We start from the raw sequence: 72,089 nt of genomic DNA on the forward strand, positions 1-72,089 counted from the left end.
GGTGCTTCGACTGATACAAGATCGGGCAGGCCTGCACAAGCTTTCGCCCCCTTGGGAGGGACCTTTTGTTGTCAGCAAGAACCTCCGCAATGGTTCTTACTACTTGATGGATCTTCGGTCTGATCTACCAACTACGGGGGCTGAGTCAACTCGCCCTTGGAATATTGCCCATTTGCGGCCTTATTACACTTGAGTTCTTAAAACTCCATGCTTTGTAAGTTTTTCAGTTTTTCATTATGGAATAATATAATGTTTCCCTGACTCGTGGGGCTTCTTCTTTAAGAAAAAGAAAGAGCAATTTCATGACATCCTGTTGCGACCTTATGAGCCGACAGAACATGCATTAAGGGTGGGTGTACGAGCTTTCTGACTCGCCTCCCCGTGTCGCGACCGTATGAGCCGACGAAACCTGCATTAAGGGTGGGTGCACGAGCTTTCTGACTCGCCTCCCCCTGTCGCGACCGTATGAGCCGACGAAACCTGCATTAAGGGTGGGTGCACGAGCTTTCTGACTCGCCCCCCCCTATCGCGACCGTATGAGCCGACGAAACCTCCATTAAGGGTGGGTGCACGAGCTTTCTGACTCGCCTCCCCCTGTCGCGACCGTATGAGCCGACGAAACCTGCATTACGGGTGGGTGCACGAGCTTTCTGACTCGCCTCCCCCTGTCGCGACCGTATGAGCCGACGAAACCTGCATTAAGGGTGGGTGCGCGAGCTTTTTGACTCGCCTCCCCCTGTCGCGACCTTATGAGCTGACGAAACCTGCATTAAGGGTGGGTGCACGAGCTTTCTGACTCGCCTCCCCCTGTCGCGACCGTATGAGCCGACGAAACCTGCATTAAGGGTGGGTGCACGAGCTTTCTGACTCGCCCCCCCTGTCGCGACCGTATGAGCCGACGAAACCTGCATTAAGGGTGGGTGCACGAGCTTTCTGACCCGCCTCCCCCTGTCGCGACCGTACGAGCCAACAAAATTGCTCGTGTTATGATTTGACTTTGGAAATTTTTATCCTCACGGCTTACTCATTGAAACTGTTTGTGGTTCTTTTATTTTCACAGATAATGTGCTCAAGGTTTTCATCCTTGGCGGGTTGAGCATTTCAGGCGATTCTGATAAAGGTTAACAAAATATTTTAAACCGCCTCAAAAACGGTATAAGGGTTTTTTTTGCAGAAGATGTCACCAAAAGATAGTACTGACTATTACATGGCTCTTGGGCCAAATTCAAGGAAAACCTATTCCGCTAAGTTCTGGCGTGAGCTCTGACCAGCTTCGATTTGTAAATCGCCCAAGACCCAATTGCATCTGGACAAAGAGGCAAAATCGTCTTCATCGGTCAAGATTGATGCCAGGTTTGTTTCCCAGTCAAAGGGATTCTTTGGTCTCCGAGGGATAAGGTTGGTCACCACGAAGGTTGGCGGGCTGATCTTCTTATTCTTGTCATCGTAAGCCGCCTGATATTTTGTCAAGTCAAGGCTGGCGGCGAGTTGAGTCCCGGCCAGTCGAGAATCCTTGACAACCTTCTGGTAGTCTTCTTCCACGAACTCCGAGCCGTCATCTTTAAGCTGAGGGAAGCCGGCGGCTACTTCTTCCAAATTAATTTCTGGAGCATACGCCAGGCAGCGACTCAGAGCCATCAGGACACCCTTCCGGGCGGCTGATCGGGTTAACTCGCCGATCTGGGGAGGCAGTGTGGATAGATATCCAAGCACCTTCTTGATAGAAGTTATGGGCTCCTTTGCACCGATCACAGCTTTGACGGTCAGCACACTGCCTGTGTACAGTTGTTCCGTCAGTGTATAGATCGCCTTCAGCATCAACACGCTGTCGTCTTGCAGATTGGCGACTCTCGAGCCTGTGATTAAAAAAAACGGTAAGTTAAACATTAAGTGATTCGCCCAAGGATAAGATTGGCGAGTTAGGTAAAGCTTACCAAAGATGGCTTGCGTCATGTTGGAAATATGGCGCTTTAAGCCGGATAGTTCCTGCTGCACAGTTGCCAGCTTTGCTTCTGCTTTTTCGGCTCTCGTCAAAACCGCGCTGCGGTCAGCCTGAGTTCTTTCTAACTCGACTTTGAGCTTTTCCAGTTCAACCAGAGCCAGCTTATATTTGTCTTCCGACTGAGCTCGGGCATCTTGTTGGTCAGCCAAGTTTTTCCTTAAGTCACCCAGGACCAGTTCGGTCTGGGTAAGGCTTTCCTGTTCAAAATTTAAAAACAGAGACAAGTCTCAGAATTATTGCAAGGCAATACCCCTGACACTTGGGGGCTAATGTATAATTTCTCAAGGGAAATTATACAGAAATCAAGACCCGGCTCATCATTTTACTGATGACCCGGCCCTTGGGGGTTACAGGTCGCGAAGCTTTTAAAAGACCCGACTCATCATTTTATTGATGACCCGGCCCTTGGGGGTTGCTGAGAATAATATAGAGTATAAAATTTTACCTCATGTTTGTTATTTAACATCTTCAGCAGATTCTTTTCCATCTCGTAACTCTCTTCCAGGCGACTTGCGAAGCCAGAACAGAGTTCTTTAAACTCCAGACCTACATAGTCAGAAAGTTTCGCCTTGGAAGGCCCAGACTCGAGAATTGATGGAGAAGGGGATGCTGTATGTTTGGAGAGGATTGTATCTGCCGGCTTGGAGAAACCAAAACCAGTAATGACCACAGCATCTGGGTCATCAGTTGTCGCCATTACGACCGGTGATCTAGGGACATCCATTGATCCTTTGGGCGACTCAGGAGGGTTTGCTTGAATTGTCGGCTCGTTTTGATTCGGATCCTCTTGAGTCGGAGTAGCTTTCCTTGGAGGTTCAGGAGTGGCATTAGGGTTTGATCCACTGGTCTTCCTCTTTTTGGCTTGCGCCCTAGTAAACCAGAGATAGGCGTGTCAAAAAATATATATTAAAAAGAGTATTATTCTCAAGGATCAGGACAAGGAACTTACCCCGGGACTCGGATCATTGGTGGAAGGGTCGACATCACTGAGTTGCCAGAAGTGGGGGGAGAATCCTGCAGAATTGATACATCGATAATACTGGCGGGTTAGGACTGTGATCCAAAGCAGCACGAACAATGGTTCCTCAAATAAGAAAAGGAGGTACCTCGCTTGGTTTTCTTTTGTTCCTTGTTGGCAAGCCAGGTGTCAGGTCGCCAGAATGACTTCGCGTTTTCCGTTTTGAGGCGTGCTGCGTTTTCTTCAGTAAGAAATTTGGGTCTAAATGGGCATTTGGATGTGAGAGAGGTACTTTCCCACATATTCGCCGGGCCGGCTTAGGTGGAGAAGGAGATGAATCGGAAGAGACGGAAATTACCTCGACAGAGTCTTCCTGGCTCTCGTTATCTTCATTCTGTTATAAAAGGAGCGAGAGATAAGTAAAAGTTAAAAAGGTGATGAGTGGCGAGTGAAAATGAGGACGAATTGGTACCTCTGAGAGTGCGTCGCCAGCTTGAGATTCGTCGACTTCAGATGGCTCGGCCGCAGCCGATTTGCCTTTGCCTTTGTTTTTCTTGGAAGGCGGCTTAGCACTTTTCATGGCTTGTTTCTTAGGTCTTCTAGACCAGAACTTGTCACCTTTCTGGAAGGGGATATGGCATGAAGTCATGATGACAGTAAACCAGATGAAATAAAAGTTGAGGGCGAGTTAGCTTTGGTTACCTTGGGTGTCGGGTTAATCTTGCAGAAGGGCTTAAGGCCGATTTGGCCGCATTTCGCTGCAGGTTCGCCGGTCAGCTTCCTGATGATGGTGATTATGTCTTTTTCCGTTAATGCTGTGTGGAAGTAGCATTGGGGATGATCCAGAGTACCGTCGAAATCGCACATCAGGCCGTCTCGGCGGCTCAGAGGAAGGATCCGCCATTCGACCCAGCAGCGAATCAAGTCAACCCCGGTGAGACCGTTGTTCGTCAAGGATCTCAGTTCGGACAGAATTGGGACGAATTCCGACTCTTCTTCCTCGGTGAGCTTGTCAGGGAGCTTGAAGTTGACTAGGAGGCGGTTTGGCCTGTAACCCTGAAGTTTGTTTTCGCCGGCAGGGGATGTTTCCTTGCAGTAGAACCAAGATTCACCCCAGCCTTTGGGATGGCTAGGCATAGTGAGTGCAGGGAACGGACTGTCCCTGCGACGCTGGACTTTGACCCCGCCGAGTTCCAAACTGGGGCCATTGTGAAATTCCGTCTGGCGATTGAAGTGGAAGAAGTACCAAAACAGAGGGACGGAAGGTTCGATCCGCAAATAAGCTTCGCAAAGGACTTGGAATTGACTCAGGTTGCTTATGGAATTGGGTCCCAAATCCTGGAGTCGGACGTTCATAAAATTTAGGGCGTCTCTAAGGAATTTAGATCCGGGCGGTTTAAAACCCCGTTCTAAGTGTTCCACAAAAACTACTATCTCTCCTTCCTTAGGGTTGGGTAGGTCTTCTCCTAACCCGGTGCGCCATCTAATGACGCCTTGAGGATCCAAGCAGCCCGCTTTCACGTAATTCGCCAAAACAGCATCGTCAACTTTGGTGGGGAGCCAATCGCTCTTGAAAACGGCACCCATGCTACAAATAGGCAAGAAAATGGTATTACGTGTCTCGAGCATTTATTATGTGAGTCGGGACTAGTTTCTGCTTAACCCGCCGGATTGGGAGGCCGGGTTGGACTGATGTGGCGACCTATCGGAGCAGGGCTATTCTCAGAAGCGATGCTACTGTGGCTGGTAAAATTTATTCTTTTCGAAACACTAAGGGAAGGACGAGGTTTCCAAACAGTTTTTTGAAAACAGTGAAAGAGGAATGGATCTATCCAACAAATATAAAAGCGTATGGGCGTGGCTAAAACATAAACGGTGTGTGATCAGGATGGTGCCTCGTTTTTAAAAAGACTAGTCTGTTGCGAAAATTCGCAAGGGCACAGATGGATAGCATTGTCCGAAACACTAGGTGCCTTAATGGCGCTCGGACTAATCAGTTCAACAGTTAAGATGGTGGCGAACATAGAGCTTCGGAGCTATGGCAATGGCGGCGGCAAGAACAAGAACTAAATCTACCCTTAAAGAAGGAAGTAGTGGCCTAACCTGAGGATCTTGGTCGAAGAAGATTGGTGACGATGGAGCCTGGCGACGGCGACGACGTGCGGGCGGCGCTGGAGTTCCTCGAATGGCGCCGGAGCTCTTCGAACGGCAGCGGCTTGTAGGCGGCGCCGGAGCTCTTCGAACGACTGCGGCTTGCGGGTGGCGCCGGAGCTCCTCGAACGGCGACGGTTTGCGGGCGGCGCCGGAGCTTCTCGGACGGGAACGGCCTGCGGGCAGCTCTGGAGTTCTTCGGACGGAGGTGGAGTTCGCGACCGGCGGCGAAGACCTCGGGATGCGGAGCGTTTTCTTCTCGCTGAGATGATGGTGAAGGGATTGATGGGACTGGTAGGTGGCCGGTGTCAGCCCTGTCCCTTCCGCCTATTTATCAGGACGGGCGCGGAGATCGAGGCGCTATGAGCGGGAACCGTCGAGGAAGAAAAGATTCGCTATGGTGGCGCCCGAAAATTTCGGGACAATGACGCACCAAAAGATCCGTTGAGATTGTCTTGGGGTTCCCAAAAATTGAGGGCTAAGGAGAGTACTGATGGGAAATGCGTTGGCGGCTCAGAGACTTTTTCCGGCACCAATTGGCGAGTTAAAATTTCTGGTGCAAGGAGGAACACAGAAGAGTGAATCGCCTTCGACTAAAATGGAGGCATTGGCATGAAGATTCAAGTCAATTTGGGGCCTAATGTTGGGGATATTGCCTGCTGTTGTGACCCGCCAAATATGGGCCGGGTTACTGTTAAGGCGATTCATCCTTTAAGGCTAGTTGGGCCTCTGCCCGGGCGGTTCGAAGTTGCAGGATGGTTATGATTTATGGAAGGACTCTGGGTTCGACAAGACGGCGACTTAGAGACCGCGGTGGTCACGATTTGTAAAAAGGAAGGGACTCTTGTAAACCCTAAGGCTTCGACCTATATATAAAGGCGAGTCTGGAGGGGGAGAGGTAGGTTAGAAATCATCGAGTGCTAGGTTAGGGCGAGTGACGCCTTCCTTGTAATCGAATCCACATCAATACACACAAAGCAGGACGTAGGCTATTACCTCTTCTCGAGGGGCCGAACCTGGGTAAATCGTCGTGTCTCTCCCGCTTAACCCCTTTGAGTCGCCACCAAGGTGCGATGGCTCCAGTACTAAGTCCTTTCACGAGGACATCTGCCGTGACAAAACCACGACACTAAGTGTGTTGTAAAGTGAAGGTGCATGAATAAGATCAAAAGAGGTAATGGACGATGAACTATTGCTATATAAGCTCGACTTGCATACACTATGGGAGATGATCAAAAATATTGGGAGAACAACATGAATGTTGTTTGACAAATAGTATAAGACATAAGAATTTATTTGTAGAAAGAATTTCCTGAAATGGAGCACTACAACGCAAGTTATAGTGAATTGAAGTATGAATTGAATTTGCATTCAAAAGGTCAAGAGAAGTTGAACTGAAGTACGATGGTTACGTACAAAAATATATGACATGAGTGTTTAGGGGTAAAAGGAATCAATTGAAAAGGTGGTACGATTTGCAAGATAAGATCAAATGAATGTTCAAATACAAATTTGAATCACTCAAATTTGTAAGGTTCAAAGGTCTAAACTAATGATGGTACTGGATATAGGAGGTCAATATGAGCGTGTGGAAAAAAGAATTACTAGATTTGAACTAGCAGATCAAAAGATACAATTACTTCAATATAACATTGAATCGGCTTAGAACGATGTGAACACTTTTGGGCACTAATAGATAAATCTGATTTGATCAAAATTATAAGTTGAAAAGTTAAAACTAATGATACAAACGGAAAGATTACTTTGATACGAATCCGACGCAATTGAATTCATCTAAAACGGAGCTACGGATAAAAAGATATGATCAAAAGAAGTTTGAATATGAATATGCACAAATTTCGAAATTTGAAAATTTCAAAAAAGTTGATATGATAGGTTCATCGGATAGGTGGGATGAAGACGAAACTCTAGACGTTGGTTTCATCTAATCCCGATAAACGAGCAAAAAGTTATGGCTATTTGAAAAATCAGGGCCAACCTGTTTTACGGAAGAAAAGTGCTATGTCTAAAAGAATTATAGTAGTAATGTGTAAATACGAAGACTAATTAATATATCTAATTACTCTACCGTATACTAGTGTAGGAATACTAGTTTAGAAATAATAAACTACGGAAGTAATAAAAATACAAAGAAAAATACCTTTAGAATGCAGAGTAAGAATTAATTCCAATGAGGAGACGACTTCGAGAAATCCCGCCGAAGAGAAAAGAATATTTTTATTTAATAAATCTAGTTAAACCAAAAGATTGATTTAACCCGAAATAGATGATTTTTGGATGCTCCTATCGGTCTATATTTATAGGTGAAAGGGAGGTGTAATGGTCCATAGGTAGGCGATGTGGGACTAAATATATACGTAGTGTAGGGAAAATAGAAAAAAAGAGGGACAAAGGTGTCTCATGGGCCAAAGGAATCGGCCGGCCACATGAGTAGTACGGCCAGGCGCGGCCTTTGTTTTTTTTTGCGAACGAACACTTTTTTTTTAAACAGAGAACAAAAACATATAAACGAAAAAGAGAGAACATTTTATATAGGCATATTATATATCAAAATTTTCAGAATAAAATTTTCTAAAACATGAACATATTTTCAAAACAAAAAAAATACTTAAAAAAATATTTTTTTGCAATAACTTTAAAATGAAAAGGAATTTGAATTTCAAATAAATTGCAAATACTTAATATTTGAATCAAGACATTCTCTGTGATTTTGGGGTGTCATTTTCCTCCTCTCGTTTGATTTTTTTAATCAAAGGGTTTTGAAAATATTCAAACTCAAAATTGACAAGGGATTCAAAATAGAAAATTTTGGGATAGTCATTTTATTCTCTCTCGTTTTTTTGAGAAGTTTCAAATTCCACTCAAGTTTCAATCACTCAAACAAACAAACAACCAATCTAATAATTATATTAACATTCCAAAATTTATAATTTTGGGATGTTACAAACTACCACACTTGAAATGAATCTCGTCCTCGAGATTCAAAGAGGCTAGAAAGAAAAGGTCAAGGTTTGGGGGGGTCTTCTAACAAATATAGTCTCCTGCAAAGTGGGGTGCTACCACACTTAAAATGAGAGTTACCGGTCCCTCAAATTATTAACAATCCTCTGGGATCTTGGCATCTGACTCCTCACATTCTTCATGGTAACTACTATGGTGAAGCTCTTCCATTGTATTCATAATGTTTCCATCAAAATCGAGGGTTCTTCTATTGATATAAGCTTCTTCCGTCACTGGGTCTTCTTAACTGACAGGTCTCGTGATCATTCTAAATAACTTATCGATGATTCTCATGGTGTTCTATCATTTGTGGTTATCCTGCAGTGAAATGGGTCTTGGCTTCATCCTCACCATAAAAAAAAATTCCTACGCGTGACAACAAGTGCCATGTTCATGGGCTTTCATTATACCATTCTAAGGCTTAAAAAAGTCTTCAAAGAACGTCGTCTCTCACTGTGGGTAACTCTCTCAGATTTACCTTTCCGAATAGCAAGAGAATCATAAGAGTAAGTCATCATGGGGGCCAAGCCATGTCGCACTGAAATCATTACCTTGTATAAGGCTTAGTGAATCTCGTATTATGACACTTGGACATCCTCACAAGCGTTGCAGAGTTTCTCTTGTCCACGAACGAAGTTCGGATAAACCATTGGTTCTGCAAGCTGAACAAAACATCTATCGTTTCTTCACCACTCTCAAGTTGTCGTATGCTCCTAAGAAAACGTTTGCTGATACAAGTTTCCTTCTCCAAAAATATAGTACTTGATCCTTGTTAGTCCCGGGGTCTGTGGGTCTCAGGCATACTTGGGGTAAATGTGACACGCCGCTGGGTAGTGGGTGGTTCCTTCACACAAGAAACAAGTCACCTGACTAGTTGGGCATTCCTCAGCTGGGTGATTTTCTTCACAATGAGTGCATCCATCCTTGTGTTCCTCCTGGGTGTGTCCTATTTCTCCACAGATCTTGCATGCACAAGTCTTCTTCTTCAGATTATCATAGCACTTCTGAATAAGACGGGATCTTAACAAAGTGTTCTTGAATTCGTCCCAAGTTTCTGCTCCACTAAATCCTTGTATGGCATGGTGCATTTTCCACCAGATAGCAGCACTTTGGGTAAAGTACTGGAGAGCGTGTTCCACTTCATACTTTCTTGAGATCAAGTTGCTCCCGAAGTGGTTCTCCATGTTTTGAGTCCATATATCAGCCTCCAGCTAGGTCATTGGTCCAGAGACTACAAGTCCAGCTTCATACTCCATCTGGTAGGGTTGAGGTTTTGGGGATGAGACGGGTAAGACAGAGGGAGATACACACAATACAAGCAATATTTTTGAGAATAGGTTTTAGTTGTGGCCGTCGGAAAAAAAACACACACCAATGACGACTCACAAATCATCGTAACTAACGTGGGTATATAATTGGGGTTTGGACTTCTAATGGTCATATAAATATTCGAACGCTTCAGGGTCTTCGAGTTCTTCGGGTCTTGAGAGTCTTCAATTTGTGTAGCTACAATTGCATGATGAAATCCTCTTTACTTTGAAGTAGAACTCCGTTGATTCTTCATGAGGTCAAAGGGGTAAGGGGATTGTATAACTATTTGTGGTGAGAGAGAACATTTGATGAAATCAGAAGAGATGAGAAGTAAAAGGTGTTCTTGAAAATAAAGTTTTTTGAGAGATCCTTTCCTAAGAGATTTCCAATTTCTAGGGTCACGTCCTATAGTCAACATGTGCTCTGATACCATTTCTGTAGCGACCCGACTCAAGACGAGTCAAGCCTCTGTGTTTCTGTGCCATCCCTGGATGAGTATGCTGGCACCCACAGTACATCAATGTATATATCAAAGTGCAATCACATGTAAAATAGCGTAAAAACTGATATATACCTTAAATGTCTCAGCGGAAGCGGTCAAGGGAGTGGAGTCCCAATAAACACCAACGGCAAGTTGAGTGTAGACCGTAACCCTGAATCGTACTCTTACTCGTCGAAGAAAAATATCTGCAACATAAGACGTTGCAGCCGTGTAGGTCAACATATTGAATATGCCGGCAAGTCACATAAGAGAGGGTAAAGTAATAATCAACTATCTCTACATGCATATCTGGTCGGTGGAGCTAAGTTTTGCCTAAAGCCAGTTTTATCCTACAACAAGAATGGTTTGAAAGCAAAATGTTACTACAAGGTTTGTTGTTAACGAGATGGTTCCGCCAACCAATTCTCGTACCCGAGTTGTCAATAATTACCCTCACCAAATATATATAATGGTGTTTAGAAATCCAGATAACTTCATTTCCTTTGGCTCAAGTTGTCCATGACCGTGGACACGGCTAATCGATTAGGTTTGAGTACTCTGCAGAGTTTTGCACACGTTCCCCACAAGATTTGATCGCCTCCGAGTCTTTCCTCGCACTTCAGGGTGTTTGAAGACCGGATGATCAAAACATGGTCTTTCAACGGGTCCCTCTGAATCCCTGTCGGTGCCCATCCATTCCTACCGTTCGTCTACATCTGCTAGCACCGCCTGTCCAGAGTCGCCGCGTTGTCCAACCAAGCCAGAGCCCATAATGACTTGTGGCTGTGCAGGTAAGCCTTCGGTCTTGAAAATATCCGTCCATCTCTTTGAGCCTGGGTGAAGCTTTCCGCGGGATCACATGGCCTCTCCAGCATCCCGGGCATCCACTGGGTTTTCCAGGGAGCCGATCAACCGTCCTTCACCCAGTGTTGCATTGCGTCCGAGGTCTTGAAAATCTTGTCTTAACTGGTCTTGATTATTATATCAACCTCGCATCACTCGTGGTATACACTCAACCGATGACCCGTCTACTCAAGCATAGCATTAAGAAATTGTCGTCCCGGGGCCAAGTATCGGGGTTGTTGTGTTCCTACCACATGATACTACAACTTATACTAAAGTTTCCAAGTACCTAAGCAGCATGCAATTGGGCATAGGATGGTAGAACTACGATGCATAAAACATAGGTGATAGTATGATCAAAGTGACTTGCCTGGTATTACTTGATGAAGATAGTCGCTCTCAAAATCCTGATAATTCTACTCGCCACACTCCGAGAAATCTATCGTAAACAAATAGAATTCAATAAACATTCATGCCAAAAAGGAAGAACCAAGAGAACATAAGAACAAAGCATGTCTTGGTGCAAAATAACAACATACTAAGGTTTAATAAAAAGGTCCTAAGTGTGTTGTAATGTGAAGGTGCATGAATGAGATCAAAAGAGGTAATGGACGATGAACTATTGCAATATAAGCTCGACTTGCATACACTATGGGAGATGATCAAAAATATTGGGAGAGCAACATGAATGTTGTTTGACAAATAGTATAAGACATAAGAATTTATTTGTAGAAAGAATTTCTTGAAATGGAGCACTACAACGCAAGTTATAGTGAATTGAAGTATGAATTGAATTTGCATTCAAAAGGTCAAGAGAAGTTGAACTGAAGTACGATGGTTACGTACAAAAATATATAACATGAGTGTTTAGGGGTAAAAGGAATCAATTGAAAAGGTGGTACGATTTGCAAGATAAGATCAAATGAATGATCAAATACAAATTTGAATCTCTCAAATTTGTAAGGTTCAAAGATCGAAACTAATGATGCTACTGGATATAGGAGGTCAATATGAGCGTGAACAAAAAAGAATTACTAGATTTGAACTAGCGGATCAAAAGATACAAATACTTCAATATAACATTGAATCGGCTTAGAACGATGTGAACACTTTTGGGCTCAAAATTATAAGTTGAAAAGTTAAAACTAATGATACAAACGGAAAGATTACTTTGATACGAATCCGAAGAAATTGAATTAATCTAAAACGGAGCTACGGATAAAAAGATATGATCAAAAGAAGTTTGAATATGAATATGAACAAATTTCGAAATTTTAAAATTTCAAAAAGTTGATATGATAGGTTCACCGAATAGGTGGGATCAAGACGAAACTCTAGGCGTTGGTTTCATCTAATTCCGATAAACAAGTAAAAAGTTATGGCTATTTGAAAAATCAGGGCCAAGCTGTTTTACGGAAGAAAAGTGTTATGTCTAAAAGAATTCTAGTACTAATGTGTAAATACGAAGACTAATTAATATATCTAATTACTCTACCGTACACTAGTGTAGGAATACTAGTCTAGAAATAATAAACTACGGAAGTAAAACAAAATACGAAGAAAAATACCTTTATATGCAGAGTAAGAATTAATTCCAATGAGGAGACGACTTCGAGAAATCCCGCCGAACAGAAAAGAATATTTTTATTTAATAAATCTAGTTAAACCAAAAGGTTGATTTAACCCGAAATAGATGATTTTTGGATGCTCCTATGGGTCTATATTTATAGGTGAAAGGGAGGTGTAATGGTCCATAGGTAGGCGATGTGGGACTAAATATATACGTAGTGTAGGGGAAATAGAAAAAAAAGAGGGACAAAGGTGTCTCATGGGCCAAAGGAATCGGCCGGCCACATGAGTAGTACGGCCAGGCGCGGCCTTTGTTTTTTTTTTTTGCAAACGAACAAATTTTTTTTAAACAGAGAACAAAAACGTATAAACGAAAAAGAGATAACATTTTATATAGGCATATTATATATCAAAATTTTCAGAATAAAATTTTCTAAAACATGAACATATTTTCAAAACAAAACAAAAAATACTTTAAAAAAATATTTTTTTGCTATATCCTTAAAATGAAAAGGAATTTTAATTTCAAATAAATTGCAAATACTTAATATTTGAATCAAGACATTCTCTCTGATTTTGGAGTGTCATTTTCCTCCTCTCGTTTGATTTTTTTTAATCAAAGGGTTTTGAAAATATTCAAACACAAAATTGAAAGAGGATTCAAAATAGAAAATTTTGGGAAAGTCATTTTATTCCCTCTCATTTTTTTTGAGAAGTTTCAAATTCCACTCAAGTTTCAATCACTCAAACAAACAAACAATCAATCTAATAATTATATTAACATTCCAAAATTTATAATTTTGGGATGTTACATCTCCTCTTTTTTTATTGGGTAATTTTGATCTATTTTTTTATTCCTCACATGGGACAATGCTCTAATAATGATGATCATCACACTTTTATTTACTCACAGCTCAAAGCTTAGAAATGACTCTATAGGAAATGCCTCCGGCAGTGTACCGGGATGTGCAACGATCTAGATTGGCGATGACGTTGAAACATCTCGCTAGCTATCTTACGATCATGCAAAGGAAATATGAGAGTGACGGCACAAGTCATGAGACGGAACGGTGGGAGTTGCATGGCAATATATCTTGGAATGGCTATGAAAATGCCATAGTAGGTAGGTATGGTGGCTGTTTTGAGGAAGGCATAAGGTGGGTTTGTGTACCGCCGAAAGTTGCGCATCACTAGAGAGGCTAGCAATGGTGGAAGGTGATAGTGCATCTATACCATGGACTCACATTAGTCATGAAGAACTCACATACTTGTTTCTAAAGTTTTTATTAGTAATCGAAACAAAGTGCTAAACACATTATACTCCTAGGGGAAGGGTTGGTAGGTGTTAACCATCGCACGGTCCCAACCTGAACACGAAGGATGACAATCAATAGATCAATTATGCTCCGATTTCATAACACAGCGGTTCACCATACGTGCATGCTACGGGAATCACTAACTTCAACACAAGTATTTCTAGATTCACAACACCCTACTAACATAACTCTTAATATTACCGAATCCACGTCTCAAAACTAATTGAGAGGAACCAAGACTTCTCTTTCTACTCAATGCACATGAAGATGGAGGTTTTTGTATCCTCTTTGGGTACCTATCACCTTTGGGACTACTTTCATAGCATAAGCCAACTAGCAAGTCACGCACCGCCGTGCTCTAAAAGATATAAGTGAAGCACATAGAGCAAAATTATCTAGCTCAAAAGATATAAGTGAAGCACTATGAGCATTCTAGCAAAATCATGATGAGTGCATGTCTCTCTCTCTCAAAAAGGTGTGCAGAAAGGATGATTGTGACACAACAAAAAGAAAAGACTCCTATGATACAAGACTCTCCAAGCAAAACATATATCATGTGGTGAATAAAAATATAGCTCCAAGTACTGTTACCGATGGATTGAAGACGAAAGAGGGGATGCCTTCACGGGGCATCCCCACGCTTAGGCTTTTTCGTGTCCTTGAATTTGGCTTGGGGTGCCTTGGGCATCCCCAAGCTTGAGCTATTTCCACTACTTATCTCTTTGACCATGAGAACATCACCCAAAACTTGAAAACTTCACCCAAAACTTGAAAACCTAAACAGAAACTCGTGATAACATTAGGACAAGAAAACAAACTACCACCTCTTTTGGTACTGTAGCAAACTTGAATTCTATCTATATTGGGTTGGAATACTGTATTCTCACTTTTCCATGTCTAGTAACCCCGATAATAACCATAATCTCATCAAAACAAGCAACCAACTCAACAAAAACAGAATCTGTCAAAAACAGACCAGTCTGTAGCAATCTGTATACTTCTGGTACCTCAAAAATTCTGAACAATTACGACTGCCTGGGCAAAAGGCATATCAACCAGCAGCAAAAAGAATCAACTCAAAATCTCTTTCTGAATAAAAATGAAAAATCATCTCGTGAGCGAACAGTTTGTGTCTTTTTCCAGCAGGATGAAACAACAATTACCAAGACTAGTCATAAAGGTTTTGCTTCGCTCAAACACAAAAGGAAACACAAAAAACACATTCACAACAGAATTGTGAAAGTGTGGACGCAAAAAAACAGAAAGAAAAAGATAAATTCATTGGGTTGCCTCCTGATGGGGTTATAGTCCCAGGGTAAGGTCATAGGCCTGTCCTATAGGTCCTACCCAAGGACTACCCTTCACAAAGGGCAAGGCCCTTAGACAGTTCCGACTGAACTAAGGACCCCCCATCGTTTAGTCGGTGACGAGCATTTGGAGCGTATTTATCGTATCGACTGAATTCCACTCTGTACATCGTAACCTCCCGGGAGGGCAACGGTCGTATGTTTTCATACACCATTATTAGCATTTAATACATACGTTACCTGTAACGTATGCATTTATTCGCCACTACTCCACCCCTGTCCATCGTACCGTTGAGAAGGGGAGCGCACTCTATATAAGCCGCCCTTCCCCACTGGTGCAGGGGTTGGCATTTACTGTAATCCTATATTCCACTCGACACTAAAGCTCCCAAGAGCACTGAGACGTAGGGCTTTTACCTCCACCGCAGAGGGGCCTGAACTCATACAACCTTGCCGTAGCTAAGGCTCTGCCCATTCTTTCGTACCCTACACATCTACTGCCAGACTTATACCACGACAGTTGGCGCCCACCGTGGGGCTGGCGTCTAAGCGACTTCTGGCGAGTTTGCAGCTTCATCTTTTCATCATGTCGTCCGCCAGAGATTTGTGCATAGGTCGGGAGATCCTCTTCGGCGCACTCTCCTTCATCGTCGACGATTCGGCATGGTTTCGGGATGCGTCTCTCGACGTCAAGGCGCTCCCCAGTCGCGGGGCTACGCACTTCCGTGCCGGTTCCCGCGGCGTCCTTCTTCTCCAGCAGTCGGCCCCGGTGTCGACCTTCGCCCCCGTCACATGCCGCAACAAGCGGTCCAGCCGTCCGCGGCTCTAGCGTTGGGTGCGACACGCCCAGGCGCGCCAGAACGCGTCCTCTCAAGTGGCGGTCCTCGAGTTAGTTGTGGACGCGCCACCGTCCCGGTGCTTGGACTCAGTTCCGACTGAGTTGCCCTCCGAGTACTTGGGTCGCGGGCCTGCAGCCAAAGTTCTCATGGCAAATTCCCATGAAAGTCCCCAACGGACTGGCCAGAACGAGCACGAGGTCGGCGAATCGTCCGGCGCTCGCCGTCAACACCACCGTTCTGCTAGTCGGCGCACTTGTCAGAGCAACGTCGAGGTGTTCCGTACACCCGTCCTCAACCTGGCTGCCGCTGCCAAGATAGCCGATTCCCTCCAACCGACTGATTCGGAGGCTGGTAGAGGAATCGAGCAGATCCGTGCCCTGTTGCACACGGCGCAGCAGCAGAATTCGGCGGTCTCCCAGTCGCACAACTGGATTCACAACAGTTCTGTTCACGCGAACAAGCATCAGTCGGTTTACAGCCCCCACTCTCATCAGCGACGCGGAGGGGGCAGCCGTTCCACGAATCCCGAAGATCGTCACCGTTCACGCACCCCTCCGCGGGGTGGGCCTTACGGGCCTCGAAATCATGATGATCGACGTTCAGTCGGTGATACGTATGATCCAAGGCCCGACGCAAGAGGGCGCATCGCCCAGAGGAAGGTCGACAGGAGTCGAGCCCACCGTGATGGTCATGATAGAGACCGCCCGAGTGGAAGCAGGACCATCGTCTCTGGCCCCGAGTGCTTCAGTCGGGCCATCCGTTCAGCTGACATCCCTCCCAACTTTCGATTGGCGACGGGCATCAGCAAGTTCACAGGAGAATCCAAGCCAGAAACGTGGTTGGACGACTACCGAGTGACGGTCCAGATCGGTGGCGTAGATGACCAGGTCACCATGAAACATCTCCCCCTGATGCTCGACGGCTCGGCACGAGCGTGGCTGAATCAGTTGGCTCCATCAAGCATCTATAGCTGGGCAGATCTGTCCCGAGTGTTCATCAGGACCTTCGAGGGCACGTGCAAACGCCGTGCTGGTCTCGTGGAGCTCCAGCACTGCGTCCAGAAGCAGAATGAGTCCCTGCGCGATTTCATCCAGCACTGGACGACCCTATACCACACGGTAGAGAACGTCACTGAGCATCAAGCAGTCTGCGCATTCAAGGCAGGCGTGCGGTACAGAGATCTGTACCTGAAGTTCGGTCGGATAGGCGACATCTCCATGAGCAAGATGATGGAGATAGCCACACGCTATGCAAATGGCGAAGAAGAAGACCGCATACGTAGCGGCAAGCACAAGGCAGTCGCCGACGGAGATGGGAACAACAATCGGAAGGAAAAGCACAAAGCTCCGTCCACTCCGCAGGCAGAGGCAACTGCCGTTACAAATGCCAAGTTCAAGGGCAAGGGGAAAGCTCAGTATACCCCCAAGAAGAAGCAGTTCGGGAACTCCATCCTGGATCAGCCATGTCCGATCCACACGAAGATGGATGAAGAAGGCAACGCCATATTCCTGAAGCACACCACTCGGCAATGTCGCCTCCTGATCCAAGGGTTCGACGAAGGGCAGCCGAGTGAAAAGGACAACGAGCAGGATGATGAGGACAAGGAGGATCCGTTCCCCCAAGTCCATGCAACATTAATGATTTTTGCTGACGTGGAAAGCAAGAGTCGACTGAAGCTGGTGAACAGGGAGGTGAACATGGCCACCCCGACCAACCCCATGTTCCTCAAATGGTCTCAGACCGCGATCACCTTTGATCAGTCAGATCATCCAGCACACGTACCCACCCTGGGGAGGTAGGCTCTGGTAGTCGACCCGGTGGTGGAAGGAGTCCGACTGCGCAAAGTCCTCATGGATGGCGGCAGCGGCTTGAACATCATGTACGCTGACACTCTCAAGGGGATGGGCATTCCGATGTCCAAACTTAGCGAGAGCAGCATGTAGTTCCACGGAGTAGTCCCAGGACGAAAGGCCAAGTCACTCGGTCAGATCGCGTTAGACGTCGTTTTCAGCTCCAACAAGAACTTCCGCAAGGAAAAGCTGACATTCGAGGTGGTGGACTTCCAGAGTGCATACCATGCGATTCTGGGCCGTCTGGCGTATGCACGTTTCATGGCCCGTCCATGTTACGTGTATTTGAAGCTGAAGATGCCGGGTCCCAAAGGTGTGATCACCATCACAGGCAATCGGCAACGGGCCAAAGAGTGTCTGTAGCAGGGGTCGCGGATTGCCGATCAGCAGATGGCTATCCTCGAGCTGGATGAGTACAAGAAGACGGCCGACCCCGCTGACTTGATGCATTCGAAGAAGCCAGCTTCGGAGTCCGCATTCCAGTCGGCGGGCGACACGAAGAAAGTCAGCATCCACCCGACGGACGACACCGCCGCCCCGACGAACATCTCCACCACCCTTGATCCAAAATAGGATGCCGAGCTCATCCAATTCCTCCGTGAGAACTGGGACATTTTCGCATGGAAGCCCGCTGACATGCCAGGTGTACCCAGGGAGTTGGCTGAGCAATGACTGCATGTGGATCCTACCGCTCGGCCCGTCCGAGAACGCCTGCGTCGGTCCGCCGCGCACAAAAGGAAGGCAATCAGATAGGAGGTGGCTAAACTTTTGGCAGCCAACTTCATTAGCGAGGTACACCACTCCGAGTGGCTCGCCAATGTTGTCATGGTGCCCAAGAAGGACAAGTATCTCCGTATGTGCATCGACTTCAAGCATCTCAATAAGGTGTGCCCGAAAGATCATTTCCCGCTCCCCCGCATTGATCAAATTGTCGATTCGACTGCGAGTTGCGAGCGTTTATCATTCCTTGATGCCTATTCGGGCTATCATCAGATCCGTCTGTATGGTCCCGATGAAATAAAAACAGCCTTCATCACCCCATTCGGGTGTTTCTTCTACATCACTATGCCATTCGGTTTGAAGAATGCAGGAGCAACTTTTTTGCGCATGATCCAGAAATGCCTCCTTGACCAGTTCGGTCGAAATGTGGAGGCATATATGGACGATATCGTAGTCAAGTCACGCAAAGGTTCCGAACTGCTGACTGACTTGGCAAAAACATTCGCCAAACTTCGTAGGTACGATATCAAGCTCAACCCTGCCAAGTGTTCATTCGGTGTTCCCAGCAGAAAGTTACTCGGTTTCTTCGTTTCCGAACGAGGAATCGATGTCAACCCCGAAAAGATCGGGACCATCGTCCGAATGGAGCGGCCGGTTAGAATACATGATGTTCAAAGGCTCATAGGTTGCCTAGCGGCTTTGAGCAGGTTTATCGCTCGACTCGGCGAGAAGGCATTACCTCTGTACCGACTCATGAAGAAATCAGATACTTTCGAGTGGACAGACGAAGCCCATATTGCATTCGACGACCTCAAAGCCCTACTTTCCACCCAGCCGGTTCTTACTGCCCCGCTCAGTAAAGAACCCCTTCTTTTGTACATCGCGGCTACAAATCAAGTCGTCAGCACTGTTCTTACAGTCGAACGTGAAGAAGAAGGCAAAGCGTACAAGGTTCAGCGGCCAGTATATTATGTCTCCAAAGTCCTGACTCCTTCCAAGCAGAGGTATCCCCATTATCAAAAGCTTATTTATGGGATCTACATGACTGCAAAGAAGGTGGCTCACTATTTCCAAGACCACTCGGTGTCTGTCGTTTCTGATGCTCCGTTGTCGGAAATCCTCCACAATCGAGACGCATCAGGCCGAGTGGCGAAGTGGGCTATGGAGATGTTATACTAAGACATCAAGTTTGAAGCCAAGAAGGCTATAAAGTCTCAAGACCTGGCTGACTTCATAGTAGAATGGGTAGAACAACAACAACCGACTCACATCTACTCGGCTCATTGGACTATGTTCTTCGACGGGTCCAAGATGCTGAATGGCTCCGGCGCTGGCGTAGTGATCATATCGCCGAAAGGTGATAAGCTTAAGTATGTGTTGCAGATACATTTCGATTCCTCCAGCAATGAGGCAGAGTATGAAGCTCTCCTTTACGGATTGCGCATGGCCATCACACTCGGCGTCCGTCGCCTGATGGTCTATGGCGATTCAGATTTGGTGGTTAATCAAGTGATGAAGGAGTGGGATGTCAGGAACCCAACCATGACTGCATACTCCAACGCAGTAAGGAAGCTCGAGAAGAAGTTTGAAGGTCTGGAACTTAACCATGTTCCGCGACTGAAGAACCAAGCAGTTGATGAGTTGGCAAAACTCGGATCCACTCGTAGACCAGTCCCGATTGATGTCTGCCTCGAGCACCTACATCTCCCTTCAGTGAAAGAAGACCCCTTTACAGAGGAACCGGTACAACCGAAGAGCTCAACAGATCCGACTAAAGTTGAGGTCCCCGCTGTGGTTGATTTGATCATGGAGATTCTTGCTATCATCCCCGATTGGTCTGTGTCGTTCATTGCATACATCCTGAGGCAAGAATTACAAGAGGACGAAGTCTAAGCGAGGCAGATCGTCCGCATGTCGAAGTCCTTCACCGTCATTGATGGCCAGTTGTACAAGGAAAGTGTTTCAGGAGTCCTTCAGCGATGCATCTCCCCTGAGGAGGGACAGTTAATCCTGGAAGAAATTCACTCGGGAACTTGCGGCCATTATGCCTCCTCAAGAGCAATCGTCGCCAAAGCATTCAGAGCTGGCTTCTTCTGGTTGCAGGCGAATTAAAAGGCAAAGGATATGGTCGACCGATGCGAAGGCTGTCAGTTCTATTCGAACAAGTCCCACAAGCCAACATCTGCGTTGAAAACAATCCCCCTTGTTTGGCCGTTCGCAGTGTGGGGATTAGATACAGTCGGTCCATTCAGAACAGGCCAAGGGGGATTCACTCATCTGTTGGTGGCACTCGACAAGTTCACCAAGTGGATTGAAGCCAAGCCCATCAAGAAGCTCGACGCCCTTACGGCCATCAAATTTGTCAGAGACATCATCTCCAGATTCGGAGTCCCGCACAACATAATCACTAACAATGGCACAAACTTTGACTCAGACAGATTGAAAGGTTTTTGCACAGGCCAAGGTATTCGAGTGGATTTTGCATCTGTGGCGCACCCTCAAACCAACGGGCAAGCAGAGCGGGCGAACGGACTTATTCTTGAAGGGTTGAAGCCTCGACTCCTGCGAGAAGTTGGACATGCCACCGGCGCGTGGGTCACGGAGCTGCCTTCGGTGTTGTGGGGCCTCCGCACAACTCTGAATAGATCTACAGGGCGATCCCCATTCTTCCTAGTTTATGGAGCAGAGGCAGTCCTTCCGAGCGACTTGCTTCACAACTCTCCACGAGTCGAACTCTTCTCCGAAGCCGAAGCGGAGCAGGCCAGGCAAGACGGAGTGGATCTACTAGAAGAAGAGCGCGAGATGGCACTGACTCGCTCCACAATTTATCAACAAGATCTACGGCGTTTTCACGTGCGGCACGTCAGGAGTCGCACATTCCAAGCAGGTGACCTGGTGCTCCGACTGGACCAGCGGAGGCCTCACAAGTTGGCTCCCGCCTGGGAAGGACACTTCATCATCTCGAAGGTGCTGAACAACGGAGCATATCGACTGTACAACCTCGACAGGGAAACGGACGAGCCGCGGGCATGGAACGGAGATCTCCTGAAGCGCTTCTTCACGTGACCGCCGACGGAGGCAATGTAAAGAACAAGTATCATTGAAGTAATACAAAGCAGACTGATTTTTTGCAGGTCCAAGATTCTTCCGTGTTTGCAGACTCCGATCTAAAGAAAAAAAATTTCTCTCCGAGTGTCGCTAACACCCGCACTCGGGGACTTAGCTGCAATCCAGAATCGCCTAAGTCAAAAATTCTCTCCGAGTGTGCGCTAACAGCCGCACTCGGGGACTTAGCTGTGATCCAGAATCGCCTAAGTCAAAAATTCTTTCCGAGTGTGCGCTAACAGCCGCACTCGGGGACTTAGCTGCGATCCAGAATCGCCTAAGTCAAAAATTCTCTCCGAGTGTGCCCTAACAGCCGTACTCGGGGGCTTAGCTCCGATCCAGAATCGCCTAAGCCAAAAATTCTCTTCGAGTGTTCGCTAACAGCCGCACTCGGGGACTTAGCTGCGATCCAGAATCGCCTAAGTCAAAAAATTCTCTCCGAGTGTGCGCTAACAGCCGCACTCGGGGACTTAGCTGCGATCCACAATCGCCTAAGTCAAAAATTCTCTCTGAGTGTTCGCTAACAGCCGCAGTCGGAGACTTAGCTGCGATCCACAATCGCCTAAGTCAAAAAATTCTCTCCGAGTGTGCGCTAACAGCCGCACTCGGGGACTTAGCTGCGATCCAGAATCGCCTAAGTCCAAAATTCTCTCCGAGTGTTCGCTAACAGCCGCACTCGGGGACTTAGCTGCGATGCAGAATCGCCTAAGTCAAAAAATTCTCTCCGAGTGTGAGCTAACAGCCGCACTCGGGGCTTAGCTGCGATCCAGAATTGCCTAAGTCAAAAATTATCTCCGAGTGTTCGCTAACAGCCGCACTCGGAGACTTAGCTGCGATCCAGAATCGCCTAAGTCAAAAAATTCTCTCCGAGTGTGCGCAAACAGCCGCACTCGGGGACTTAGCTGCGATCCAGAGTCGCCTAAGTAAAAAGCTCTCTCCGAGTGGGCCCTAAAAGCCGCACTCGGGGACTTAGTTGCGATCCAGAATCGCCTAAGTAAAAAAGCTTCCTTCGAGTGTATCCTCGAGATCCACACGGAGGCTTAGCAGACCCTCATTCAGGCTCATGTGGATGTCAAGACAACTGACAACTACATGAGTATCAACTCGCTCCGAGTGCGCACGGGATGCCGCACTCGGGGACTTAGCTGCGATCCAGAATCGCCTAAGTAAAAAAGCTTCCTTCGAGTGTATCCTCGAGATCCACTCGGAGGCTTAGCAGACCCTCATTGAGGCTCATGTGGATGTCAAGACAACCGACAACTACATGAGTATCAACTCGCTCCTAGTGCGCATGAGATGCCGCACTCGAGGACTTAGCTGCGATCAAGAATCGCCTAAGTAAAAAAGCTTGCTTCGAGTGTATCCTAGAGATCCACTCGGAGGCTTAGCAGACCCTCATTGAGGCTCATGTGGATGTCAAGACAACTAACAACTACATGAGTATCAACTCGCTCCGAGTGCGCACGAGATGCCGCACTCGGGGACTTAGATGCGATCCAGAATCGCCTAAGTAAAAAAGCTTCCTTCGAGTGTATCCTCGAGATCCACTCCAAGGCTTAGAAGACCCTCATTGAGGCTCATGTGGATGTGAAGACAACTGACAATAACATGCTCCGCATGTTTGCCATTGGCTTCACCAAGAAATGCCAAACAAAAACCACGAGCTCAAATCGTGTCAGAAATTAAACTTGGTGAAAGAACAGCAACGATTCGAATTCAACGTTGGATATAAGATAGTCGGCTCGGTGTGGATCAAGCTTACCCACACCGAACCATGAATGTGACGGCCAACAACAGTGGCCCAAGTTTGATATAGATACCACTCGGCATACCGAGGTAAAGATTTTCAAGCGTCATCAGGACTGGCACCAGGACTAGCACGCTCCACAAAGGTCTCAAGATCGATCCCGTCCGCGATACGAGTGGCTGTCTCGAGGAAGGTCTCCATGAAATCTTCGAATCGAAGCTTCTTGGTGTTGGCGACCTGCAACGCCTTTAGGTTTTCTTCGCGAGCTTCCTTGCAGTGCACTCCGACCAGCGATAGCGCCACGTCTGCACCACAACGCGCGGCAGACTTCTTCCATGCCTGCACTCTGTTCGGGACGTCCTCCAGCCGAGTCATCAACCCTTCTATTTCCTGCCGAGAATCGTCTTCGGGCCACAACTCCTTGTCGATCCGGCCGATGACTTCTCTCAAACGGCCGATGAAAGGCCCCACTCTGCCAAGGCGAATATGTGCTCGGCGCCCCGATTCGCTTCGTCGCCGAGTGGAATGTTCGGAACAACCGACCGTTCAATGTCAGCTGCTTCAGCCTCAGCGTCCAGAGAAAAATCTGCAAAGAAAAGAAGAGCAGAAAGTAAGAGCAGAATGAATTACAAAGTCAAGAAGCACTCGGCAATGAGCTTACCACCGAGCAGTGCAATCATCTTCCTCTCCCAGTCGTTGACATACTTCTCCTGCGAAATGCATCGACGGTTCATCACCTTCATTTGACCCATCAGTTCACTTCTTTGCTTGCCCATTTCTCAATTTCGGCCACCAATGCCTTGTTGGTCTCCCGAGACTCCTCCAATGACTTCTCTCGGTCAGCAAGTGCCCCCTTCACACCAGCCAAGTCATTCACAGCAGCCTCCAATTCCGCAGCAAGTTGAACCTTTTCCGCCTTCAGAGTATTGTACGCGGATCCCATTTCGCAAGTCTTCTGCCAAATCAGCCCAAAGGAAAGCTCAGACACATTCAACAAGGAAAACAAAGAAAGTTCTTCAGACCCCTGCCGATGCAAGCACTCGACAGCGGTCTCGGGGACTACACCCAGTGGGTTCACTAAGAGTGACCCCACTGGCATGAAGCTCGAACAGGCCGGCCCTATTGAGCTACATGACGAACAGGCAAATCTACAAGAATGCTATAACGCGACCTGAGTAACACTACTCTCGGGGACTACATCCAGTCGATGCATTCCGAGTGCCCCCACTCGTAAAATTCGGGCACACCAGCTCGGACCTGCTCAGATAACGGGAAATACATATAAAGACAACTGCCGGTGCAAGCACTCAATAGCAGTCTCAGGGACTACACCCACTGGGTTCACTATGAGTGAACCCACTGCAAAATAATCCTACTGTATCCGAGTATATCACTTGGACACCCAGTGGGTTACAAGAGGGAAGTAAAAACTTACTAGCGCACTTACTCGGATATCGTCTCGGAGCTCCAAGCTTCTCTTGTACAAAGACGCAATGGAGTCGTACGCTCCCTTGGCATCACCCACCATCAAATCCACCTGCACCATGGCCTCCTTGGCGGCTCCCACTTGGTCTTCCGGGAGGTCTCGGGCGTCGCACTGGACTATCGACAGGCCTGGCACAACAGAAGACTCCATAGGTGGCGAGCTCTGCTCCCCAGCCTCCCCCTCCTCCTCTTCAGACTCCTGCTCCATCTCCCCACTGTCGGAGACGTACTCGGCACTATCCACGCTGCCCTCTTGGCTGTCCTCCTCTTCCTCAGCAGGATTCCCGTTCGAGACGGGAGAATACCAGTTGGTCCACTCCTACACAAAATACAGTCGACAATGTCAGACACCAAGGGGCGACACAAGAAAAGCGATAAATCTAAGAAGATTGAAAGCACTCGACAAGATGCGCTCACCTCATTCGGAGGAGGGTTGTCGGCGCGGAAGGGCCTCACTTGCCGGGCTCTTTGGGGGTTGTCGCATGCGCCTGTGATGCCGCGGACCCACGCTTTCACCGTCTCCGTGGTCACGCACTCTGGGTGAGTCCGAGTGGAATCCTCAGGCCCCACATAGTGCCACATGGCGTGGTGTCGGGCTTGCAACGGCTGGATGCGCCGACCCAGAAAGGTCTCCAGCAAGTCTGTGCCAGTGACTCCCTTACGGACGACGGTTATCAGCGCGTCGACCAGAGGCTGGATCTGAATATTTTCCAACTTGGAGAGCGCTAGTTGTCTGGGAGGAGCTGGACGGTCTAGGCTAAAGGGCGGCAACCCAGTCGCAGCATTCGGACAAGCTATGTCCTGGCAGTAGAACCAGGTCGACTGCCAGTTCCTAACGGACTTGGACAACTGGAGAGGGGGGTAGCTACTCTTCGTTTTCTTTTGGAAGCCTAAGCCCCCGCAGAGCTGGAGGAGATGGGTTTTATCGTCCGACTGGCTAAGCTTTTTGACAGTCTGAGACCTAGCGTAGAAGATATACTTAAAGAGCCCCCAATGGGGGGGACATCCAATAAAGAACTCACACAAAGTGACGAATGCGGCGAGATGACCTATCGCGTTGGGAGGAAAAAGATGGAGCTGCGCCCCGAAGTGATTCATAATACCTCTAAAAAGGGGGTGGGGAGGCAGGGAGAAGCCCCTGTACACGTGGCTGAGCAGCAAGACGTGCTCTCCCTCCTGCGGCGCCGTCTCCGTCTCGCCCTCCGCCGGTAACCTCCACGACTTGTTGGCAATCATGCCTTGCTCCACCAGCTCCAGCAGATCGTTCGTCGTCACCGTTGAGGGGAGGAAATCCCCCTGGATCCAACCCGTTGGTAGTGCATGCTGTCGCCGCTGAGCAGGAGCCGCCGCCTTCTTCTTCTTCTTCTGCGACTCAAGCTTGCTCGTCTGCCCATTCGTCATGGTGAAGGAAGCAGATCCGCAGAGGAGGAGAGGAAGGAGGATGCTTGGAACGCACAGTGAGCTACGGGAGAAGCGGGGCGAGTGCGAGTAACAAGGATAGCGCAACAAGAAACCCCCGCCGGAGAGGCTTACATAAGGTTCCGACTGGGTCAATAACAGGTGGCCCCGAAATCTTATCCCCCGACCGGCTGCTGCGATATTAGTGGAGATGATAAAGGCACGGTAATCGAAGCGGCAGAAACTACTGGATGACGATGTCGACATCCCCGCTGAGCGCGCGGCAACCGAAATTTGAAGATCCCAGAAAATCCGCCGCTGTTAGTTTGACCGGTCACAAAGTCAAGAAGCACTCGGTCCCTGACGGTTCGTTTCACTGGTATATTCACTCGGATCACTGGTCGAAAGCATAAAATGGACCGAGGCTAACAACGTCAAAGTCACATGCATACCAGTCGGATCCGTACTCCAGGTACCACTTCGTCGCTCCAACCCCGATCCATTCGGGGACTAATGATGGGGTTATAGTCCCAGGGTAAGGTCATAGGCCTTCCCTATAGGTCCTACCCAAGGACTACCCTACACAGAGGGCAAGGCCCTTAGACAGTTCCGACTGAACTAAGGACCCCCCATCATTCAGTCGGTGACGAGCATTCGGAGCGTATTTATCGTACCGACTGAATTCCACTCTGTACATCGTAACCTCCCGGGAGGGCAACGGTCGTACGTTTTCATACACCATCATTAGCATTTAAGACATACGTTACCTGTAACGTATGCATTTATTCGCCACTACTCCACCCCTGTCCACCGGACCGTTGTGAAGGGCAGCGCACTCTATATAAGCCGCCCTTCCCCACTGGTGCAGGGGTTGGCATTTACTGTAATCCTATATTCCACTCGACACTAAAGCTCCCAAGAGCACTGAGACGTAGGGCTTTTACCTCCACCGCAGAGGGGCCTGAACTCATACAACCTCGCCATAGCTAAGGCTCTGCCCATCCTTTCGTACTCTACACATCTACTGTCAGACTTATACCACGACACCTCCCAACAAGCGCTATTGTTTAACGCCCTTAGCTAGGCATAAAAGCGGTAGAATCACGTATCCTCGTCTTTGGTGCTCAAACCATAAGTAGCATGATCACTTATCATCTTAAGATTTTCATCTTTCTTGCTGGATGATTCACCACTACTTTTAGGAACAAAAACATACTTGGTGATTTTATTGTGGGCAAAATTTAGAGTATTCTGCAGAGCGGCAAAAGCGGAACCCAAGTTGGTTATAACATCCTCTAGTTTGTCAATCCTAGCGGAATCATGACCTAGTTTTTCGTCAACTGTGGGTTCCTTCTCATTTAAATTTTTCAAAATCATTCCCACCTTGGATCCATACTGAATGATTTGATTGAGGATCTTTTTATCCAAATTCTCAATGAGTTCGATCGTAGCAACTTTATTTTCAATGACGTCCAGCCTACGCATCACATGTTCGAGAGTTAAGGTAGTTCCATTGACCATGAGTGGGAGTGAGCCTACCAAATTTTTCACAGCTCCGTAAGAATCAACGGTATGTCTACCCAAGAAATTTCCACCTACGATGGTGTCAAGAATATACCTATTCCAAGGAGAAACACCCACACAAAAACTATGAAGCAGGACGGTAGTGGATTGCTTATGAGTAGATCTACTCCGAGCATTGCAAATCCTATACCAAGCATCCTTTAAGATTTCTTCCTCAATTTGTTTGAAATTGAGGACTTCGCTTTCGGGAGTATCGTTCGAAGTGGTGGATCTAGCCATGAGGACAGGTACACTATCCCACACAGTCGAACAGAAAGCAAGCGAGAGAAAGGGCGAACCAAAAGGCGAACGAAAAAGGCAAACAAAAAGGCAAATTGGTGAAGTGGGGGAGAGGAAAACGAGAGGAAACTGGCAAACAAAGTAAATGCAAGAGATGAGTTTGTGACACTTACTTGGATGAGTTCTTGACTTGATCCTCCCCGGCAACGGCGCCAGAAATTCTTCTGCTAAGGCAACAATAGTCCTTCCCCGGCAACGCCAGGAATTCTTCTTGCTACTTCTCTTGTTTGCGTCGGTTTTTCCCTTGAAGAGGAAAGGGTGATGCAGCACATGAGCAGTAAGTATTTCCCTCAGTTTTAGAACTAAGGTATCAATCCAGTAGGAGAATCTCGTGAAGTCCAGAGTACTTTCACAAACACAAAAGAACTTGCACCCAACGCTATAAAGAGGTTATCAGTCCCTTCAAGATTGTTTGCAAAGTGAGATCTGAAGGCGAAAAGTGCAACGAAGGAAAAGTGTAAGGCTGAAAATATGGTGTGGAGTAGACCTGGGGGCCATAGTGTTCACTAGAGGTTTCTCTCAAAATAGCAAGTATTACGGTGGGTTAACAAATTACTGTCGAGCAATTGATGGAACCACGCAAAGTCCTGACGATATCTAAGGCAATGATCATACATATAGGCATCACGTCCGAGACAAGTAGACCGATACTTTCTGCATCTACTACTATTACTTCACACATCGACCGCTATCCAGCATGCATCTAGTGTATTGAGTTCATGACGAACAGAGTAACGCCTTAAGCAAGATGACATGATGTAGAGGAATAATCTCAAACCAATGATGAAAACCACATCTTTTTACCCTTGATGGCAACAACACGATGCGTGCCTCGCTACCCCTTCTTTCACTGGGTGAGGTCACCGCACGGTATAAACCCAAAACCAAGCACTTCTCCCATTGCAAGAATCATAGATCTAGTTGGCCAAACAAAACCCACAAATCAAATAAGAGAATTACAAGGATACGAAATCATGCATAAGAGAGATTAGAAGAAACTCAAATAAGATTCATAGATAATCTGATCATAAATCCACAATTCATCGGATCTCGACAAACACACCGCAAAAGAAGATTACATCGGATAGATATCCATCAAGGTCATGGAGAACTTTGTATTGAAGATCCAAGAGAGAGCAGAAGCCATCTAGCTACTAGCTATGGACCCGTAAGTCTATGGTGAACTACTCATGCATCATCGGAGAGGTCATGGTGTTGATGAAGAAGCCCTCCGTATCTGAATCCCCCTCCGGTAGGGCAACAGAACGTGCCCCAGATGGGATCTTGCGGAGACAGAAGCTTGCGGCGGCGGAGAAGTACTTTCGATGATCTCTTGATTTTTCTGGGATTTTAGGGAATATATAGGCGCAAAACCTAGGGCAAAGGAGCCTTAGGAAGCCCATAAGCCAGGGGGGCGCGGGCCCCCCTGGCCCGCCATGAATGCTTGTGGGGTCCCTGGTGGCCCCCTGCCCTGATTCTCCGGCTTCTCGATCTTTTTCTGTTTCAGAAAAAAAATATTTTGGCAGTTTCGTTCCGTTTGGACTCCTTTCAAAATCCTCCTCTGAAAGGGGTCAAAAACATGGAAAAAACAGGAACTGGCACTTGGCACTGAGTTAATAAGTTAGTCCCAAAAAATATATAAAAGGCATACAAAACATCCAAAGTTTGACAAGATAATAGCATGAAACCATCAAAAATTATAGATACGTTGGAGACGTATCAACCCTCTGGAGGAAGAACAAGAGGTGGCGTGGACTGTGTCTCATAAAACTTGATGAAAACTTCTCTATGATTTTTTTCTCCGAAGATGTTATTTCAAAGGACTGCAATTAGGGTCGGAGAATCCACGTGGGACCCACAAGCCATCAGGGTGCGACCTGAGGGGGGGGGGTTGTTGGCTTGTGGCCCCCTGGCAACCCTTCTTCGACAGGTATTTGCTCCACAATTCATCACAAATACAAGAAATAATTCAAAAAAAATTATCTCATTCAAAGAACTTTTATTTCTGCACAAAAATAACACGAAGGTAGTTCTACTAAATACATCGTCAGTCCAGGTTAGTTTCATTCAAATCATGCAAATTAGAGTTGAGAACTAGAGCAAAAGTGTTTGGAAAAGTAGATACATTTGAGACGTATGAACTCCCCTAATATTGACTCATTGCTTTCCTCAAGAAATTCAGTTGATAAACTGAAAGTGATAAAGAAAACTTTTACAAACTTTTTTGTTCTCGTCATTGTACACATGCTTAGCTAGTGTTTAAGTTTTCAGCACAAATCATAAGTAACCACATCCATGATAATAATTACGTATCATATTCAATCATTGCAATACAGAACCAACTAGCACGCAATAATAAGATATCTCACATGCCAACAATTTGCCAAAACAATCACGATATAATATGGTAACATGGTATCTCGCTAGCTCTTTTCGAGACTAGAAAACATAAATGCATAGCACATATGAGATTCAAGGAGTGACTAACTATTATAATTAAGAATAGAAAAGATCCTAGTCATGCTCAATCCAACATTGACTAGAACCAATGCATAAAAATGATAATAGTGTTGTCTAGCCTGGTGCTATTGGTAAGAGGGTGATGACTCAACATAAAAGTAAATAGATAGGCCCTTCGTAGAGGGAAGCATTTATTTGAGATGTGCTACAACTCAAGTTTTAAAGCAAGAGTGAAAGTAAAGTTTTTGAGTGGTGTTCTTTACTGTCAACATTAGGACAAAAGTTTTTAACATCTTCCATGCTAAACCTATTTTTGGTGGTTCCCAGATAGAATTATAAAGTTTTGCTCCTATCCACCATCCATACACAACCATGGCTAACCGAATTCATGGGTGTCCTCCAACATATCAGCTTTCCCAAGGAGTTTTCTTTTAATTTAATTTTGATTTTGCAAGGCTGGGCATCCTTTTTACCAACCTCACTCGTGCAATGACGGTGAATAAACGCTTGTACCAAGAATAAATTACTTAGCATGGGAGATACCTATTTCCGTGTCGCTCCATGAGCGATAGCAGTGCACAAAATAGACGTTTCTTTGAATATTTAGAGGTGGCACATGCAAATTTACTTGGAATGGCCGGGTAATATCGCATATAGGTAGGTATGGTGGACTCATGTGGAATAACTTTGTTTTAAGGATATTGGATGGATAAGCAGCATTCCCGCTTAGTACAGGTAAACACTAGCAAAATATTGAGAAGCGACCAGCTAGAGAGCGAAAACGGTCATAATCATGCATCGAAAATAATCAACTTTGGACACAGAATTTGTAGGATATAAACACTCTCAATTTAAATATCAAGAAGGTTGCATTGGTTTTGAATCAACTTCATCTTTGCACATGGGCCAAATCAAACCACTCGAATTACTCATAGGGAAATACCATACTACCATTGTTCGGGAACGTTGCATGGGAAACACAAATTTTCCAACGCACATGCAAGACCTATCCATGGTAAATATCATCTACGAGAGGGGAGATCGGATCCACATACCCTTGTAGATTGCTAAGCGGAAGCATATATAACGTGGTTGAGGTAGTGTAACATCTTCAGGATCCAAATCGCAGTCCGTCCCGTGATCTCATCATTATCCGTCCCGCGATCCCATCACGACCCATCACGATCTAGTGCCAAACGGACGACACCTCCGCGTTCAGCACACGTATAGCTCAATGACGATCTCCGCCTTCTTGATCCAGCAAGAGAGCCGAAGAGGTCTCTTAATTCTCCTACAGCACAATGGCGTGATGGTTGTGATGGTGGATCTACTCCGGCATGGCTTTGTCGTACCGTACCGAATTAGCTACATGGTGTCACGAGGTGGTGGAGAGAGAGAGAGAGAGGGCTGCGTCGTGGCTTAAGGTGCACAAATCCTCTCTACCCTCCACTATATATAGGAGGGAGGGATGGCGGCAACCTACGGAAACTCTTAGGGACTTGGCCAGTGCAACAAGGAGTAGAGGAGGAGTCCTGCTCCAATACAAATTGGAGGAGGAGTCCCCTTCCTCAATTCGGTTTGGCCTCCACCTCTCTTTTCTTCTTCCCTTGGCCGAATAGGCCCACTTGGGCTGGCCACCAGCCCACCTAGGCATGATGCGCCACCCTTGGGCCTGTTTAGTCCCCTCCCGGGTGGGTGGCCCCTCCCGGTGGAACTCTGAAACCATTCGTCACTCCTCGTAATTTACCGGTAATGCTCGAAATCCTTCCGGAAGCCAAATGGATACTTCCTATATATCAATCTTCGTCTCCGGACCATTCTGGAAGCCCTCGTGATGTCCGAGATCTCATCCAGGACTCCGAATAACATTTAGTTACCAACATCAATAATTCAACTATACCAAAACGTCACTGAACGTTAAGTGTGTAGACCCTACGGGTTCGAGAACTAAGTAGACATGACATGAGACACTTTCTGGTCAACCACAAATAGCGGTACCCGGATGTCCATATTGGCTCCTACATATTCTATGAAGATATTTATCGGTCGAACCTCTATGTCTAGGATTCGGTCAATCCCGTATGCTATTCCCTTTGTCCATTGGTATGTTACCTGCTCGAGATTCGATCGTCGGTATCTCCATACCTAGGTCAAATCTCGTTACTGGCAAGTCTCTTTAATCGTTCAATAATACAAGATCCCGTGACTAAGCCCATAGTCACATTGCTTTCAAGGCTTATTGTGGTGTTATATTGCCGAGTGGGCCCCGAGATACCTCTCCATCACACGGAGTGACAAATCCCAGTATTGATCCATGCCAACCCAACAGACACCTTTGAAGATACCTGTATAGCACTTTTATAGCCAGCTAGTTACGTTGTGACATTTGATACACACAAGGTATTCCTCCGGTGTCTGGGAGTTGCATGATCTCATGGTCATAGGAAGAGATACATTGACATGCAGAAAACAATAACAATAAACTAACATGATCATATGCTACGTTCATAGTTTGGGTCTTGTCCATCACATCATTCTCCTAATGATGTGATCCCGTTGTCAAGTGGCAACACTTGTCTACGGCTATGAAACCTCAACCATGTTTGATCAACGAGCTAGTCAACTAGAGGCTTACTAGGGACAATGTTTTGTCTATGTATCCACAGATGCATATGAGTTTCCAATCAATACAATTATAGCATGGATAATAAATGATTATCTTGAACAAGGAAATATAATAATAAACAATTTATTATTGCCTCTAGGGCATATTTCCAACAGTCTCCCACTTGCACTAGAGTCAATAATCTAGTTCACATCACTATGTGATAGTAATGAATCTGTCACCCATACAGTTCTGGGGTTAGATCATGTCTTGCTTGTGAGAGAGGTTTTTAGTCAATGGGTCTGAACCTTTCAGGTCCGTGTATGATTTACAAATCTCTATGTCATCCAGTAGATGTTGTTACCACGTGTCATTTGGAACTATTCCAAATGACTGCTCCACTATACGAATTCGGTTTACTACTCAATGTCATCCGGATTAGTGTTAAAGCTTGCATCGACATAACCCTTTATGACAAACTCTTTTAGCACCTCCATACTCGAGAAAAATTCCTTAGTCCACTAGTTACTAAGGATAAGTTTTTACCACTGTCCAGTAATCCATTCCTGGATCACTTTTGTACTCCTTGACAGATTCATGGTAAGGCACACATCAGCTGCGGTACACAACATAACATACTATAGAGCCTACGACTAATGCATACGGGACGACCTGCGTCCTTCTCTTTCTTCTGCCATAGTTAGGCTTTGAGTCTTACTTAAATTCACACCTTACAATACAGTCAAGAACTCCTTCTTTGATTGATCCATTTTGAACTCCTTCAAAATCTTGTCAAGTTATGTATTCATTGAAAGTTATATCAAGCATTTTGATCTATCTCTATAGATATTGATGCTCAATCTTCAAGTAGCTCAATCCATGTTTTCCTTTGAAAAACTCCTTTCAAACAACCTTTTATTCTTTCCAAAAATTGTACATCATTTTCGATCAACAATATGTAAACCACATATACTTATCAGAAATTCTATAGTGCTCCCACTCACTTTCTTGGAAATACAAGTTTCTCATAAACTTTGTATAAACCCAAAACTTTGATCATCTTATCAAAGCATATGTGATGACCCAAAAGTATAGGGTATCTATTGTCACTACAGGAATCACCTTCTTTGCTGTCTGCCATCACAGACGGCAAAGACAAATACCCGAACGGCAAAGACAGTACCACAGACGGCAAAGATTGTCACGGCCGGCAAATTTTCTGCGTCAGCCTACGACGGCATAGGACCTTCTTTGCCGTCTGCCCCCCTAAAGCGGACGGCAAAGCTCTTTGCCGTCCGCTTTCCGAGCTTGCCGTCCGCTTTCCTGAGGAGCAGTCGGCAAAGAGTTTGGGACGGCAGCCGAGAGGCGTTGCCTCCGTTAGGGGTTAACGGAGCCTTTGCCGTCTGCCTCCTCGGCAATCTTTGTCGTCTGCCTCCCGGTCAAGCTTTGCCGTCTGCCTTCTCCTCCCCTCCCCTCCCCCCTCCATCTTTGACGTCTGCCCCCTTGACTATCTTTGCCGTCTACCGTGTCCTCCCCTCCCCCCTCTCTCCACTTTTGTCTTCCGCCCCCTCCTTTGTGCCCTCTTCTTTGCCGTCTGCCCACCCAGCAGGCAGACGGCAAAGACACTACATGGCCAGCTGCTACTGCCCAGGTTGCACAGCTGGGCGCCACGTGGCACCTTTGCCGTCTGCTGGCTGATGGCAAAGGCCTTTGCCATCAGCTAGCAGCCGGCAAAGATCCTATATTGTCCCATTTTTATTTATTTTTTCTATTTCACATCACATATACATATAATTCAGAGCACATATATCATAAATAGATCACAACACATATATGATATACATATAAAGCTCATCAATGCCATTTGTTCATCAACGTACATCCCATATATCAAAAGAACCAACACATACGAAGTTTCATCCATATATACATACATATAGTTGCACATATATTGTTCATCAACACATACAAAGAACCAACAGATTGTTCATCAACTCAAATAAAAACGGAAACTAAAGCACTCCAACGCCAGCTTCCATGCATGTAGTACATCCAATCTGCAAAATGGGAATAAAAAAATAAGTAGAAGAAGAACAACAACATATATATGACAAATAAGCTAAATGGAAGAAGAAAGAGAAGAAGCAATAAGAGAACAAGGAGAAAAAAAAACAAGAAGGAGGAGGAGGAGGAGGGGAAGGGGAAGGAGAAGGAGAAGGAGGAGGAGAAGAAGAAAAAAGAAGAGAACAAGAAGGAGAAGAAGGAGGAGAAGAAGGAGAGAAGAAGAAGGAGAAGAAGGAGGGCTCCTTCTCCTTCTCCTTCTTCTTCTTCTCCTTCTTCTTCTCTTCTTCTCCTCCTCCTTCTTCTTCTTCTCCTCCTCCTCCTTATTCTTCTCCTTCTCCTTCTATTCTTCTTCTCTTGTTCTTCTTCTTCTTCCTTCTCCTTCTTTTTGAGCTAAATATTCCAATTATGTCATTTCATAGGAAAATAAGCTAAGTATATAATATTCATGAGCTAACCGAGGTTCTTATGCCATTTTGAGCTTATTATGGTATTTTGGAGCTAAATGGGCTAATTATGTCATTGTTGGGTTAATTAAAGCAAGGATAATATGAAAGAGGAGAAGAAAGAGGAGGAGGAGGAGAAGAAGAAGAAATCAAGAATAAGGAGGAGAAGGATAGAAGGTCCTTGGCCTTCTCCTCCTCCTCCTCCTCCTCCTTCTTCTCTTCTTCTTCATCTCTTCTTCTTCTTTCTTTTCATTTTGCCTATTTATTCTCCTCTTCTCCTCTTGTTGGAGCTAAATTACCTAATTATGTCTTTTTTGAGCTAAATGGGCTAATTATGTCATTTTAGAGAAAAACAAGCTAAGTATATAATATTCATGAGCTAACCAAGGTTCTTATGCCATTTTGAGCTTATTATGGTATTTTGGAGCTAAATGGGCTAATTATGTCATTGTTGGGTTAATTAAAGCAAGGATAATATGAAAGAGGAGAAGAAAGAGGAGGAGGAGGAGAAGAAGAAGAAAACAAGAAGAAGGAGGAGGAGGAGGAGAAGGATAGAAGGTCCTTGGCCTTCTCCTCCTCCTCCTCCTCCTCCTCCTCCTTCTTCTCTTCTTCTTCATCTCTTCTACTTCTTTCTTTTCATTTTGCCTATGTCTTCTCCTCTTCTCCTCTTGTTGGAGCTAAATTACCTAATTATGTCTTTTTTGAGCTAAATGGGCGAATTATGTCATTTTAGTGGAAAACAAGCTAAGTATATAATATTCATGAGCTAACCAAGGTTCTTATGCCATTTTGAGCTTATTATGGTATTTTGGAGCTAAATGGGCTAATTATGTCATTGTTGGGTTAATTAAAGCAAGGATAATATGAAAGAGGAGAAGAAAGAGGAGGAGGAGGAGAAGAAGAAGAAATCAAGAAGAAGGAGGAGGAGGAGAAGGATAGAAGGTCCTTGGCCTTCTCCTCCTCCTCCTCCTCCTCCTCCTCCTCCTCCTTCTTCTCTTCTTCTTCATCTCTTCTTCTTCTTTCTTTTAATTTTGCCTATTTCTTCTCCTCTTCTCCTCTTGTTGGAGCTAAATTACCTAATTATGTCTTTTTTGAGCTAAATGGGCTAATTATGTCATTTTAGAGGAAGACAAGCTAAGTATATAATATTCATGAGCTAACCAAGGTTCTTATGCCATTTTGAGCTTATTATGGTATTTTGGAGCTAAATGGGCTAATTATATCATTGTTGGGTTAATTAAAGCAAGGATAATATGAAAGACGAGAAGAAAGAAGAGGAGGAGGAGAAGAAGAAGAAATCAAGAAGAAGGAGGAGGAGGAGGAGAAGGAGGAGGAGGAGAAGGATAGAAGGTCCTTGGCCTTCTCCTCCTCCTCCTCCTCCTCCTCCTCCTCCTTCTTCTTCTCTTCTTCTTCATCCCTTCTTCTTCTTTCTTTTCATTTTGCCTATTTCTTCTCCTCTTCTCCTCTTGTTGGAGCTAAATTACCTAATTATGTCTTTTTTGAGCTAAATGGGCTAATTATGTCATTTTAGAGGAAAACAAGCTAAGTATATAATATTCATGAGCTAACCAAGGTTCTTATGCCATTTTGAGCTTATTATGGTATTTTGGAGCTAAATGGGCTAATTATGTCATTGTTGGGTTAATTAAAGCAAGGATAATATGAAAGAGGAGAAGAAAGAGGAGGAGGAGGAAAAGAAGAAGAAATCAAGAAAAAGGAGGAGGAGGAGGAGGAGAAGGATAGAAGGTCCTTGGCCTTCTCCTCCTCCTCCTCCTCCTCCTCCTCCTCCTTCTTCTCTTCTTCTTCATCTCTTCTACTTCTTTCTTTTCATTTTGCCTATTTCTTCTCCTCTTCTCCTCTTTTTGGAGCTAAATTACCTAATTATGTCTTTTTTTGAGCTAAATGGGCGAATTATGTCATTTTAGAGGAAAACAAGCTAAGTATATAATATTCATGAGCTAACCAAGGTTCTTATGCCATTTTGAGCTTATTATGGTATTTTGGAGCTAAATGGGCTGATTATGTCATTGTTGGGTTAATTAAAGCAAGGATAATATGAAAGAGGAGAAGAAAAAGGAGGAGGGGGAGAAGAAGAAGAAATCAAGAAGAAGGAGGAGGAGGAGGAGAAGGAGGAGGAGGAGAAGGATAGAAGGTCCTTGGCCTTCTCCTCCTCCTCCTCCTCCTCCTTCTTCTCTTCTTCTTCATCTCTTCTTCTTCTTTCTTTTCATTTTGCCTATTTCTTCTCCTATTCTCCTGTTGTTGGAGCTAAATTACCTAATTATGTCTTTTTGAGCTAAATGGGCTAATTATGTCATTTTAGAGGAAAACAAGCTAAGTATATAATATTCATGAGCTAACCAAGGTTCTTATGCCATTTTGAGCTTATTATGGTATTTTGGAGCTAAATGGGCTACTTATGTCATTGTTGGGTTAATTAAAGCAAGGATAATATGAAAGAGGAGAAGAAAGAGGAGGAGGAGGAGAAGAAGAAGAAATCAAGAAGAAGGAGGAGGAGGAGGAGAAGGAGGAGGAGGAGAAGGATAGAAGGTCCTTGGCCTTCTCCTCCTCCTCCTCCTCCTCCTCTCTTATGACCGGCTTGGCCTATGGCCGGCATAGGCCCATTGGGCGTTAATATTAGCGGCTTGGCCCGCAAGTTATCTTAGGTAAATTACTTTAGGAAAGTTATCTTAGGCTCGAGTTATAAATACTAGTTGTAAGACATCAATTGAGATCAAGCAATAAAGATATTATCTTCTATTGCCCGGCTCTCCAAGGAGCCGGAACCCTAGCCTCCGCCGCACCTAACCCTAGCCGCGACGGCGCCATCTCGCCGGCGCGTCCGCTCCAGCCCTCGCTCCCCTCCTCCCTGCCCTTACAACCTACGCCGGAGGCCCGGTAGGAACCCTAGTCCTACCAATTTGGTATCCAGAGATTCCACGCTGATCATGTCGCTCCCTCCACCACCGCCGCCGCTCAACACCACCACCGCCCCACTGCCGCAAACCACCACCACCGCCCCGCCACCGCTGCCGCTCACGTCTGGGACCGCTCCCTCGCCAGTGCCGATCATCACCGCGGAGGAGCCGCTCCCCATACTCTCGCCCGAGGCGATATCGGGCACCCTGCGGGAGCTTGTCCAAGCGGTGCGAGGCATCAGCCTCTACCTCGCTGGGACCCAACCCCCGCCGCGGAGCGTCGCCCCCACTACCTACGGGCCGCCGTCGCTGCCGTGGGCCACCCCGGCCTTCCAGCCACTCCACGGAGGGGCGCCGCCGCCGCCGCAGCTGCTGCTGCAGCACTACCACGCCGCGGGCACTCCCTGGCCGGTGTGGCCGGCCACCACCGCGCCGCTGGGGGGGCTGCCCCACCAGTCGCTACCGGCCACCATGGCGCAGGCTACGGCGCCGCACCAGCAGCCGCTGCCGCCATCGACAGCAGCACCTCCAGCGCCTCGAACCACCGGTCGGCCCCTGCACCAGGTGTAGTTCCCGTCATCGCCATCGCCAATTCCCGCGTGGGCAGCCGGATCATCTTCGGGTCTGATCTATACCCCGGCACCAGAACACCCGGCGCCCTCTCTGCCGTTCGAGCGGTCCTCCAGCTCGACGCCCTACGGCCCGGAGTTTCCCGACCCGGCATACGCGAGGCCACCGACATCCGCGGCTCCCCGACACGGCGGGCCGACATGTCCTCGGTTCGCTAAGCTGAACTTCACCACTTACGACAGCGCGGAAGACCCCCTCAACTGGCTCAACTAGTGCGAGCAGTTCTTTCGGGGGCAGCGGACGCTCGCGGCGGATCGCACCTGGCTCGCGTCCTATCATCTCCGTGGTACTGCCCAGACTTGGTACTACGCCCTCGAGCAGGACGAGGGCGGCATGCCACCGTGGGACCGCTTTCGCGAGCTCTGCCTTCTCCGGTTTGGCCCCCCCATCCGTGGCAGCCGACTGGCAGCCCTCGTCCGCTTACCGTTTACCTCAACGGTCCAGGACTACGCCGACCGATTCCAAGCCCTGGCATGCCACGCGCCAGGCATATCCGCGTCTCAGCGCGCTGAGCTCTTTGTGGGTGGCCTACCGGACCATATTCGCGTGGATGTCGAGCTCCAGGAACCCCCCGACCTTCAGTCCGCCATGTACTACGCCCGGGCCTTCGAGCAGCGGGCCCAGGCACTGCAGCAACCGCCCGGACGGGGCGGCCGCCAGCTCAGTCGACCCGTGCCGACCCTTCCAGCACCGGGCCGGCCTCCGCCAGCCGCAACGGCCGCACCTCCGGCCGCCACACGGACCTTCCGCAGGTTGTCCCCGGCCGAGCAGCAGGAGCGTCGACGTCAGGGTCTCTACTTTAACTGCGATGAGCCCTACATGCCGACACATGTCTGCCCCCGCCTCTTCTACTTGGAGACGGTCGACTACACCGAGGCGGACGAGACGGACGACGCACCAGACCTGGCCGCAGATTCAACGGCGACGGCCTGCGTCGTCTCTCTCCACGCCCTCGCCGGCAGCCGCCATGAGCGGACCATGTTGCTGCCCGTGACGATCCATGGCGAGCAGCTGGTCACCCTGCTGGATACGGGCTCCACTCATAACTTCCTGCCCGAGGCAACCATGCATCGTCTAGCTATTCCGACCACGGGCGGGGAGCGCCTTCGGATCACGGTGGCCAACGGTGACCGCCCCCAGTGTCATGGACTCGCCCACGACGTTCCCATCCCCATCGGGGGCGAACACTTTTCCATTAGCTGTGCCGGCGTCGACCTCGGCTGTTTCGACTTCATCCTCGGTGTGGACTTTCTCCGGACCCTCGGGCCCATCGTGTGGGACTTCGACGCCCTCACGATGACATTCTGGCGGCTGGGACGCCAAATTGGCCTTGGCCTCCTCCTCCTCCTCCTCCTCCTCCTCCTCTTTATGTCTTTTTTGAGCTAAATTACCTAATTATGTCTTTTTTGAGCTAAATTACCTAATTATGTCTTCTTGGAGCTAAATTGGCTAATTATCTCATTTTAGAGGAAAACAAGCTAAGTTTGGAGGAGAAACTTACCGTAGTGGTCATCAAGGAGGAGAAACACCACGGTTGCTCGCGCCGGCTTCGATTGGAGATGGTTGCCCTGGAGAAGGGTCGTGCGATGCCGCTCGGGAGTTATTCTGTAGAAAAGATATTTTGCAATGTCTCAGTTACCATGATGACACTCAATTATTAATACTAGTTTATAATGAAACTCACCGTGCCAATCGAAGAGAAGACAGGCATCGGCGGAGGGACTTGACCGCTCTTCTCGCACAGACCCTGAAGAGTGGGTCGTATTAGTTAGTATTGAAACAGACATTACACACATGATTTGGCTAATGTGAAAAAAAACATACCACAAAAAGCTCGTACAGGGCCCGTTGACTCGCCTCATTCCGGGCCCTCTCCTCCTCAAGCAATTGTGCTGTGCTCTGGTCCCTCTCATCAAGAGCAGCCTGAAGAGCAGCCTGGCTTGCCAATCTCTCTTTCTCAAGAGCAGCCTGGTTTGCCGCTCTCTCTTTATGAAGAGCAGCCTGAAAAACCATTCCTCGTTACCACAGTAATGATCTATGGTGACACACATAATGAAATGGATAAAAGTGTTCTTAGTCCGTACAACTAACCTCGATGGCAAGTTCGACTGGCCGTGTTCGACTCGTTATCTCAGGACAGTTGCTCGACTGGCGCGCCTTGATCTCCGGAAGAGTGAGTGGACAACGTATTATCCCATCTCCAATGGCTATCGAGCCATGGGGCCTCCCGCCACCAGATATCATCACCAGCTCTGGATCCAAAGGTTCCTGGCTAGGGTTAAAGTCATCCCCTTTCGTAGCCTTCCCCGCGTCCCTGTATGCCACGAGCTTCTGGTGGGATGATATGTTGGTGAAGTTACTAGGATCATCCAGGTCAGACTCAGAGAATGCCTTCGCCTTCTTGTACGAGGCAGTATGGGCCATGCCATAAAGGTCGTACAAGTGTGGCATCTCAGTCTTATTGTGATGCGCCTAAAAGAGAGGAACAAAATATTAGCATAAGAATGAATTGCATGAATCATGAAGAAAATCACATACCCAGTTTCGTCCAAACTGAAGTAAGTTGGCGCTGCCTTGATGGTGTGGCACACCAACCATTTGGCTACGCCGATCCTTCGCATTATCGTCGACGGCTCGCGAGCTGCCTGTGCACCACTCATCAACCAACGCCTCCCAATAATCCATCTTATCCGCACACCATCTCGGGGGCACCTGTAAGTTATTAGAAAGAATTTTCAGCGCTACGCCTATGAATGAAATCAAGAAAACTACGTAGAAGGACTTAAGAATAGGTAATTACCTTCATGTATTGCTCCTTCTTCAGAAACTTTCCGCGGCAATCCTTCTTCTCCTTCTTAATACCACGCGTGGCGTAGTAATCTCGAATAGCCTGCGGCCGAGCCTCGTGGCGCAAGTTCTGTAGTAACCGCCTACACTCGACCTCGAGAACCCTGGCCGCCGCCTCCTCATATCCATCCTCACACCTATAGAAGGTCTGCAATCAAACGTGAAAACACCGATTAGTACCATAATTAGCTATATTGTTAATTTTAGATTATGTAAAAGGATAATTTACCCAAAAGCTCCTGATCACCATCTCGGCCCTCGTGTGGCACAAGACACCATCTATAATCTCCTCCGGCGGGGCCTGCGCAGCCTGGTAGTGCTCCCAGGTAAATCCTAGTGTAGGAACCTGACCCTCACCAGGCAACGTGACAAACCCCGGGAAATTTGTCCGGCAAAGCACACCAAGGACGGAGTTCGGCCTACGGACTCCAAGAGGGTGTACCCATCCCCTGCAGTATGATAAGGTCAGCGCATTACATATTTGAACAAACTTGAAGGCAAAAGCTAAAAAAAGGGTAAATGTACTTACCTATCTCCTTCAGGTTTAATCACCGGCCTCTGCTCGCGGGTAGCCGGGGCGACCGGGAGACGTGTACTACCACGCTTGTACACGGTAGCCGGGGCCCCGTTCACCTGCACATCGCCCTCGCTATCCGTAAGCTCATCCCCGCCATCCCCGCCCCCTGAGCCACCCGGACCCTCGGTCCAATCCGGCAACTCGGTACGATCCGGCCAAGGCTCCCATCCGGACCTCTCCACGTCGGGTGAAGCCTCCGGAACCGTAGTCTCCTCCGGCTGCTCCTGGGCCGAGTGCACCTCGACCCGAGGCTGCTCCTGGACCGGAGTCTCATGGGACGAATGCCCGTGAACACCAGGCTCCTGGACCGGAGTCCCCGTAGCCTCCTCCACAAACGGGTCGACCATACTAGTCCTATGCTCGGGTGAATGAGCTGGTGGTGGTGGCGAGGACGGCTCAATAGTCCTCCTGGATCTTCCGCGGCCACCACCTCTCCCTGTACCCTTCCCCTTCTTCCCTACCCGACCAGCACCTCTCCCAGCGGGCAATGCCGCCGACGAAGAAGAACCCACGGCTGGTGTCGAAAGACTGTCTGCCAAGGCTCTACGGAGAGATAGGGGTGGAATGGAAGTACCACCCCTCGTGCGGGGCGCCTGGGAAGAACCCGTCGAGCGATCTGGACCCGCGCCCACCATCTTTCAACACCTGCCATGATCAAGATTAAAAGAAATTAGTACAACATAAAAAAATTGAATGACTGACATGAATAATAATATGTACATGAATAATAAAGATTAAAAAATATATAATTTAAGTTGTGAATCTTACAAACTAATAATCATCATCAATGAATGCATCATCATCATCACTATCACGCATGTCTTCATGAATGACGTGCTCATCGGGTTCAACGGCGTGAAGTTGTGAAATGCCTTCCTTTAATCGTTGAAGCATTGACAGGTCATCCGCATCAGTAACCTCTACGAGTTCCAGGTCTTCTGGTTCTGGCTCAGGGCTGGAGTCGGATTCATTGTCGCTGTCTACTTCCATGTTCTTGGATGAAGCACGACGGTTCTTGAAACGTTTCTTGGAAAGACGTGTTTCTTGGAAGAATTCTCCATCATATGTGTCTGGGTTAATGTGAGGTTCATAATCGTGTTCATTTGGGAGAGGTGGTCTGACATGTGGCGGCACTTCATAAACAACATACCAACCTTCCAGATTCTTATCCGTTTGGCATGCCCACGGTAGGTAGAAAACTTGGGTCGCCTGTTGAGCCGTAATATAGACATCGGGAACATCTAAATGGGTGTTTGGATTGATTTCGACTAGTCCTATATGTTCATGAGTCCTTCTAGTCTCCTTCGGCTGGAACCTATAACATTTGAAGACTACGACGTTCGGTGGGTTTTCACCATAGAATTGAAGTTCATAAATTGCTTCAACTCTTCCATAATACTCGATAACACCTTCGCCGATAGCAGAGACACCACAATTTGTAGATTTCCGGTCGGGCATAGATAGCTCTTTGCCAAAGGTACGAAAGAGATACCCGTTGATGTTGTATTTCTCAAATGAACGGACCTTATAGTCAAAACCATTAGCGACTTGTCTCAATTCGGCGTCCATAGACTCTGAATTAGCCTACAAGTTTAATACGAAACGGTTGTTGCATTAGCCGCAAGTTAGACCAAGAATGAAATGGTCCATTATTGATAATTACCGTTTGTTCGAACCAAGAGATGAAACCGGGATAGCCGCCTCCTATCTTTGACAGAAGCTCATACTCTTCGACGGAATCATTTTCGATCACCACTCCATCCGAGAATTTGACGACGTAACGGCTGTTTGAAATATCCGGGAATAAGAGCAGTTCAAATGAATTAGAAGTTACGGGAAAATGTGCCGAGAACTCACTCGATGTACGGCCGCACTTATGTTAGGTTGTTGAAGATATACAACGAAATGTTCCGCCATTCTTCGATATCCAACATTATTGGTTTCGAAGCACCGGCTGGTGCGAGCTTCCCTTTGAATAGGCTGAGGTTGGACCCACCTTTTTTAGGGTCTCCATCATTGTGCCGAGGCTTCGGATTATGCAAATGATGATTTTTGGCTTCGTAGTGTGCTGTCACAAAGTTTGCCACCTCCTCAGTAATGGATGCCTCAGCCATCGATGCTTCAATTCTACGCTTATTTTTACATTTAGCTCGAAGGGTCTTCTGCATCCTCTCAGTTGCAAAGCACCAACGATTTTGCACGGGCCCACCCAATCTTGCCTCAGTCGGTAGATGTAAAATCAAATGCTGCATTGGATTAAAGAAGCCCGGTGGAAAGATCTTCTCTAACTTGCACAACAACTCCGGTGCAAACTCCTCCATGTCTTCTACCACGCCAGGCGACAATTCTTTCGCACAAAGAACACGGAAGAAATTGCTCAGCTCCGCCAGTACTAGCCATTCATCCTCAGGAATAAAGCCACGTAACATCACCGGCATTACCCGCTCTAGCCATATGTGCCAATCATGACTCTTGAGACCAAAGATTTTTAATTTTTCAAGACTCGCTCCCCTCTTTAGATTCGCTGCATACCCATATCAAGTGCATTTTGACCCACAAGATAATTTCCCTCATAGCTGGCCTTCCAAGATTGAACCAGGCCTTTGGCTTCGACCACTTCTGCTTTCCTTTGCCTTCTCGCATGTTTTGTAACGGTCTATGACATAGTGTCTCTTGATCGACTCTAGCCTTAATATTATCCTTTGTATTCCCATCTATGTTGAACAATGTACCAAAAATAGCCTCTCCGATATTCTTTTCAGTGTGCATCATGTCGATATTGTGTGGAAGAAGGAGGTCTTTGAAGTAAGGCAGATCCCAGAAGCATGGCTTGTGAGTCCAGGCATGTTTTGAATTATACCCCTAGAAATACCCTAGACGCTCTGGATCAGGCTCGAGGGCGTTTAACTGATCCAGGATCTGTTGGCCTGTGAACGCATGTGGTGCCAAGTTTTTGACAACTTTACCTTTGGTAAAGTTCTTCTTGTCTTTTCTGAACTGATGGTCAGGATCCAGGAACTGTCTATGCAAGTCAAAGCAAGAATACTTCCGACCCTCCTTCAACCAATGAAACTGAAGAGCTGCCTTGCATTGGGGGCACGGGAACCTTCCATGCACACACCATCCAGAGAATAGCGCATACGCTGGCAAGTCATGCATAGAGTACATGTACCACACATGCATTTTGAAGTTTTCTTTTCTAGCGGCATCGTATGTCTTGACCCCATTTTCCCAAGCTTCTTCCAATTTATCCTTAAGCGGTTGCAGGTACACATTCATATTCTTCCCCGATAATTGGGCCCTGGAATTATCAACGTCAGAAATATGTTCTTTCTTTGCATAATCTGCCCGGGGGGGGGGGGAGATTCAGTGGAATGACAAATATAGGCCAACAACTGTATTGGGTTGCCGTCATGCCGAAGGGATTAAAACCATCCGTGGCGGCGCAGACTCGAGGATTCCTTGGATCTGCCGCTTTATCCTGATGTAATCCATCGAAATGTTTCCACGCTTCCCCATCCGATGTGTGTACCATCATCTTATTCCCATCCGCATCTAGTTCGGTTCTTTTGCCCAATTTGTGCCATGTCATCTGTCTGGCTGTCTCTTCGACCATGAAAAGACGTTGAAGTCTTGGTACGATTGGCATATACCGAAGAACACTAACTGCGATTTTGGTCTGCCTCTTCTCACCCATACCGTTGTCTACCACAAGATACCTGCAAGACTCGCAATTGGGACAATAGTCCAAGTGTGCATACTCCTTCCTAAATAAGACACATCCTTTCTCACATGCATCTATCTTCTCATAGGGCATCTTAAGTACACGAAGTATTTTGTCCGACTGGTACAGGTTTGCAGGCATGACATGGCCTTTGGGTAGGAAACGTCCAAATAGTGTCATCATCGCGTCGTAGCATTCTCTTCCCAAGTTGAACTGAGCCTTCAGAGCCATTACTTGTGCAATTGCATCCAGCTGACAGAGCTCGGTGTGCTCATGGAGAGGACGTTTTGAAGACTCCAACATTTCATAAAAGGCCTTTGCAGATTCCTCCATCTCATCTTCCGAATCCCGAGCATCATCAAAGTCTTGCACCATGTCTTCGATCCCAGTACCATGCTCGTCCGTGCGAGACGGACCACCTCAGCTCTTGTGCGTTGTATAGACTCACCATGAAATGTCCACACCGTATAATTAGGCTTAAAACCCCTCCTCTGCAGGTGTTTAATCATTATAGCCTCTGTCGTCTTTTTATAGTTGTCGCATCCAGGACAGGGGCAATAGTTTCTTTCCTGGCCATTTGCGAATGCGGCTTTCACAAATTCCTTTGTTTATAAAAACCATTCTTTCGTCATCTCTTTCTGACTAGGGTGACCGGTATACATCCACGCACGATCACTCATCTTGCGTAGCTACTAAAGACAGAAGAAATATATTTATATATAATTTAGCATTTATATTCATCTTTCGCCATTTTTATTACGTCCAGGCAACCTACACGCTAATAGGTAAAGATAGGTCCTAATCCCACCCGAGTATGTGTAGATTGGGTTTGTTTTCCCATGCTCTGCTCCGGATCCAACGCAAAATTTCGGCAGCACCTCCCCGCTGTTCTCCTGATACACGTCTCCGCAATAAACAGAGAGGATGTGCATCCGGAGAACAACAGGGAGGCACTGACGAAATTCCGCATCGGATCCAGAGCACATCATACGGGAAAACGAACCCAATCTATACATACTCGGGCTGTCCATGGATAATGTTGGACAATTCGAAAGGATGGCGGTTATAAATATGCAAAGACATGCATATTTATAGATGTCGCCCTTTCAAACGGGAGACGCATACTGGTCACGCATACTGATAAATTAATTGAATTACCTAAATCTAGAAAGTTGCATCCGGAAACCGAGCCACAGTAAATGAAGGGGCGGGGAGGATATGAAATTTGTACTGACCCACGAATGCAGGGGCGGAGCTCGTACAACGCACGGGCAGGTCTTCGCACAGCAGACCTCACAGCGACGAGACAACTATCACATGTAAATCCACCCGATCAACACAAATATTCCAATTATGTCATTTTAGAGGAAAACAAGCTAAGTATATAATATTAATGAGCTAACCAAGGTTCTTATGCCATTTTGAGCTTATTATGGTATTTTGGAGCTAAATGGGCTAATTATGTCATTGTTGGGTTAATTAAAGCAAGGATAATATGAAAGAGGAGAAGAAGGAGGAGGAGGAGGAGAAGAAGAAGAAATCAAGAAGAAGGAGGAGAAGGAGAAGAAGGAGGAGGAGGAGAAGGACTAGAAGGTCCTTGGCCTTCTCCTCCTCCTCCTCCTCCTTCTTCTTCTTCTTCTTCTTCTTCTTATTTTCTTTTTTCCTCTTATTCTTCTCTTCCTCTCCTATTTTTCTTCTTCTTCTTCTTCTTCTTCTTCTTCTTCTTCTTCTTTCTTCTCCTCATCTTCTTTTCCTTCTTCTTCTTTTCCTTCTTCTTCTTTTTTTTTCTCCTTTCTCCTTCTTCTTCTTATTCTTTTCTTATTTTCCTTTTGCCTTTTCCTTTTATTCCTTCTTATTTTCCTTCTTCTTCTTCTTCTTTTTATTCTTCTTCTTCTCCTCCTCCTCCTCTAGCTCTTCTTCTTCTTCTTCTCCTTTTTTCTTCTTCTACTTATTCTTATTCTTCTACTTTTTCTTATTTTCTTCTACTAAACAGGAAACTAACCTAAGACTAAACATAAACCTAAGACTAAACATAAACCTAAACTAAAACTAAATCTAAACCTAAACCTAAACTAAAACAAGATTGTGGTGGCATAAACTAATTAAGGGATATTCAACACATAACAAGTTTCTGTCCAGTCCACTACTACTTATCCAAAGTCAAAAAACATTGGTAGAAATTCATTGTTGGAGCTCACCTTGTGATTTGGGCGAGAGGAATCGGTCGAAGGGCTGCTGCTCCTGGCTCCGACGCTGGTCTCGGGAGTCAATGGTGTCCGGGTGACCTCGTCATTGCCATGGGGTTGCTGCTCCAAGCCGGTGGAGGGAGGAGTGCCGCTGAGCAAGGAGGGGGTCTGGCCGGTGATGGGAGGGCGAGGGCGGAGGGAGGACGGCGAGGAGGGCGAGGGCGAGGGTGCAGGCGGAGGGAGGACGGCGAGGAGGGCGGGGGCGAGGGTGCGGGCGGAGGGTGACGACGAGGGAGGCGGCGGCGCTCGCAGAGAGAGGGGGTGAGGTGGGGTGGGGGTGGCGTCGGCGGCGGCGGCGGTGGGGCGGCGGCGGCGCTGGGGGCCGGGGGCTGCTGCGGCGGCGCTGCGGGGCTGCGGCGGCGCTGAGGGGAGAGCAGTGAGAGAGAGTGCGTGGGAGAGAGGAGAGAGGTGGGGCGCGCGGCGACCGTTAACATTTGTGGGGTCCATCCCCTTTGCCGTCTGCCACGGACGGCAAAGCTAGTCAGGCAGACGGCAAAGGGGTGGGTGGGGCCGGGGTGGGATGGGGAGAGAGGAGGGGTGGGGTGGGATAGCTTTGCCGTCTGCCATCCCTACCTTTGCCGTCTGTTGACAGACGGCAAAGAGGTGGCTGATGGCAAATATGTATTTTGCCATCAGCCTCCTCTTTACCGTCTGTTTTTTGCCAACACACGGTAAAGAGGTTCTTCGCCGTCTGCTGGCTGATGGCAAAGATTTGGCAGACGGCAAATATAGGAATTCCATTAGTGTGTAGTCTTTCGATAAGTAAGAGTGTCGAACCCAACGAGGAGCACAAGGAAATGACAAGCGGTTTTCAGTAAGGTATTCTTTGCAAGCATTGAAATTATCGGTAACCGATAGTTTTGTGATAAGGTAATTTGTAACGGGTAGCAAGTAACAAATGTAACAAAGGTGCAGCAAGGTGGCCCAATCCTTTTTTAGCAAAGGACAAGCCTGGACAAACTCTTATATAAAGAAAAGCGCTCTCAAGGACACACGGGAATTTCTGTCAAGCTAGTTTTGATCATGCTCATATGATTCACGTTCGTTACTTTCATAATTTGATATGTGGGTGGACCGGTGCTTGGGTGCTGCCCTTACATGGACAAACATCCCACTTATGATTAACCTCTATCGCAAGCGTATGCAACTACGAAAGAAGAATTAAGATACATCTAACCATAGTATGAAACATATGGATCCAAATCAGCCCCTTACGAAGCAACGCAAAAACTAGGGTTTAAGCTTATGTCACTCTAGCAACCCATCATCTACTTATTACTTCCCAATGCCTCCCCCTAGACCCAAATGATGGTGAAGTATCCTATAGACGACATTCACATGACACCACTCGAGGAGAGACAACATACATCTCATCAAAATATCGAACGAATACCAAATTCATATGATTACTTATAGCCAGACTTAGCCCATGTCCTCAGGAACAAACGTAGCTACTCACAAAGCATATTCATGTTCATAATCATAGGAGTATTTATAATCATTAAGGAAATAACATATGATCTTCCACCAAGTAAACCAACTAGCATCAACTACAAGGAGTAATCAACAAAACTAGCAACCCCCACGTACCAATCTGAGGAGATGGTGCTAATGAACATGTTGATGGAGATTGACTCCCTCTCGATGATTGGATCGTTGGTGATCACGATGGCTTCGATTCCCCCTCCGGGAGGAAAGTTTCCCCCGGCGGAATAGCGTCGTCGAAGCTCTAGATTGGTTTTGTCGAAGTTCCGCCTCGAGACGGCACCGCTTCGTCCAGAAAGCTCTCTTCTGATTTTTTTTCCAGGTCAAAACCCTTCATATAGCATAAGACGGCCACTGGAGGCCAGCCAGGGGGCCCACAAGCCTGCAGGGCACGACCACGGGGGTAGGTTGCGCCCCCTGGCTTTTGACCTCCTGGTAGGTCCCCTATGATATTTCTTTCCCGCAATATTTTTAATATATTCCAAAACAATTCTCCGTAACTTTTTAGGACTTTTCAAGTTCTGCATAATAGGTCTCTCATAATTGTTCCTTTTCCTGTCCAGAATTCCAGCTGTCGGCGTTCTCCCTCTTCATGTAAACCTTGTAAACTAAGAGAGAAAAGACATAAGTATTGTACCATAATGTGTATTAACAACCCATAATGCAATAAATATTTATATAAAAGCATGATGCAAAATGGATGTATCAACTCCCCCAAGCTTAGACCTCGCTTGTCCTCAAGCGAAAACTGAGGTCGATAAATATGCCCACATGTTTAGAGATAAAGGTGTCGATAAAAATAAAATACGGACATGAAGGCATCATGGTTATTTGTAGAACAGCGACAAATATTGACATATAATTTCTTATGCTAGAGTAATAATTCATTTACAAGGTAAAGTATGAATCAAGAACTCTATTGACAACTAACAAACTATGTTTTCAGTCACTCAAGCAATTCCAATTTATCGCAACGTAGGAAAGTGTCAATATAAGAGCTTGTAAAACAAATCCACATATTGAATTATCTTATAGTCTTTCATAATTGCTAACACTCACGATCTACCTATGAGGTCAAAGCTTCAATGAGACATAAAGAAAGATAGGGGCTTATAGTTTTGCCTCCCAACTATTTACCTCAAGGGTAATGTCACCAATAATAACTCATGATAACCCACATCCGAGTGGATATATTTGTCTAGATCATTCGACAACACATGATGCTTGCCAAAAAATGAAGGAGAAATAAAGGAAATGGTTAAGATCACAACGACTCTTACATAAAGGTAAGTACTAGAAAGTAAAGGTAACAGATAGGCCCTTCGCTGAGTGAAGCAGAGGTTGTCATGCGCTTTTATAGTTGGATGCGCAATCCCTTAATGCAAAAGAACGTCACTTTATATTTCCCCTTGTGATAAAGAACTTTATTATGCAGTCTGTCGCTTTTATTTCTTCCATATCACAAGTTCGTATGAACTGTATTTTCCTCGCACTAATAAATCACACACATTTAAAGTGCAATTTTTTTGACCGGCTACTGTAGGGAAAACCCCCATAGCCTTTTTTCTTTTATTCCCATATATGAGATAATTATGTACAAGAGGAAATTAAAGTGCAATTTTTATTGCTTGCACCGATGACAACTTACTTAAAGGATCTTACTCAATCCATAGGTAGGTATGGTGGACTCTGAAGGCAAAGCTGGGTTAAAGGTGTTTGGATGCACAAGTAGTATTTTTACTTGGTGCAGAAGTTTTTGGCTAATATGGGGTGGAAGCAAGCGACACATGTTGGAGGATCTATAACCATATAACTTCTATTCGGAAATTAGCAAACATAAGTCATTATGTTGTCTTCCTTGTCCAATATAAACTTCTTAACATATAATATTTGAATGAGTTCTTACAATCACAAAAGATATCTAAGATAAAATATTTATATTTGAACCTCTCTTTCTTTATTACTTACTTTTAATTGCAACAATGACCACTAGCTTTGTTTGTCAACTTACAACAAATTTCAATCGACATACTTTTTATATGTGAAGTCATCACTCCCAATAAGATCATTGTATATACTCTTTTGCTTTTATTCTATACTTCTTTCTATTTCTATTTCTCAAGATCATAGCAAGCAAGCAAAACCCTCAACTCAAAATACTCTTTATTATATAACTCTCAGACTTGCTTACATAGGGGGAACATAAAGCAAAACTCAAAACTAGATCACACTAAAGCTTTATTCTACTAGATCAAGATATAACCAAAAGTATCGAATTAAGAAAAACGAAGAAATTAAAAGGTGTGATGGTGATACGATACCGGGGCACCTCCCCCAAGCTTGGCACAAGCCAAGGGGAGTGACCATACCGATGTGTTTAGTAATTGTAAGGCATGGCCTCGATATTTCAAGGCATGGCCTCAGCATCGTAAAACGATGAAGGAGTCTCTCGAATCCTCAAATCTACAATTAAACTCATTTTCTTAAATATGTATTCATACTCACAGTTTTGGTATAGCAGGTCATAGATCTGGGCTTGGAGATGCTCGATTTTCTCGTAAATCTTCCAGACGTGATCCCAGATGTCCTTGGCGTCTAGCTTGTGCTTATGGGTGAAATCCACGATCATCATGTGATTGGTATTGAGTCCTCGTTCCACCATCCCTTGGCACTTGAAGACTTGTTGCTTAATTCCTTCGAGCCTTGTCTCTGCGCTTTCGGTCTTCTTTGGCCCCTCAACATCACGGGTGTGCAACACCCCCTCATGCATCTCAATTGTTTGAGGGTGTTGCAGCACCTTCGCAAGGTAGGGATTGATGACTCTCACAAAGAACTTGTCCTTCAATACACTTGAAGACGTCATGTTGATCTAAATCTACTTCAGAAACATATCAAAATTAAAACAGGAGATATTGTCGTGATACGAAGGTCAAAACCTTCGGGAGATTATATAATGAATTTTCGTCGACCCGAAAGAGTATACCACAATAAAAGGAAGTCCGGAAGGTACACGGGGTGGACACAAGCCTGTAGGGTGCAACCAATGGGGTAGGCCGCGCCCCTAGCTTGTCGCCTCCCCGTGCACTTTGTGGGCTGCTTTAAATTTTCCTTATTCTTGAAATATTCCAAAACTGATAAAAATGCCATTGGGAAAGTTTTGGAGTCGGTTTGCTTACCATAACACATACCTATTCCTTTTCAGAGTCTGAAATGTTCTGATAGGTCTCCCTAATGGACTCCTCGGGAGTTATGGTATTGATAATATTGGTTTCAACATTTATGGGAGTACGTGAGATATATTGTTTGATTCTTTGCCCATTTACCACCTTCGGATTTGTGCCTTCGGCGTTGTTGATCTTGATGGCACCGGAACGATATAATTCCTCGATAATGTAAGGCCCTTCCCATTTAGAGAGAAGTTTTCCTGCAAAAAATGTTAAACGAGAGTTGTATATCAAGACATGATCACCTACATTGAATTCACGCTTTTGTATCCTTCTATCAGGCCATCTCTTAACCCTTTCTTTAAACAACTTAGCATTCTCATAGGCTTGGGTTCTCCATTGATCAAGCGGGCTAATGTCAAATAACCTCTTCTCACCAGCAAGTTTGAAATCATAGTTAAGCTCTTTAATTGCCAAATAAGCTTTATGTTCTAGCTCTAGAGGTAAATGACATGTTTTTACCGTAAACCATTTTATACAGAGACATACCCATAAGGTTTTTGTAAGCGGTTCTATAAGCCCATAATGCATCATCAAGTTTCTTAGACCAATTCTTTCTAGATCTATTAACGTCTTTTGCAAGATCAATTTAATTTCTCTATTGCTCAATTCTACTTGACCACTAGACTGAGGATGACAAGGAGATGCAACTCTATGATTAGCATCATACCTAGCAAGCAATTTACGGAAACCACCATGAATAAAGTGTGAACCACCATCAGTCATTAAATATCTAGGGACTCCAAATCTAGGGAAAATAACTTCTTTCAGCATTTTAATAGAAGTGTTATGATCAACACTACTAGTTCGAATAGCTTCTACCCACTCAGTAACATAATCAACAGAAAATAGAATATGACTATACCCATTGCACTTTGGAAAAGGTCCCATATAATCAAAACCCCAAACATCAAATTGTTCAATAATAATATGGTAATTCATAGGCATTTCCTAACATCTACTAATATTACCAATTCTTTAACATTCATCACAAGACAAGAAAAACTTACGAGCATCCTTGAAGAGAGTTGCCAATAAAAGCTAGATTGTAATACCTTGTGTGCAGTTCTATCTCCAGCGTGATGTCCTCGGTAGGCCTCGGAGTGATACTAGTGTAGGATCTATCCCTATTCATCCTCAGGTACACAACGTCTAATAATACCATCTACTCCTTCTTTATAAAGGTGTGGATCGTCCCAAAAGTAATGTCTTAAATCTTAGAAGGACTTTTTCTTTTGTTGGTATGCGAAACTAGGCGGTATAAATTTATCAACAATGTAGTTAGCATAATCAGCATACCAAGGAGCAGTGCATAAAGCATTTATAACAGTTAATTGTTCATCAGGAAAGCTATGATCAATAGGTAGTGGGTCATCAAGAACATTCTCTAATCTAGACAAGTTATCTGCTATAGGGTTATCAGCACCCTTTCTATCAATAATATGCAGATTAAATTCTTGTAGCAGAAGAACCCATCTAATAAGTCTAGGTTTAGCATCTTTCTTTTCCATAAGATATTTATTAGCAACATGATCAGTGTGAACAGTTACTTTGGAATCAACAATATAACGTCTAAACTTATCACAAGCAAACACAAGTGCTAAAAATTACTTTTCAGTGGTAGAGTAGTTTCTTTGAGAACTATCTAGAGTTTTACTAGCATTATGGATAACATTTAATTTCTTCTCAGCTCTTTGTCCTAGAACATCACCAACACCATAATAACTAGCATCACACAAAATTTCAAAGGGTAGGTTCCAATCAGGTGGTTCAATAACACGTGCAGTGATCAAGGCTCTCGTAAGAATTTCAAATGTTTCTACACAATCATAGTAAAAAACGAATGGATCATCCTTTTGCAAAATATTAGTGATAGGCTTAGAGATCTTAGAGAAGTCTTTAATAAATCTCCTATAGAATCCAGCATGACAAAGGAAACTTATTATACCTTTGATATCTGTTGGACACGTCATTTTTTCAGTAGCATCAACTTTAGCTTTATCAACTTCAATACCTCTTTCGTAAATTTTGTGTCCCAAGACAATGCCTCCATTAACCATAAAGTGGCACTTCCCCCAATTCAAGACAATATTAGTTTCTTCACATCTCTGCAAAACTCGATCAAGGTTGCTCAAGCAATCATCAAAATGTGTTCCGTAAACGGAAAAATCATCCATGAAAACCTCAACAATCTTATCACAAAAGTAAGAGAATATAGACATCATACATATTTGAAAGGTAGCAGGTGCATTTCATAAACCAAAAGGCATACGTCTATAAGCAAAGGTAGCGAAAGGGCAAGTAAAAGTGGTCTTCTCTTGAAACTCTTTTGACACACGTATTTGAGAGAAACCAGAATAACCGTCTAGAAAGAAAAAATGTGTATGTTTGGATAGTATTTATAGCATTTGATCAATAAAAGGTAGAGGGTACTGATCTTTCCTAGTAGCTTTATTTAATTTACTAAAATCAATTACCATTATGTATCCCATACCAATTCTTTGCGGGATCAATTCATTTTTATCATTAGGAACGACAGTAATACCTCCCTTTTTAGGGACGTAATGAACCCATCTACTACCAGTAATTGGATAAATTGTACCTTCCTCCACAAGCTTTAATATTTCATTTATTACCACTTCCTTCATTTTAGGCTTTAACCGTCGTTGGTGATCAACAACTGGTTTAGCTTCAGGATCCATACTAATTTTGCGCTGACATAGAGTGGGACTAATGCCCTTAAGATCATCAAGAGGATATCCAGTAGAAGCACGGTGCTTCCTCAAAGTTTTCAATAATCTCTTTTCTTCATGCTCTAAAAGGTTAGCACTAATAATAACAGGATATATCTCCTTTTCATCTAGATAAGCTTACTTCAGTGTATCAGGTAATTGTTTAAGCTCAAACACGGGATTACCCTTGGGTGGAGAAGGATCCCCAAGTATTTCAACAGACAGGTTGTGTTTCCACATAGGCTGTTGATCAAAGAAAATCTTATCCATTTCATTCCTTTCTTTCATATGCATACCATTTTCTTGGTCTATAAAATATTCTTCTAAGGGATCAGTAGGAGGCACATCCGTAGAAGCAAGACCAATAATTTCATATTCACTAGGCAATTCTTTGTCATGGGGTTGTCTACGAAATTTAGAGAAATTGAACTCATGAGACACATCCCCAAAACTTACAGTAACCGTTTCTTTCTCACAATCAATATTAGCATTAACAGTATTCAAGAAGGGTCTACCGAATATAATGGGACAAAAATCATCTTATGGGGAACCAAGAACAAGAAAATCAGTAGGATACTTAATTTTCCCACACAAGACTTCAACATCTCTAACAATCCCAATTGGTGCAATAGTATCTATATTAGCAAGCTTGATTGTCACATGAATTTCTTCTAATTCAGCTGGTGCAATATCATTCATAACTTCTTGGTATAAGATAAAGGGAATTGCACTCACACTAGCTCCCACATCGCATAAGCCATGATAACAATGATCTCCTATTTTAACAGAAACAACAGGCGCGCCAACAATAGGTCTATGTTTACCTTTATTATCAGGTTTAGCAATTCTAGCAGCTTCATCACAGAAATGAATGACATGCCCATCTATATTATCAACCAAGGGATCTTTAACCAAAGCAATATTAGGTTCAACTTTAGTTTGTTCAGGAGGTATAGATGTTCTAGTACAACTCTTACGAACCACAGTTGAAGCTTTAGCATGTTCCTTTATTCTAACAGGAAAGGGTGGTTTCTCAATATAAGCAGTAGGAATAAGAGGGTCGGCATTATAAATAATAGTTTAATATTCACCTTTAATAGGTTCAACCACTTTAACTTCACTGGGAGGATGATACTTAAACCACTTCTCCTTGGGGAGATTAACATGAGTAGCAAAAGATTCACAGAATGAAGCTACTACCTTAGAGTCAAGTCCATATTTAGTGCTAAAATCACGAAAAACATCGGTGTCTATAAAGATTTAACACAATCAAACTTAAGCCTTATACCCGACTCATTACCTTCGCCGAGTCCCCAACGTTCAGAGTTGCGTTTAATTTTTTATAATAAGTCCCAGTTGAAATCAATATATTTCTTGAGAAAGGAATCAACACAAGAAGTATGGAGCATGGATTGATCATTACGAGAGAGCCAAACATAAAAATTCTTAATAATGATTTCCCTCAAGAGCTCATGATTGGGGCATGAATATAACTTTGACTTAAGCCTCCCCAAGCTTGAGCGGCTCTTTCTCCTTCACGAGGCCGAAAATTATAAATATAATTCCGATCAGGATGAACGAGATGCACAGGATAAAACTTATGATGAAATTCCAATTTCAATCGATTGTAGTTCCATGATCCAATATCATCACATGACCTATACCATGTCAATGCCTTCTCCTTCAAAGATAAAGGAAAGGCCTTCTTCTTGAAATCATCCTCGGGCAGACCTGCAAGCTTATATAATCCACAAACTTCATCCAAATACATTAGATGCAAATTAAGATGTACTATTCCATCTCCTGCATAAGGATTAGCTAGCAATTTTTCTGTCATGCCCAAAGGAATTTAATAATAAATATTTTAAGTAGGTGCAGCAGGTTGAGGAGCATCTCTTTGTGCTCCCGGTCAGGTGAAGATACCCCGAACAAGCCCCTCGAAGGTTTATTTTCCATAGTGACAAGTGACAGTAAATTTCAGCACAATATATAAATTTTTCCTTAGCAAGTTCCACTCACCAAAGGCGCTTCACTCCCCGGCAACGGTGCCAGAAAAGAGTCTTTATGACCCACAAGTATAGGGCATCTATCATAGTCCTTTTGATAAGTAAGAGTGTCGAACCCAACGAGGAGCAGAAGGAAATGACAAGTGGTTTTCAATAAGGTATTCTCTGCAAGCACTGGAATTATCGGTAACAGATATTTTGTGATAAGGTAATTTGTAACGAGTACCAAGTAACAAATGTAACAAAGGTGCAACAAGGTGGCCCAATCCTTTTTGTAGCAAATGAAAAACCTGGACAAACTCTTATATAAAGCAAAGCGCTCCCGAGGACACATGGGAATTTTTGTCAAGCTAGTTTTCATCATGCTCATGTGATTCATGTTCGTTACTTTGATAATTTCATATGTGGGTGGACCGGTGCTTAGGTTCTGCCTTACTTGGACAAACATCCCACTTATGATTAACCTATATCGCAACCATCCGCAACTACGAAAGAAGAATTAAGAAAAATCTAACCATAGCGTGAAACATATGGATCCAAATCAGCCCCTTATGAAGCAACGCATAAACTACAACTTAAGCTTCTGTCACTCTAGAAACCCATCATCTACTTATTACTTCCCAATGCCTTCCCCTAGGCCCAAATAATGGTGAAGTATCATGTAGTCGACGTTCACATGAAACCACTAAAGGAGAGACACCATACATCTCGTCAAAATATCGAACGAATACCATGTCCTGAGGAACAAACCTAACTACTCACAAAGCATATTCATGTTCATAATCAGACGGGTATTAATAATCATTAAGGATCTGAACATACGATATTTCACCAAGTAAACCAACTAGCATCAACTACAAGGAGCAATCAATACTACTAGCAACCCCTAGGTACCAATCTGAGGTTTGAGACAAAGATCAGATACAAGAGATGAACTAGGGTTTCGAGAGGAAATGGTGCTGATGAAGATGTTGATGGAGATTGACCCCCTCTCGATGAGAGGATCATTGGTGATGATGATGGCTTCGATTTCCCCCTCTGGGAGAGAAGTTCCCCCGGCGGAATAGCTCCGCCAGAGCTCTAGATTGGTTGTGTCGAAGTTCCGCCTCGAAACGGCGGCTCTTCGTCCCGAAAGATCTCTTCTGATTTTTTCCAGGTCAAAACCCTTCATATAGCAGAAGATGGGCATCGGAGGCCTGTCAGGGGGCCCACAAGCCTGCAGGGTGTGATCAGGGGGGTAGGTCGCGCCCCCTGGCTTGTGACCTCCTCGTGGGTCCCCTCTGGTATTTCTTTCACCCAATATTTTTTATATATTCCAAAACAATTCTTCGTAAATTTTCAGGACTTTTGGAGTTGTGCAGAATAGGTCTCTCATAATTGCTCCTTTTCCAGTCCAGAATTCCACTTGTCGGCATTCTCCCTCTTCATGTAAACCTTCTAAAATAAGAGAGAAAAGGCATAATTATTGTACCATAATGTGTGTTAACAGCCCATAATGCAATAAATATTGATATGAAAGCATGATGAAAAATGGACGTATCAGTATGTTCCAACTCCGAGATGCTTGCTCCAGTCCATAGAAGGATCGCCGGAGCTTGCATACTTGTTAGCGTCCTTAGGATCAAATACCCCGGTGCTACTAGGACTATTTGCAAGGTACACATCAATATCACGTATATCCAATATACATTTTTCGACTTTTCCAGCCTTCTTACTATGAAGTACCTTGGGTAGTTCCGCTTGAGTGACCATTCCCCTCATCACAAAAGCACTTAGTCTCGGGTTTGGGTTCAACCTTGGGTTTCTTTACTAGAGCGGCAACGGGTTTGTCATTCATGAAGTATCCCTTCTTGCCCTTGCCCTTCTTGAAACTAGTGGTTTTACTAACCATCAGCAATTGATGCTCCTACTTGATTTCTACTTTCGCTGTGTCAAATATCGCGAATAACTCAAGGATCATGTTGTGCATCCCTGATATGCTATAGTTCTTCACGAAGCTCCGGTAGCTTGGTGGCAGTGCCTTTGGAGAACTATGTCAATCACTATCTTATCTGGAAGATGAACTCCCACTCGTTTCAAGCGATTGTAGTACTTAGACAATCTGAGCACATGCTCAATGATTGAGCTTTTCTCCCTTACTTTATAGACAAAGAATCTTGTCGGAGGTCTCATACCTCTCAACACGGGCACAAGCCTGAAATCCAAATCTCAGCTCTTGGAACATCTTATATGTTCCTTGACGTTAAAAAATGTCTTGGGCGCCTCAATTCTAAGCTCATAAGCATTACGTACTGAACTATCACGCAGTCATCAAAAACATGTATGTTAGATGTTCGCAACATCCACAAGCGACGCTCGGGGGATAGCACACCGAGCCGTGCATTAAGGACATAAGCCTTCTATGCAGCAATGAGGACAATCCTCAGTTTACGGACCCAGTCCGCATAATTGCAACTATCATCTTTCAACTAAGTTTTTTCTAGGAACATACCCAAAAATTGTGGATCTACATCGCAAGCTACAACATAATTTGCAAAGACATATTGAGTATGTTCATGATAATAAGTTCAATAAATCATATTACTTAAGAACTCCCACTAAAATTGGCATCCCTCTAGTCATTCGAGTGACACATGATCCAAATCCACTAACTCAAGTCCGATCATCACGTGAGTTGAGTTAGCTTCAATGTTGAACATCTCTATGTTGATCATATCTACTATATGACTCATGTTCAACCTTTCGGTCTCTTGTGTTCCGAGGCCATGTCTATACATGCTAGTCTCGTCAAGTTTAACCCGAGTGTTCCGCGTGTGCAACTGTTTTGCACCCATTATATGTGAACATAGAGTATATCACACCAGATCATCACGTGGTGTCTCGAAACGAAGAATTGTCGCAACGGTGCACACTCAGGGTAACACAATTTTATCTTGAAATTTTAGTGACGGATCACCTTATAATGCCATCGTCGTCCTAAGAAAAACAAGGTGCATAAATGGATTAACACTACATGCAAATCATAAGTGACATGATATGGCCATGATCTTGTGCTTCTTGATCTCCATCACCAACGCACCAGCATGATCTCCATCATCACCGACGCCACACCATGATCTCCATCATTGTCCTGCCATTGAGGTTGCCACACCACCTATGCTATTACTACTAAAGCTACTGAACTAGTGATAAAGTAAAGCATCACCGGGCGCAAAAATAATTAAAGACAACCCTATGGCTCCTGCCAGTTGCCGTAGCATCAACGTGCAAGTCGATATTTAACTATTACAACATGATCATCTCATACATCAAATATATCATATCATGTCTTTGGCCATATCACATCACATGCATAACCTGTAAAAACAAGTTAGACGTCCTCTAATTTTTAGTTGCATGTTTTACATGGCTGCTATGGGTATATAGTATGATCACATCTTACTTACACAAAATCATTAGGTGATATGGAAGTTACTATTTAAACTTCTCCAAGGACTGCCTCGGTCAACTATGATTCAACAAAAGTTGGAGATACAGACAAACGCCAGTCATCTTTATGCAAAAAGTTGCTTGTTAGTCGATGAAACTGGTCTCTCCTAAGCGTACGAGTAATGTTGTCCGGTCCGCTTCATCCAATAGTACGTTGAATCAAGAAAAGACTAAGGAGGGCAGAAAATTAAACATCAACACCCACAAACTCCTTTGTGTTCTAATCGAGATATCATCTATGCATAGACCTAGCTCATGATGGCACTGTTGGGGAACGTTGCATGTGAAACAAAAAATTTCCTACGTACACGCAAGACCTATCCATGGTGATGATCATCTACGAGAGGGGATATCGGATCCACATACCCTTGTAGATCGCTAAGAGGAAGCGTCTATAAAGCAGTTGATGTAGTAGAACATCATCACGATCCAAATCGTAATCCGTCCCGCGATCTCATCATGATTCGCCCCGCGATTCCATCACGGTCAATCCCGACCTAGTGCCGAATGTATGGCACCTCCGCGTTCAGCACACGTACAGGTCGATGATGATCTCCGCCTTTTTGATCCAGCAAGAGAGACGAAGAGGTAGCTGAATTCTCCGGTAGCACAAGGGTGTGACGGTGATGATGGTGGAGCCACTCCGGCAGGGCTTTGCCATACCGTAACTAGCTATGGGGTGTCACGAGGTGGTGGAGGGAGAGAGGGTTGCGCCGTGGCTTGAGGTGCAAAAAGCCTCTCTACCCTCCACTATATATAGGAGGGAGGGGGGTGGCACCCAAGGTAAAACCCTAGGGACTTGGCCGGCGCAACACGGAGGAGAGGAGGAGTCCTACTCCAATACAAATTGGAGGACGAGTCCCCTTCCTCAATTCGGTTTGGCCTCCACCTCGCTTTCCTTCTTCCCTTGGCCGAATAGGCCTACTTGGGCTGGAAACCAGCCCACCAGGGGCTGGTGCGCCACCCTTGGGCTTATTGGTCCCCTCCCAGGTGGGTGGCCCCTCTCGGTGGAACTCCGGAACCATTCATCACTCCCGGTACTTTATCAGGAATGCCCGAAATCCTTCCGGAAGCCAAATGGATACTTCCTATATATCAATCTTCGTCTTCACACCATTCCGGAAACCCTCATGACGCTTGGGATCTTATCCAGGACTCCGAACAACATTCGGTTACCAATATCAATAATTCTACTATACCGAAACGTCATCGAGCCTTAAGTGTGTAGACCCTGCGGGTTCGAGACCTATGCAGACATGACCTGAGACACTCTTCGGTCAACAACTGAAAGCGGGACCTAGATGTCCATACTGGCTCCTACATATTCTATGAAGATCTTTATCGGTCGAACCTCTATGTCAAGGATTCAGTTAATCCCGTATGCCATTCCCTTTGTCCATCGGTATGTTACCTGCCCGAGATTCAATCGTCGGTATCTCCATACCTAGTTCAATCTCGTTACCAGCAAGTCTCTTTACTAGTTCCATAATACAAGATCCCGTGACTAACTCCTTAGTCACATTCCTTTCAAGGCTTATTGTGATGTTGTATTATCGAGTGGGCCTGGAGATACCTCTCCATCACACGGAGTCACAAATCCTAGTCTTGATCCATGCCAACCCAACATACACCTTTGGAGATACCTGTAGAGCCCCTTTATAGCCACCCAGTTATATTGTGACAATTGATACGCACAAGGTATTCCTCCAGTGTCCGGGAGTTGCATGATCTCATGGTCATAGGAACAGATACATTGACATGCAGAAAACAATTGCAATAAAATGACCCGATCATATGCTACATTCATAGTTTGGGTCTTGTCCATGACATCATTGTCCTAATGATGTGATACCGTTATCAAGTGACAACACTTTTCTATGGCTAGGAAACCTCAACCATCTTTGATCAACGAGCTAGTCAACTAGAGGCTTACTAGGGATAGTATTTTGTCTATGTCTCCACACATGTATGTGATACGTCTCCAACGTATCTATAATTTTTTACGGTTTCATGCTATTATCGTGTCAAACTTTGGATGTTTTGTATGCCTTTTATATCTTTTTTGGGACTAACCTATTCACTCAGTGGCAAGTGCCAGTTCATGTTTTTTCCGTGTTTTTGACCCTTTTCACAGGAGGATTTTAAACGAAGTCCAAACGTAATAAAACCTCCGAAAAGATTTTTTCCGAAACAGTAGAAGATCGGGAAGCTTGAGAACCAATGCACGGAGCCACCAGGGAACCCCACAAGCCCCCTAGCCACGGCCAGGGGGGCCTGTGCCTCCCCAGGCTTGTGGGCTCCCTGGGCCACCTCTGCCCTAGGTCTTTCACCTATATATTCCCTAAAATCCCAGAAAAAATCAGGAGATCATCGAAAGTACTTTTCCGCCGCCGCAAGCTTCTGTATCTGCAAGGTCCCATTTGGGGCACGTTCTGGTGCCCTGCCGGAGGTAGGATTCGAATACGTAGGGCATCTTCATCAACACCATGACCTCTCCGATGATGCGTGAGTAGTTCACCATAGACCTACGGGTCCATAGCTAGTAGATAGATTCCTTCTTCTCTCTCTTGGATCTTCAATACAAAGTTCTCCATCATCTTCATGGAGATCTATCCGATGTAATCTTCTTTTGTAGTGTGTTTGTCGAGATCTGATGAATTGTGGATTTTTGATCAGATTATCTATGAATCTTATTTGAGTTTCTTCTGATCTCTCTTATGCATGATTTCATATCCTTGTAATTCTCTTCGAGTTGTGGGTTTTGTTTGGCCAGCTTGATCTATGATTCTTGCAATGGGAGAAGTGGTTGGTTTTGGGTTCATACCGTGCGGTGACCTCACCCAGTGACAGAAGGGGTAGCGAGGCATGCATCATTTTGTTTCTATCAAGGGTAAAAAGATGGGGTTTTCATCATTGGTTTGAGTTTATGCCTCTACATCATGTCATCTTGCTTAAGGCATTACTCTGTTCGTCATGAACTCAATACACTACATGCATGCTGGATAGCGGTCGATGTGTGGAGTAATAGTAGTAGATGCAGAAAGTATTGTTCTACTTGTCTCGGATGTGATGCCTATATGTATGATCATTGCCTTAGATATCGTCATGACTTTGCGCGGTTCTATCAATTGCTCGACAGTAATTTGTTCACCCACCGTAATATTTGCAATTTTGAGAGTAGCCTCTAGTGAACACTATGGCCCCCGGGTCTACTCCACACCATATTTTTAGCCTTACTCTTTTTCTTCGTTGCACTTTCCGCCTTCAGATCTCACTTAGCAATCAATCTTGAAGGGATTGACAACCCCTTTATAGCGTTGGGTGCAAGCTCTTTTGTGTTTGTGCAGGTACTCTGGACTTGACGAGATTCTCCTACTGGATTGATACCTTGGTTCTCAAACTGAGGAAAATACTTACTGCTCCTGTGTTGCATCACTCTTTCCTCTTCAAGGGAAAAGCCAATGCAAGCAAGTCTCCGTCAACATGTCAATTTCGGGCACTGTTGTTTGAGAAGTAGCATAAGGATTTCTTGCGCCGTTGACGGGGAGGATGAAGTCAAGAACTCATCCAAGTAAGTGTCGCAAACTCATCTCTTGCATTTACTTTTTTGCCTCTCGTTTTCCTCCCCCCCCCCCACTTCAGAAAAACAGAAATTTACAAAAAAATATTTGCCTTTTTCGTTTGCCTTTTTCGTTCGCCCTTTTTTGTGGCTCGCTCTTTGTTCGCTTGTGTGCTTGCTTGCTTGCTGAAGTCACCATGACTGAAAGCACCAAACTTTGTGACTTCTTGAATACTAATAATAATGATTTTATTAGTACTCCGATTTCTCCCGCCACTAGTGCGGAGTCATACGAAATCAATACCGCTTTGCTGAATCTTGTTATGAAAGAGCAATTCTCCAGCCTTCGTAGTGAAGATGCCGCATCCCATCTTAATACCTTCATTGAGATTTGCGATGTGCAAAAGAAGAAATATGTGGATAATGATGTGATTAAAATGAAGCTTTTTCCTTTCTCGTTGCGAGATCCAGCAAAAACTTGGTTTTCATCTTTGCCCAAAAATAGTATTGATTCTTGGAATAAGTGCAAAGATGCTTACATATCCAAGTATTTTCCGCCGGCTAAGATTATCTCTCTCCGTAATGATATCATCAATTTTAAGCAACTTGATCATGAACATGTTGCACAATCTTGGGAGAGGATGAAATTGATGATTAGAAATTGTCCCGCTCATGGCTTGAGTCTTTGGATGATTATACAAATCTTCTACGTTGGCTTGAATTTCGCTTCTAGAAACATCTTGGACTCCGCCTCCGGTGGAACATTCATGGAAATCACGTTAGGAGAAGCCAAAAAACTCCTAGTTAATATCATGACGAACTACTCTCAGTGGCACACTAAAAGGTCACCAACTAGTAAGAAGGTACACGCTATAGAAGAAATTAACTCGTTGAGTGCTAAGATGGATGAGTTAATGAATTTGTTTGCTAGTAGATGTGCTCCTTTAGATCCTAATGATATTCCCTTTTCTTCCTTGATTGAGAGTAGCAACGCTAGCTTGAACGTTAATTTTGTTGGTAGGAATAATTTTGGCAACAACAACGCTTTTAGAGGAAACTATGTTCCTAGGCCATTTCCTAGTAACTCCTCTAATAACTTTAACAACTCCTACAAAAATACTCATGGAAATTATAATAGATTACCCTCTAATCTAGAGAGTAATATCAAAGAGTTTATCAACTCGCAAAAGAATTTCGATGCATCGATAGTGGAAAAACTACTCAAAATTGACGATTTGGCTAGGAGCGTTGATAGAATGTCTAGTGATATTGATGCTTTGAAAGTTAGATGTGCTCCTCCCAAGATCAATATGGATGAAACTTTGAAAGCTCTGCGTGTTTCCATGAGTGAGAGCAAAGAAACAATCGCCCAAATGCGTGCTAGACATGAATGGCTTAAAACGGCATGTTCTCGTGATAAGAATCACGAAGATCTTAAAGTGCTTGGTGTGACTCCCATTGAATCTTTGTTTTCTTGTGTCAAACCTAATGGTGATGGGGCTGGATATGAATCCACCTTGGTTGAAAACCGCCCCAATGATTTGGAGTCCATCTATCTTGATGCTAAAAGCATTAAAAGTGGAGTAGAAGATATTAAAACTTTGACTAGTAATGAAATTACTACTTTGGATTTCAAGGAATTCAATTATGATAGTTTCTCCTTGATTGAATGCATTTCCTTGATGCAATCCATGTTAAACTCTCCACGTGCTTATAGCCAAAACAAGGCCTTTACCGATCATATCGTCGAAGCTATGATAAAATCTCTTGAAGAGAAACTTGAATTGGAAGTCTCTATCCCTAGAAAGCTTCATGATGAGTGGGAACCTACTATCAAAATCAAAATCAAAAACTATGAATGCAATGCTTTGTGTGATTTCGGTGCTAGGTTTTCCGCGATTCCAAAGTCTTTATGTGATGTTCTGGGTTTTAATGAGATTGAGGAGTGTTCTCTTAATTTGCATCTTGTGGATTCTACTGTCAAGAAACCCATGGGAAGGATCAATGATCTTCTTATTATTGCAAATAGGAACTATGTACCCGTGGATTTCATTGTGCTTGACATTGATTGCAATGCTACATGCCTTATTATTCTTGGTAGACCTTTCCTAATTAAGGACTATCGGTGCTATCATCGATATGAAGGAAGGGAATATTAGATTTCATTTTCCTTTAAAGAAGGGCATGGAGCACTTTTGTAAGTGCATCTAGTGCCCCTTATTGATTTTGGTGGTTTGAAGACTTATAGGTTAAGTATCTAATGTGTTTATGAGTGTACACAGGATATATAAGTCATTGAGGAGTTTGAGATATTTGAAGAATATCGACCCCTAAAAATATATATCTTCGGTTGAAGAAATTGGTCTGAAGCTGAAGAAATGAATCGCGAGGAACCTACGATGAAATTGATATTCCACATGAAGATACTCAAATTGAGGAATTCGGTGTGTCCTCAAGAAAATCACTTTGAAGAATTTGAAGCATGAAGATTTACTCTTTCTGTTTTATTTTCTTCGCATTTGAGTAATAGGAACACCGTACTGTTAAAGGGGGCCGAAGTTAAACTTTGGAATGAATTTCCTCATGATGATCAACCCAAGCCTAATCCTATCAAAAGCCTCAAGTGAGGAATACGAGTGACATGAGGACTCTCACAGTTGAGGGTTCCGACCGTTTCGATAGCTACGCCAAGTCATTGGTCTTATCCACTCCAACGGTCATATTATTTAAGGGCATTAGTGTCAAATCATGTCAGGATGCTCCCAGGCTATAAATAGCCACCCCCCACAACCATTAGCTGGTTGGCTGCTCCGTTAGAAACTGACACTTGTCATAAGAGCAACCCAATTCCTCAGAGTCTTCGAGAGTAATTCATCAGTGAGGAAATACCCCATACACCAAAACCACAAACCAAACCTAGTGATTGAGCATCACTGAAGAAGTTGTTCGTGTGTGGGACTGAAGCCTTTTACCTTTGAGGACTTTGCATCCTCCAGACTGTTAGGAGTCATGGTCTAGAGCTTTCCAGCAGCCAATTGTGGATCACCGGGTGACCAAGTTTGTGAGGGTTTGGAAGTCTGCCCTGAAGACTTACCACGAGTGTTGGGCGAGGACTGTGTGTTCTTAGCCCAAGGAGAACACGATAGGGACTATGTGTCCCGGGACTGTGTGTCCTTTGGTTTCAATACCAAGCCGCTCCAAACCAGATGTACGACTGTCACAGCAGTTGGAACTTGGTCATCAACGACTGTCTTCACTGAGAAACGGGTTCTAATTCCTCAACTCCTTACTTTCCTCGTATTATGTGTTGATGACTTTCACTGCTACTGTTTGAAGAATTTGCTGAAGACTTTCTCTGAATTTCCTCAACCACAAATTGTTCACGTCAGTTAATCCTCATCTGTATTTTGTGTGCATGCTCACTGTGCAATCTGTTTTCACATTCCTCACTCTGAAAAACTGTTGTTGTGAAACTTTGCACTTCTGATCCTTTACTGTTTCCACTGTGAGTTAGTCATCAGTGAGGAATTTCCTCAAAAGGAATTTCCTCAGTGATGAAATTCTAAAAATCTCCTATTCACCCCCTCTAGTCGATATAACGCACTTTCAATTGGTATCAGAGCAAGGTACTCCCTTGTTCTGTGTGATTTTGGTTTAACCACCTGGAGTTTTAGTTATGTCGACTGCAGGCATGTTTAAGGTGACTGCAGCATGTCCTACCTTCGAAGGAAAGAACTTTCCCTTCTGGAAGAACAAAATGCAAATGCATCTACAAGCTATTGATAATGATCTCTGGTATATTGTGGAACATGGCGTCCCCATCATCTCTGGTATTGTCTCTGCTGTTGATGTGAAGAAATTCAAGCAACTCGATTCTCAGGCAAAGAATATCATTTGTGGCCATCTGAGCCCAGGCCAGTTTGGAAGAGTAAGTGCTTTGGGCTCTGCAACACTGATCTAGGAGAGACTGTGCAAAGTAAATGAAGGAGTATCAACCCAGCGTGACTCTCGTGTTGATATTCTTCGCAATCTTTTCAATCGCTTCAAGAGACATGACAATTAAAGCTGCCAAGATACATTTCATCGCCTCACTGACATATCAAATGAACTGCAAGCACTGGGAGCTCGAGACATCACTGATCACGAAGTTGTGAAGAAACTGCTGAGATCTTTGGATTCTTCATTTGATACTTTAGTTCTGATGATCCAAGAAAGACCAGACTACAAGATGCTTGATCCAGCTGATACACTCGAAAGGCTAAATACTCATGAATTCCAGCTAGAAGAAAAGAAAGATCTATATGGACCAAGCTATTCCAGACCACGTGCACTGAAGGCTAGAGCAATTTCCTCATCTGATGAAGAAGACACAGATGACAGCATTGGTGACCCTGGAGAATTTGGACAGGAGCTTGCAATGCTCATGAGGAAATTCCAGAGATTTACATGACGTGGCCAGTTTGGTAAATCTTCTAGAAGAGACATGAGGAAATCGGAATCTTGATCTGAGGACTACAAGAAACGAACCTGCCACAAGTGCAAGAAATCAGGTCATTACATTGCTGATTGTCCCCGTTGGGGAGAGGAATCAAAGAAGAAGAAATACAAGGATGACAGTTCTGATGACTCGAAGAAGAAGAAGAAATCTTCAAAATCCTCATCTTCAAAGCGCTCATCGCAAAAGAAGACTAGTTTCAGAAAGGCTCGAGCACTTATTGGCAAGGAAATGGACTCAGAGGCAAAATGAGAGGAAGGTGATGAAGAAGAGGGTTCTGATGAAGACTCAGAATACGGACAGGCTAGTCTTGCAATGGCAACCACTTTCGTCAGCAAGTCAATCTTCAATCTTGAAGAAAATGATGGCACCATCCACACTGATGACTATGCTGATGACTTCGCTCCAACCTATTGCTTCATGGCAAAAGGTTCAAAGGTACCAAATAATGCCTCCTCCTCTGATTCAAGTGACTGTGAACCTGATGATTATAAGAAACCCAGTTACAGTAAACTTGCTATCATTGCCACTAAACAACAAACTGCCCTGGAAAAGCTTCAGAAACTGCTAGATAAAAGTGATGATTTGTTGAATGATGAAATGAACCTTACCCAAATCCTCACTGAAGATGTGATAAGTCTTCAGTCTAGTTTTGATAATCTTCAGGATCGTTATGATACACTCCTCATTGATCATGAGAAGCTTTCCAATGAATTTCTTCAAAGGACGCTTGATCTTGAGAAGCTGAGGATGTCTCATGATGATCTTCGTATGGAAAATGATTCATTACTAGCTCAACAGATCAGCGCTGGTCAAGTTGAATTCATTCCTCCATATCTTAAATGCATTGAATGCGAAACTGCTAATTCCTCACCATAATCATCAAATGCTACTATTGCTACAAATTCTTCAACTACACCTGTTGTGTCTATTTCCTCACTTGAGGAAAACACAAATGTTACTGATGAAAATGCAGGGTTGAAGGAATTGTACGTGACAGACATATACAAAAGCCTCAAAGGACATCAAACCCTTTGTGATGTGCTCAAAAAGCAGATCTTGAACAGGAACCCGAGGAAAGAAGGAATTGCCACTGAGAGGAAATTAAATGCTGATCGATCTTATTGGAAACCTAAACAGTATCCCAAAACCTCATGGGTTGCTGCTACTCGGACTCCTTTTGATCCATCTAATCTAACTGGCTTTTCATGTGAATTATCCTATTCCTCAGATGAGTCATTTGACTCCAACTATAAACTGTTCAAAAATCAATCTGGTGAAGTATTTGCTCGATATGTTGGAACAAACTACAGGAATGCCCCTCCCTTGAGGAAAATCTGGGTTCCCAAAAGGTGTCTTGAAAATCTTCAGGTAAATGTCCTCATGACACCACCACTGAAGAATGTGAACCCTAGATCAAATTCCTCAGGAGGACCAAAGTCTTCAAGAGGATCAAAATCTTCAATTGGTCAAAACTATGCTCGTACCCGTGATAATGCGTCTAACATGTAGGGAAACTACAAGGAATATGAATATGAGCGTTACTCCTCAAATCATTATGTTCATAAATCCTCAAACCAGTTCTCTGCATATTCATATGAGTACTTTAACCCCCCTACTATTAAGAGAAGTGCATTGGCTTCAATGCCACCTTTCTCATATGGTGCTCGCAGGATGATGAATGCTTTGCCACCCCTTCAGATGTGGGTGGTGAAGAAATCGAACTAATCACTTCTGCAGGTCAGGTCTCCAGATGAAAATCATCATCTGAAGAATTTGCTGGAGACCTGAGGAAATGCTTGATAGGACGCAAGCTAATGATTGATGAAATAGAAATATTTCACACGTCCTTATATTTCTGTTGTGATGAAATTCTTATCTGATGAAATTAATATCATATTCTTCAAATCTGAAGCATATGAGATGGTAAGTTGTACTAATTCATCTACAGGATGACAAACCCAAGAATACTGAGTGGGTTCTTGATAGTGGCTGCACACATCACATGACTGGTGATAAAAGCTTACTGATGAATATGCCACTAACTCCATCACCTCTGAAGCAAATCACATATGCTGACAAAGGTAAAAGCAAGGTATTGGGACTTGGCAAAGTGGCCATTTCCAAGGATAGGCATATGGACAAAGTGATGCTTGTTGAATCCCTTGGTTTTAACCTCATGTCAGTCTCGATGCTTTGTGATCTTTATATGATTGTTATCTTTGGTAGATATAGATGTGTAGTCATCATGGAATCTGACGAATCCAAAGTCTTCGAAGGTGTAGGAAGAGGGGATTTGTACATTGTTGATTTCTCTACAGGTCCTCAACCAGCCACTTGCTTACTAGCAAAAACCTCAGAAGGATGGTTGTGGCACCGAAGACTAGGTCATGCAGGCATGAGAAATTAGCACACGCTCGCGAAGAAGAAGCATGTCATCGGCATCGAATCAGTCAAATTCCTCAAGGATCATCTCTGTGGTGCTTGTGAATTTGGGAAAATGACCAGATCCAAGCATCCCTCGAAGACTATCATGACCACTACACGTCCATTTGAATTGCTTCATATGGATCTATTTGGACCTACTTACTATGCCACACTAACCAATGCAACATCTTTATA

Source organism: Hordeum vulgare, chromosome 3H (assembly GCF_904849725.1).
Source record: "Hordeum vulgare subsp. vulgare chromosome 3H, MorexV3_pseudomolecules_assembly, whole genome shotgun sequence".
Lineage (NCBI taxonomy): Eukaryota > Viridiplantae > Streptophyta > Magnoliopsida > Poales > Poaceae > Hordeum > Hordeum vulgare.